This window comes from Lactuca sativa, chromosome 5 (assembly GCF_002870075.4).
Source record: "Lactuca sativa cultivar Salinas chromosome 5, Lsat_Salinas_v11, whole genome shotgun sequence".
In the NCBI taxonomy this organism is placed as follows: Eukaryota; Viridiplantae; Streptophyta; class Magnoliopsida; order Asterales; family Asteraceae; genus Lactuca; species Lactuca sativa.
The window spans coordinates 209563981-209636069 of NC_056627.2; the positions used below are offsets into that span (position 1 = coordinate 209563981).

The following is a 72089-nucleotide window of genomic DNA, read 5'->3' on the forward strand; positions in this document are numbered from 1 at the left end:
CATAATGCCCATAACGTGTCCTGAAAGCTGTCTTCTGGACGTCCTCATCTCGCACTCTCACCTGATGATATCCCGACCTCAAATCGATCTTGGAAAACCAAGATGCTCCCTGCAACTGATCAAATAAATCGTCGATCCTCGGCAACGGGTAACGGTTCTTGATCGTCAGCTTGTTCAACTCCCGGTAATCAATACACATCCGGTGTGAACCATCCTTCTTCTTGACAAACAGAATGGGTGCTCCCCACGGCGAGCTGCTCGGCCGAATAAATCCCTTCCCCAGCAACTCCTGAAGCTGCGAGGATAACTCTTGCATCTCTGAAGGTGCAAGACGATAAGGCACCTTAGCTATAGGCGCAGCCCCCGGAACCAAATCAATACCAAACTCTACTTGCCTCACAGGAGGCACTCCCGGCAGCTCCTCGGGAAAGACATCTGGAAACTCACATACCACCGGTACCTCCTCGACTGAACTCGGTCTCTCGGAAGTCGCTCGCGTATCCATCACATACGCCACAAAACCCTTACAGCCCTGCTGTAGACACTGTCTCGCCCTGGCGGCCGAACAAAAGGCTGATCCCGAACGTGTACCCTCACCGTACTCCGAAAGAACTCCCCCACTAGGGTCTCGTATAGTCACCAGCTGACGCTCACAGTCGATAATCGCGCCGAATCGGCTCAACCAGTCCATGCCCACAATGACACAAACATCACCCATCGCAATAGGAATCAGATCAATCGGAAACTCAATCCCGAAGATCTCTAACACACACCCCCGGAAAACCTCTGCGGCACAAATCACTTTATCATCGGCTATGGAGACTCTCAGAGGCCGACTCAGTGCCTCACGACTAGCACTGATATGCTGGCTAAAGGCCAAAGATACAAAAGACCGACTCTCACCCGAGTCAAATAACACTAAAGCAGGTACGGAATTCACAAGAAAGGTACCTACACATAACATAATATAAGCATAACACCATATATCAAAATAAATACACGAAAGGAAACATACCAGCCACAACATCGGGCGCGGCGCGGACCTCCTCCGCAGTCAGCTGGAAGGCTCTCCCTCGAGCTCTCGGCGTCTCGGCCTTCACAGGCCGACTCTCTGTAACTCTGGTGGCGGCAGGAGTAGACCCCTGAGATGCTCCGCGCAACTGCGGACACTCGGCCTTCCGGTGTCCGGTCTGGTTGCAGTGAAAGCACACTGCAAACCCCTTGGGGCAGTCCTTGGCCATGTGCCCCTCCTTGCCACATTTGTAGCAAGACCCTGCTCGGCAGACTCCGTCATGACCCTTGCCGCACTTTCCGCAAGTGCGGCCCTTCTGGCTCCCTGGTCTGGGATCAGCAGGCTTGGCCCGCTTGGCGGCCGGCTGCGACAACGCCGGTCGCCGATCCCTCCCCTGAGACTCTGCCTCCTCCCTGGCCTGGGTCTCAAGCTCAATCTCCCTCTTCCGGGCATTTGCCTGAAGCTCGGCAAATGTCCGGTACGAGGAGTTCGCAGCGAACTCCCGAATATCCCTCCTCAAGATGCTCAAGTAGCGGCTCATACGTGCCTGCTCAGTGGACATGTGCTCAGGGCAGAACATCGCCCTCTCGTGGAACATCCTCGTGATCGCTGTAACAGACTCAGTACCCTGCTTGAGGGTCAGAAACTCCTGTGCTAAACGCTCCCTCTCCACCTGGGGAACGTACTCATCCCGAAACATAGTGGTGAACCTCTCCCAGGTCACCGCAGAAAGCTCAGCAGGCGAATAATGCGCTGTCACAAACTTCCACCAGTCCTTCGCTCCCAAGCGAAGCTGGTTCAGCGCGAACCGTACCTTCAAATGCTCAGGAGACGAGCAAGTGAAGAAACACCCCTCTATATCAGATATCCACCTCATAGCTGCCACCGGATCCTGAGTACCATCAAACTCTGGTGGTTTTGTGTTGCTGAACTCACGGAACAGCAACGCATCCCCACCCTGCGGCCTCACAGCAGCAATCGCTGCGGTAGCCGCTGCAGCAGCAGCCTCAGAAAGAGCGGCATAACGCTCATCAAACGTCTCAATCAAGGTGGTCTTTATAGACCCAAACATCTCTGGTATCTCTGCCCTGATGGCCGCAGCCACCTCCTCCTGAATGATCCGGCGGATCTCCTCCTCACTGGTACCACTGCTCTCGGGCATCAAACGTGTCCTCACCATGATCTACCTCTGAAATACAACATACGATAAATTAGAATCCACACGAGTATGCTCACACTCGACAACTCTTTTCTCCTTGATTCTTGGCATTCCAAAGATTCTGACTTGGGCTGCACACCGCTCCGGTGCTTCCAGTAGTACGGGCCCAATACTACTGTCCGCACCGCACCAGAATACACTCCAAGTCCTTCTCTTTGGATCCCAGGTCTCAAGTACTTTATCATGCATAGACTACTCTCTAATAGATTTCTCATAAGTCCCTTGCTGCTACCTACTCACTCTCAAGCATCTCATAGCAGCTCACCTCTCCCTAGGCTAAGGCATCACACATCAGGCCACTCTAGTCCTAATAGCAATACCTAGCCTACTCTAGCATGCGGATACATCATATCAATATGAATATCACATAATATAAAAAGGTATTTTGGGAAATCACCGTTCGGGCGCTGACTGATCGTGCACACATCTCTTGCTCTGCGTTTTTCGAAAATCTTTTACTCTTTTTGAAAATACATCTCAAATCCTCAGTTTGAGTTCAAATACGCCCGAAGGTGTACTCGAATCCCTCAAACCAAGGCTCTGATACCAACTTGTAACACCGAAAATTTTAAAATTTATTTTAAAACAATTTATAAAAGCATTTCTCTTTTAATTTCATAAAACATCAAATTTCAAATTCCAATATGTATCATACAAATCCCAAGATCACATAATTATATCGAATTCCTCCACGTGTGTACAGATCAAGCCGGCGCCTTCCCACGGTCATCGCTAGTACCTGAAACAACAACACTAACACTGTAAGCACAAAGCTTAGTGAGTTCCCCAAAATACCACACATAAAACACATATTAGCCACTCGAGGCCATAACTCTATGGGTCCGTGCACCCAACTCTGTGAACCCTCAGGTTCTAACTCTGTGAACCTTCCGGTTCCAGCTCTATAAACATGCACAGCATAGATCACATAGAAATAATGCAGTACAACACATAACATGCACATAACATACATACACTAGCACATAACTCTGATTACCGACTCAAGGTAAAGTATAGTGAGAAGACTCACCTCGTGTGTCTCGGTATCTCACGATCCCTGGAAATCCCTCGTGCTCGATCCTCCGAGCTCTAATCCTCCTATAACATCACAAGACTCTAATTAACACTTTTATCTCTAGGGTTGACTATCCCTAAGAAGTCAACACAGGTCAACGGTCAACGGTCAACTTTGACCGGACTCGGCGAGTGCACGCGGCAACTCGGCGAGTCTAGACGTTCTCACCAACTCTCTAGGATTCCCTTTCTACACGTCGAGTACTCCCCCCTGACTCGACGAGTTCCACCTGGAAGAATCGCGGGACCACCCCGACTCAACTCGCCGAGTCTCAAGAACGACTCGGCGAGTCCCAGCTCGACTCAGACCACATGACAATCCTCTCTAACTCGCCCTGACTCACTGGGTCAACTCCTGACTCGTCTGGACCACTCACTGGCCGGTCCAAGGCAATCTTCAAGCTACTCGCCGAGTCTGCTCATCGGACTCGGCGAGTCCATTCCATGCAATCATCCAAACTTGCTTCTAAGGTCAGATCTACTCCAACAATTCATAGATCTGGCCCTCCTGGACTGATTCATCACGTAAAGTCCTAGTCTTGATGCATTAACAACCTCTATATGACCAATTATGAAGAATCTTCAACAAATCTCACTACACAAGGTCATGGCCTCCATTGTTCTCTATAAAGCTTGAAGAATGAGGCTCTCTGGACCTCTATGGATCCAGATCCGAAGTCTCATCACTAGCATGGGACTATTTGGCCATCAAATCAACTCAACAAGGCCACAAGAAACCCTAAAATTGGTTATACTTCACAAAACAGAAGATGAGTCGAAATTATACCTTTAGATTGAAGGGTCAAGCTTCCAATCCACCAAATAGCAGTCCCCTTTGCCTCCTCTTGGCTAGAGCCTCCTTCTTCTTTGCTAAATAACACACAAATGTCAAGAAATGCCTCCTTTCACTCTCAAATCGCTAAAGCACTTTCAGGGTTTCTCTCTATGGACTGATGGATGCAAATGACGGCCATAAGGCCATTTAAATAGGTCCCAAACCCGAGAAATTAGGGTTTCATTAAACAGCGTGGACTCGCCGAGTCCATATCCTGGACTCGCCGAGTCCGAACGAATCCCGTGTCCAGAATCGCGACCCTACTTGGCGAGTCTGAGCTCCAACTCGCCGAGTCCCTTCTCAAAACTCAAAATATTAAAGCAATAAAATACCTGGAGATCCGGGCTGTTACAGTAACCGTAAACAACACCAAAACATACATAAAAAGACCAAGACCTTATTAATACATATACAAATATTTGTCTAGCCAAAACCACATATAAGTATGTCCTAACAACCCTACTGGGTTTACCTCCAAACTCTGAAACCGAAAGCTTGTTATCTCTTTCGCTCCACACGGGAAGCGTAATGTCACACCCCCGAACCAGACGGCGGAAACGTCCGAGGGCTATTGTGACTCAATTGAATACCATCACAATGAATATACATGAAACATAACATCATACATTACCAAGCATTGAAATGTTACAACTGGTAGCGTTTACATTCAGTACATTGATCCATAATATTACATGCCCAAAAGTAAATTGTTCGATACTATTTAAAACAACAGCAAGACGTTACTGAATACATTTTTCCTTTTCGATTTACCTGTTACCTGAGAATACAAGTATTTTGAAAAACGTCAACATATGAAATGTTGGTGAGTTCATAAGTAATGTTGAAATATAGTGGTTTGTATTGTTTTGAAAATCACCAGAAAATCCGATATTTTCTGAAAAGAGCATAGTATAAAAAGTGTGAAGATCCGTAAGTATGCTTGTTTGTTTCTATAAATGTAAAAGTACAATTTGTAAAACTCGGTATGTAACTCGTAGGTGTATTAATTGAAAACCCTAGGAAAACCCGATGTTTTCCTAATACTTTGCATCAAATGATTTATATCTTGTTATTTCGTTACGACGGGTGTATTCGTTGAGTCCCGGTGACGTTGGATTAATTATGGATTGTGAATTGTTATAAACACACATTAATGAAAATGACTAGTTTACAACTATACAAACGATCCCTTAGGCGTCGCTCGCACTATTCACTTAATCCAATCACCCGGACTTCTCATAGCCCCACAACCGAGGAGGAAAAGAGGGTGCGAAGCCCCGATATTTTCCGTAAGTCGTTCAAGGCTATCGTGAATGCGAAGGGCCCTTAGCCCGACTCGCATTTGGTGAATTCTCGACTTTACTAGAAGCACCAGAGGGCCCTTGGGGTCCAACAGCACAAAGCCTGTAAAAGTCCTTTTACACGAAATTAGGTCATATAAGACCCAACTACATGTAAGCGAGTTTCCTTCGGGCCTAAAGATCATGTCATTGGGCTAGCTAGGCCCAACAAACACGATTTGAAACTTTCGGGCCCAAAGACGGTGTATCGACGTCTGGTGTATTCCCACGTGTGTATTGACTTCCCGAAATTTCCGCGTGTGTATTGAAGTATCGTCGTGTTAGTAATTTCGGATTCATTATTGATTCGAGACCGAATCAATTCATTTGATAACGATTTTTGGTGTTGAAGGTGTATTATAATTCACCGATAGTCGAGGTGCTAGTATTTCATCATGTCGGATTTATTGTTTAAAACATTAGAATATTTCATTTTTGTAGCCCCTTTCTTTTGGATAATTTACACTTTTGGCCCTTTGTATAAAAGAATTTCTATTTTAGTCCTTAAACCATTTTTTCTTGACACTTTAGTATCAAAACTTGTAGAAAAGGTATTTTTCAGCTCAAAGTTATTTGAAAAACAGTTTTAGTCCCTCAAATGAAATTTTTCTCGGCTAAAACCCTTTTTTTCGCAATTTTTACACTTTTGGCCCAAAGTAGAAAATTTTTGCATCTTTGGTCCCTTTTAAATATGAAAAGCATTTTTAACCCTTGAAATGGACTTGAAGCACTAGTAGTCCCCTGTTTTATAGAAAAATACAGTTTCAGCCCCTCTAATTTGAAATTCTCGCAAATTGGGCTTTATTGGGCAGAAAAATTCATTTTTGGCCCATTATGCTTAAAAATTTCACATTTAATCCTTCAAAGAGAATATTTCCAGAAAAATAAATTGTTGAAACTGTTTTGACTCATTTCATCCATCAGAATGTGTATTTTTTCATTTTGGGCCCTTTAACCTTATATTTTTAACATTTTAAGTCCAAAAATGGGATTTTTAGCCCAAGGAGTTCATATCAACCAACTTGGTTATTTTTCTAGAAATGATTTGTGTGTACTAATATGTTTAATACTTGATTCATACATCCTAATGGAAATCTCGATTTTGAGGACTTTTTGACTAGTTTCAACACCATAATCACATAAGAACATGTAAATAAACATAGAAATCATACAAAGCATACATATACTCATAGATCTACACATTTGCTTGTATTCCCCCCCCCCCCCCCCCACAAAACTTATAAAAACCGAAAAATAGGGGGTATGAAGCTCACCTTTGGGTGTGGTTTCGGTTTTTGGAGAAGAGATGGAAGAAAATGAGATGATTTTCGGCCTAAGCAACCTTTCCTTGGAAGATCTCGAATTTAGAGAGTTTCTAGGATAGTGATCAAGATTTTTACATGGATTAGAAGAAGATTTTGATAAAACAAAGTACCAAAATCATAGATCTTAACTTGATCTTAACTTTAGTGGAGAATTTGTGGAGATATTTTCTTGAAAGCTCCTTAGATCTCGAAAGTTTTGAAGAAAGAGTGAGGGGATGTTCTTCAAGACTTAGAGAGAATGGAGTGAATTTTTGTGAGTGTGTGTGTGTGTGTTGTGTTCGGCCGAGAGCAAGAGGGAGAGAAAGAAGTAGATCTTTGAGGTGACATGTGCATGGAAGTATGAGATAGGTTGCATGGAGAACCAACATGCAAAAATGAGGTGGCTATGAAAGTCAACTCTTCCTTTTTCATGGGCTTGGGCCGAAATTTGAAGAGAAGAAAAAGATTTTTGGGCTTTATTGGCCCTAAGCCCATACTAGAGTTAAGTTGAATGATTGTTGGCCCTATAAAATATAAGTGTGATTTTTATACTTTGTTGGGCTAGTTTAGGTTAATTATGGTTCATAATATTTAATTTATTTCATTCTAGGCCCAATATGGCCCAAAATGTTGAAATAAATGAAAGTGGGTCCAATTAGAGCCCATTTAAAGGTTCTAAGCCCATGATAGTCAAATTGGAAGCTTATTGGTCCATTGAGTCCAATAAGAAAGTCCTAGTCCAAAATGGACCTAAACAAGAACTTCTAGGGTTTCCAATTGCTTGTTGACTATTTGTAGTACTTGTATGGTGTATTGGATTGAAAATTTTGTTGTCATAGAGTAAGCATCATACATGCTCTTAAGTTTTTGATTCTACATTTTACTTGAGTGTAGTGATTACAAGACACAAAATTTCTAGTTGTGACATCATCCCCCCGTTAGAGGGAATTTCGTCCCGAAATTCTGTTTGAAAGCTAGATTTGAGAATGCTAGAATAGGTGAGGGTACTTTTGCTTTGTTTGGTCTTCGCGTTCCCACGTGAATTCTGGCCCACGCTTCGCGTTCCACCGTACTTTCACGATCGGGATGCGACTTTGCTTAGTACGCTTCACCTCCCTGTCCATGATTTCAACCGGTTCTTCAACGAACAGGAGATTCTCGTTGATTTCGATCTCGTCAAGGGGAATGACGAGTGTTTCATCCGATAGATACTTCTTTAGATTAGAGACATGGAACACGGGGTGTACACTGTTTAGCTCTGCGGGTAGCTGCAGTTTATACGCCACTGGACCTATTCGGGCGACGATCTCGAAAGGTCCAATGTATCGTGGGTTCAGTTTTCCCCGTTTTCCGAAACGAATAACTCCTTTCCAGGGTGAGACTTTCAACAGTACTCCATCCTCGACCTGAAATTCTAAGGGCTTTCGCCGTTTATCGGCGTAGCCCTTTTGTCAGTCGCGCGATGCTTGTAATCGAGCTCTGATTTGAACGATCTTTTCTGTGGTTTTACGAATGATCTCCGGTCCCGTTAGCGCCTTGTCCGACGTATGTTCTTTTGCTAGTTGGGTATCACCCACCTCAGCCCAACATAACGGTGATCTACACTTACGCCCGTATAGTGCTTCGAAAGGAGCGACCTTGATGCTCGAATGGTAACTGTTGTTATACGAGAATTCGACTAAGGGTAAGTGGGTATCCCAAGACTTCCCAAAGTCTATCACACATGCACGGAGCATATCTTCGAGCGTTTGAATGGTTCGTTCACTTTGACCATCCGTTTGTGGATGATAAGCGGTGCTCATGTCGAGATGAGTTCCCAGTGCTTTCTGGAGTGATTGCCAAAAACGTGAAGTGAACCTACTGTCCCTATCCGAGATAATAGACACTGGTACTCCGTGGAGTCTCATGATTTCTCGAATGTATAAACGTGTCAATCTCTCCATCTTGTAGGATTCCTTTATTGGCAGGAAATGGGCAGATTTCGTCAGTCGGTCGACTATTACCCATATGGTGTCTAGTCCATCCGACGTTTTAGGTAGTTTGGTCACGAAATCCATAGAAATTCCTTCCCATTTCCACTCAGGGATTACCGGTTGCTGCAATAATCCTGAGGGCTTCTGGTACTCCACCTTTACCTTGGCACACGTAAGGCACTTACTAACATAGGTGGCGATTTCCGCCTTCATGTTAGGCCACCAATAGTGTTGTTTAATATCCAAATACATCTTGTCTGAGCCAGGATGAATGGAGTATCGCGTCTTGTGGGCTTCCTTCATAACTGCCTCCCTAAATCCTCCGAGTTTAGGGACCCAAATACGGTTCATGAAATAGTATACTCCATTCTCCTTTGCCTCTAGGTTCTTCTCCATTCCGCGCAATGCTTCGCTTGCTCTATTTTCCGTCTTCACGGCCTCTGATTGGGCTACTGCAATTCGAGTGGCTAGGTCATGGGTCGTATAATTTACTTCGTGCGTCTTTAATTGGCGGGATGCGTAAGCTATCACCCTTCCACGCTGCATAAGAACGCAACCTAAGCCCTGATTTGACGCGTCACAGTAGACCACGAAATCTTCCGTTCCCTCCGGTAGTGATAGTACCGGGGCACTATAGAGAGCTTGTTTCAGGGTTCAGAATGCGACTTCTTGTATGTCCGTCCATTTGAATGGTACGCCCTTTTGTGTAAGCGAGGTAAGTGGCTTGGCGATCTTAGAGAAGTTTTGAATGAATCTCCTATAGTAGCCTGCTAGACCCAAGAATTGACGGATTTCCGTGGGTGTTGTCGGGATTGCCCATCCTTCAACAACTTTGACCTTAGAGGGATCCACATGAATTCCATCTTGGCTAACTACATGACCTAGGAAGTTCACACTCCGGAGCCAGAACTCACACTTGGAGAGTTTTGCGTATAGCTTTTCCGATCGCAGTGTTTCTAGGATTTGTCGGAGATGTTGGCCATGCTCTTCTTCGCTTCGGGAATAGACGAGAATGTCATCAATGAAGACGATGACAAAGTTGCCGAGGAATGGTCGACAGATTCGGTTCATCAGATCCATAAATACGGGAGGGGCATTTGTTAGACCGAAGGGCATTACGACAAATTCATAATGTCCGTAACGAGTTCGGAAAGCGGTTTTTGGAATACCCTCTTCCCGGACTTTGAGTTGGTGGTATCCGGACCGTAGATCTATCTTAGAAAAATAACTAGCTTCTTGGAGCTGGTCAAATAGATCATCGATTCGTGGGAGTGGGTAGCGATTTTTAACAGTGAGTTTATTTAACTCTCTGTAATCGATGCACATTCTAAAAGATCCGTCCTTCTTTTTGACAAAGAGGACTGGAGCTCCCCATGGCGAGTAACTAGGGCGGATGAATCCCTTGTCCAAGAGTTCACTGAGTTGGCTGGACAATTCCTGCATTTCAGCAGGAGCTAGCCGATAGGGTGATTTAGCGAGAGGAGTTGCTCCTGGAACGAGGTCAATTCGGAACTCCACTTGTCTCTCTGGGGGTACTCCAGGAAGATCTTCAGGAAACACGTCTGGGAACTCACATGCTATAGGGATGTCTCGAACGTTAACCTCTTCCTTGGTTTTATCCACTATGTGAGCCAGGAACGCCAAATTGTTCTTTCGTAGATGTTTCTGTGCCTGGATGCACGAGATGAGGCGAAGGTTCATGCTAGGTTTGTCTCCGTAAATGACTAGGGTTTCGTGATTGGGAAGGCGAAGGCGAACGGCCTTCTCGTGACACATAATTTCAGCATGGTGGGGGCTTAACCAGTCCATGCCGATAATCACATCGAAACTCCTAATTGATACAGGCATTAAGTCTATTCGAAAGTCGTGTTGATTTAGGGTTAGGGTGCATCCGATGTAGATTTCCCCTGTGGATTCGGTTTTCCCATTGGCCATTTCCACCGTAAAGGTTTCATTTAACTTCTGGGGCTGTTGTTTAATAAATGCTTAAACTTATTGCTTACGAAACTTCGCTCTGCTCCGGTGTCAAATAGGATGCATGCATAAGTGTGGTTTAGGGGAAACGTACCGGTAACAACAGTGGGGTCCTGAATCGCCTCTCCCTGACCCATGGTCAGCATCCTTCTTGTTCCTCCGTTTCCGGGATTGTTGTTGTTAGGGCAGTCTTGGCGGAAATGCACAGTCCTCCCACACCCACAGCAGGTGTGGCTAGGCCCTGCATTGTTGACGCCGGTGGTGATGTTGTTGTTGTTGTTGCGATTGTTGTTGTTGTTGTTTCCTTGTTGTTGGTTCTGGGGAGGGTAAGTCCTGCAGTACCGTGCCGTGTGTCCCCTTCGATTACAACTGGTGCACTGCAACTCCTTGCATTCTCCATTGTGATGGAAACCACACTTGTTGCATTTGGGAAGATTACCGGAATAAGGTCTGGGAGTATTTGAAGCAGCTGAGGCTGGAGCATGTGGTGTGGCTGGAACCGGTGCGGTGACAACATTAACTGCCAATGTCTGCTTCTTTTTAGAGGTCTCGGGGCCCTGACGCCCCTTCCTCTTGTTGTTCTTCCCTTTCTTGCCATCACCTTCCTTCTTGCCTTCAGTCTCCGTTGGCTTCTCACCCTTTTTGTTGTTATGGTCATACAGCTTCTTCGCCAATCTTTTCGCACTGTCAAATGTTTCGGGGTTTGCAGCTATCACGTTTCCTTGGATTGGTGATGTTAGTCCCCAGATGAATCGCTCAATCTTCTTTCCTTCCGAGGTGATCATACCGGGGCATAACAGAGATAGTTCACTAAATCTCGATATGTAGGCATCGATATTCGCATTCTGCACAGTGAGGTTCCACAGCTCTTGCTCCGTTTTCTGAATCTCACCCCGTGGGCAGTATTCAACCATCAACATTTCTTTCATTTCCGACCACGGCATGGAGTTGGCTACAGGGAGTGTCATGGCTTCCACATGTCCGTTCCACCAAGTGAGCGCTTGATCAACAAAAGTGCAGGCTGCGAACTTCACTTTCATCTCCTCAGGACAATCGCATATCTCGAATACCGATTCCACCTTCTCGATCCATCGCTTCAGAGTGATCACTCCTCCAGTGCCGTTAAAAGTTCGTGGTTTGGCGTTTGTGAAGTCCTTGTAGGTACATGTTTTGGTGGGTCCTTGATTCATCCCGTTGTTCGAACTCCCGGCCCCTTGCCCGTTGCCTCCTCCGTTGTTCCCTTGGTGAATCTGTGCCATAGCTGCAGTAACCGCAGCAGACACGGCCGCCTGGAATGCAGTGGAGTCAACTTCGGGTGGGGTTGGTCCAGGGTTTCCGCGAGTAGGTCGGCGAGGCGTCTTTCTGTCATGAAACGGAAAGATTTTGAGTGTTTGGGGTTTCTGGGAGGTAGTGACCCTACTGACTAGGTGCAAGGTACGAACTTAAACACTCCTACCATTTAACATACAATCATAGATTCTCAACATATAGCAATTTGTAATATCATAACAAAGCACGTAAATGTTTACTAATATTATCCGCATTTGATACATGAAAATTTTCTCGTAAGAGCATACATGAGTGACACTAGTTCGACAGCATAACGGCTCTATGAGTAGTGTAGTCACTTAATCATAGAGTCGGAGTACATAGCATAGTTCCTAATGACCTACTAAGATAAGTCTATCCCTAACCGCGATGAGCTGCGTCCGGAGGTGGTGCCGAGGATGTGGATGCTCCCTGAAGACGAGCCACCAGTCGTTCTGCATCCTGGAGTCGAGACTCCCACCTTACTTGCCTCATGTGAAACTCCCGAAGGATGTCACGTGTCTCCTGTTCCGCACGCTCGACCCTAGTCCACAGCTGGCGTACATGATCAGCAGTGCCCTGAGCAAGATTGCCAGTGTTCCGTAATCGTCTCACCATGACCGGTAGGGCTCCGTCGGCCGGTCCTCCGTCCCTCAGGTCAAAGAACTCGCGTGACATGCCGAACGGGGGTCGTTGTCCCTGCTGTCTGCTCCATCTCCAAAGATCAATACCCCAGGGAGGGGTAGGACCAGTGGGGCCCACACGGTAAGCAGGCACCCTGATCGGGTAAGGGGGGTTGATGACTTCGGACTCCGCGTCCGAATCACCCCCTTCACTGTCATCGGGTTCCTCCTCGAAGTTCCCTTCGTCTTCTTCTGGTTCGGCAGGCTCGCCCTCGTCTCCAGCCTCCGGTTCCCCGTCAGATTCCTCTTCGGGGTCTTCCTCAGGCTCTTCCTCTAACCATCCGTTATTCCCCTGATTAGGGAAATAAGGGTCTCTAGGGTGATGAAAACCAGCCATGCTGTCTGCGTGAGTATGTAAATATGCTAACATTATTCCTAGGATGCTACAACTATTGTACAGACTAAGCAGGCGTTCTCTTTTTGGTGATAAAGGGGGTATAGTTTTTAGGTTCCCTAGCTATCACGATCTCATCAGAACGTGTGTGAGTTATACTTTGGAGAGAATGTAGTTGATCAGGCTACATCCACTCCTTGGTACCGCTAAGAACAGTCCTGAATTAACCGAGATACTAGCATTATCTTGTTTGGTTCGGCGTTATGTTCCTTATTCCTAATGCAAACAAAGGTGTTTTATTGTTGTATTTTACTTGTTTTGTTCAGAGTTATGTTAGTCCCTCTTTTGGTTTATAGTTGCATATCAATGTACGGTTAGATATGATAGTTCACTATAAACAGAGCTCTGATACCAACCTGTCACACCCCCGAACCAGACGGCGGAAACGTCCGAGGGCTATTGTGACTCAATTGAATACCATCACAATGAATATACATGAAACATAACATCATACATTACCAAGCATTGAAATGTTACAACTGGTAGCGTTTACATTCAGTACATTGATCCATAATATTACATGCCCAAAAGTAAATTGTTCGATACTATTTAAAACAACAGCAAGACGTTACTGAATACATTTTTCCTTTTCGATTTACCTGTTACCTGAGAATACAAGTATTTTGAAAAACGTCAACATATGAAATGTTGGTGAGTTCATAAGTAATGTTGAAATATAGTGGTTTGTATTGTTTTGAAAATCACCAGAAAATCCGATATTTTCTGAAAAGAGCATAGTATAAAAAGTGTGAAGATCCGTAAGTATGCTTGTTTGTTTCTATAAATGTAAAAGTACAATTTGTAAAACTCGGTATGTAACTCGTAGGTGTATTAATTGAAAACCCTAGGAAAACCCGATGTTTTCCTAATACTTTGCATCAAATGATTTATATCTTGTTATTTCGTTACGACGGGTGTATTCGTTGAGTCCCGGTGACGTTGGATTAATTATGGATTGTGAATTGTTATAAACACACATTAATGAAAATGACTAGTTTACAACTATACAAACGATCCCTTAGGCGTCGCTCGCACTATTCACTTAATCCAATCACCCGGACTTCTCATAGCCCCACAACCGAGGAGGAAAAGAGGGTGCGAAGCCCCGATATTTTCCGTAAGTCGTTCAAGGCTATCGTGAATGCGAAGGGCCCTTAGCCCGACTCGCATTTGGTGAATTCTCGACTTTACTAGAAGCACCAGAGGGCCCTTGGGGTCCAACAGCACAAAGCCTGTAAAAGTCCTTTTACACGAAATTAGGTCATATAAGACCCAACTACATGTAAGCGAGTTTCCTTCGGGCCTAAAGATCATGTCATTGGGCTAGCTAGGCCCAACAAACACGATTTGAAACTTTCGGGCCCAAAGACGGTGTATCGACGTCTGGTGTATTCCCACGTGTGTATTGACTTCCCGAAATTTCCGCGTGTGTATTGAAGTATCGTCGTGTTAGTAATTTCGGATTCATTATTGATTCGAGACCGAATCAATTCATTTGATAACGATTTTTGGTGTTGAAGGTGTATTATAATTCACCGATAGTCGAGGTGCTAGTATTTCATCATGTCGGATTTATTGTTTAAAACATTAGAATATTTCATTTTTGTAGCCCCTTTCTTTTGGATAATTTACACTTTTGGCCCTTTGTATAAAAGAATTTCTATTTTAGTCCTTAAACCATTTTTTCTTGACACTTTAGTATCAAAACTTGTAGAAAAGGTATTTTTCAGCTCAAAGTTATTTGAAAAACAGTTTTAGTCCCTCAAATGAAATTTTTCTCGGCTAAAACCCTTTTTTTCGCAATTTTTACACTTTTGGCCCAAAGTAGAAATTTTTTGCATCTTTGGCCCCTTTTAAATATGAAAAGCATTTTTAACCCTTGAAATGGACTTGAAGCACTAGTAGTCCCCTGTTTTACAGAAAAATACAGTTTCAGCCCCTCTAATTTGAAATTCTCGCAAATTGGGCTTTATTGGGCAGAAAAATTCATTTTTGGCCCATTATGCTTAAAAATTTCACATTTAATCCTTCAAAGAGAATATTTCCAGAAAAATAAATTGTTGAAACTGTTTTGACTCATTTCATCCATCAGAATGTGTATTTTTTCATTTTGGGCCCTTTAACCTTATATTTTTAACATTTTAAGTCCAAAAATGGGATTTTTAGCCCAAGGAGTTCATATCAACCAACTTGGTTATTTTTCTAGAAATGATTTGTGTGTAATAATATGTTTAATACTTGATTCATACATCCTAATGCAAATCTCGATTCTGAGGACTTTTTGACTAGTTTCAACACCATAATCACATAAGAACATGTAAATAAACATAGAAATCATACAAAGCATACATATACTCATAGATCTACACATTTGCTTGTATTCCCCCCCCCCCACAAAACTTATAAAAACCGAAAAATAGGGGGTATGAAGCTCACCTTTGGGTGTGGTTTCGGTTTTTGGAGAAGAGATGGAAGAAAATGAGATGATTTTCGGCCTAAGCAACCTTTCCTTGGAAGATCTCGAATTTAGAGAGTTTCTAGGATAGTGATCAAGATTTTTACATGGATTAGAAGAAGATTTTGATAAAACAAAGTACCAAAATCATAGATCTTAACTTGATCTTAACTTTAGTGGAGAATTTGTGGAGATATTTTCTTGAAAGCTCCTTAGATCTCGAAATTTTTGAAGAAAGAGTGAGGGGATGTTCTTCAAGACTTAGAGAGAATGGAGTGAATTTTTGTGAGTGTGTGTGTGTGTGTTGTGTTCGGCCGAGAGCAAGAGGGAGAGAAAGAAGTAGATCTTTGAGGTGACATGTGCATGGAAGTATGAGATAGGTTGCATGGAGAACCAACATGCAAAAATGAGGTGGCTATGAAAGTCAACTCTTCCTTTTTCATGGGCTTGGGCCGAAATTTGAAGAGAAGAAAAAGATTTTTGGGCTTTATTGGCCCTAAGCCCATACTAGAGTTAAGTTGAATAATTGTTGGCCCTATAAAATATAAGTGTGATTTTTATACTTTGTTGGGCTAGTTTAGGTTAATTATGGTTCATAATATTTAATTTATTTCATTCTAGGCCCAATATGGCCCAAAATGTTGAAATAAATGAAAGTGGGTCCAATTAGAGCCCATTTAAAGGTTCTAAGCCCATGATAGTCAAATTGGAAGCTTATTGGTCCATTGAGTCCAATAAGAAAGTCCTAGTCCAAAATGGACCTAAACAAGAACTTCTAGGGTTTCCAATTGCTTTTTGACTATTTGTAGTACTTGTATGGTGTATTGGATTGAAATTTTTGTTGTCATAGAGTAAGCATCATACATGCTCTTAAGTTTTTGATTCTACATTTTACTTTAGTGTAGTGATTACAAGACACAAAATTTCTAGTTGTGACACGTAAATATTGTAATTCTCATCACATAAGGTGACATTTCAACCATTGGATGACCACTCAATCCAAACCTCAATCCTCCACAAAACTGATGGGTTTTGAGCATTCTAACACTCCTAAGTGTACATGCAACCCTAGAAAACCTTGGATCTATGTTTGTCTTGTAGTTGATTTGATTGCTTGAAAACCTTGAGAGCTTAGCACCCCAAGTGTGATGCCTCGAATGATTCACACAAGACCAAATGATTTGGAATGACTTTGAGAAAATGTATAACACTCTAAAAATCGGCTTGCCCTCACTTGTACTTAGTGTAACCAATTTTGGTGTGTAGCATGATCCTTATATAGTGTGTCACATCTAGGGTTACTCCATGTAAACCCTAATGTGGCATGACTCTTCATTTCCATGACCCATGGGTTTGTAACTCCCATGAAGTATCCATGGAGCATCCTATGGATTTAACCCAACTTGATAATCCATGGAGCCTTTTAGCCCACTATACAAGTTATGGATGATTTACATAATCAACCCATATATTTAATTAGTCATCCTTTTGATCACTTAATTAATTTCAAATTAATTCTTGATCAATACTATTAATATATTAGAACTTATAATATATATTAATAAACCACAAGTGTTATTTCTCTCATTAAGTCTATCCAAATGGATGATGCCATGCAACCCAAATGGACCATGCCGAGTCGGGTCAAGTACATACCAAATATAGTTATGGACTTAGACACCTTATCCAACAGTCTCCTACTTGGATAAGTCTAATAACTATATATGTAAGTATGACTTCTGGAACTGATTAGCAATCGTAGCTCTTTTCAAGGTATCTTGGAAGTAAGAAGATGATGATGCGCCATTTAAGATAAGTGATCATATAATCCTCTGTTCTAGATATCAGCCAGACAAATACATGGAACAATATCTTACTTATTGTCCAGTAGTTTGTTTCCCGATTTCCGATTTATTTGACAAAGAACTTAATTAAACACATCAACTTAGTTCTGACCGGGCCTGGTACATAGGTCAAAACAAAATCATCGAGCGGCCCAAATATCGCTTCTAATCCAAGAAGGAACAGATAAACTTCGACTCATATGCTTGTTCTACTACTTTTTAAATCACACACAAAAGTACATTTTATAACATCGAGTTACCAATGCGTTTTCGTACAATCAATGCATAACCAACTCATAGGCAACAAGTCATATCTCTAGGTTTGAAGATTTATATGATATTACCGTCTCACAATCACTCGAGATAAATTCCATGAAGTGATACCAGTGAGCGTGGGTTGAATCCAATGCTCAGAACTTATGAGCACTCATGAGTGTTGTAGCCATTTCCAACAGCTTAGACCTCTACAACCATCTCATGACAGTCTTGATTCATACCTACTTCCAACATATGACCGACTGTGGAGATTTGAATAATATGATATACCAACCATAATTATTCTGGAAGTTGAAACATGCAAAAGAAATATAGTAAATGATTGACAAGAGATAACAACACGTTACTCAAAAATAAACACAACTTTTATTCATCATCAAATGTCAACTACACTTTACAAATTTCAAAATTATCTAACTACTAAAACTAATATCATCCTTCAGCCCTATACTACGAGCATGCTGGAGATGCTTAACCTGACTCAGTCCCTTTGTGAGGGGATCTGTTGGGTTCTCATCCGATGATACCCTCTTTGCCACGAGGAGTCCTTCTTCTATTCGATGTTTGATGAAATGGTATTTTCTGTCGATGTGTCTGGATCTCCCATGATCCCTTGGCTCCTTAGCTAAGGCAACTGCACTTTCACTATCACAGAAAATTTCCATTGGCTCATTTATAGTTGGTATGACTCCAAGGTCTCCAATGAAGTTCTTCATCCATATAGCCTCCTTTGCTGCCTCGCTTGCTGCTATATACTCTGATTCGCAAGTTGAATCAGCTACTGTCTCCTGCTTGGAACTCTTCCAAGTAATTGCTCCTCCGTTTAAGGTAAAGACCCAACCTGGTTGAGAGCGGAAATTATCCCTATCAGTCTGAAAGCTAGCATCATTATACCCGAAAACTCTTAAGTCATCACTCCCACCGAGGGTAAGGACCCAGTCCTTAGTCCTTCGCAGGTACTTGAGGATATTCTTTACCGCAGTCTAGTGAGCCTTGCCAGGGTTCCCCTGATATTTGCTAACCATGCTCAAAGCAAAGGCTACATCAGGTCGAGTGCAGGTCATAGCATACATGATCGATCCTACTGCAGAAGCATAAGGTATTCGACTCATTTCTGCTATCTCAGCCTCAGTACTCGGGCTCTGAGTTTTACTCAGTCTGGCGTTACTCTGGATGGGTAACTTGCTTTTCTTGGGATCTTGCATGCTGAACCTCTTCAGCACCTTGTCCAAATAGGTACTATGACTAAGTCCAATTAGTCTTTTACTCCAGTCTCTCAGAATCCTTATCCCCAGAATATAGGCAGCTTGTCCTAGGTCTTTCATAAAGAAACACTTCCTAAGCCAGGACTTCACTTCCTACAGGGTTAGGATGTCATTTCCTATGAGTAGTATGTCATCCATATACTATACCAAAAAGCTGACTATACTCCCACTAGCCTTGACATAGACACAAGATTCATCTTCACTCCTCGAAAAGCCAAATTCCTTGAATTTCTCATCAAAGCAAAGATTCCATCTACGAGGTGCCTGTTTCAATCCATAAATGAATTTCTCGATCTTACAGACTCTATTAGGGTATTCTGTGCTAACAAAACCCTCTGGCTGACTCATGTAAAAATCTTCAACCAAACCTCCATTAAGGAAGGCAGTTTTGACATCCATTTGCCATATTTCATAATCATGAAATGCAACAATGGCTAACAGTACCCTAATGGACTTAATCTTTGCAAGTGGTGAAAAGGTCTCATCCTAATCAGCTCTCGGAGTTTGTGAAAAGCCCTTTGCAACCAGTTGTGCCTTATATGTGTGTACTCGAAGATCCATTTGCACCCAACTATCTTACGACCTGGTACATTGTCAACCAAGTTCCAAACTTGATTGCCGTACATGGACTGTATCTCATTGTCCATCGCCTCTTTCCATTTGGCTGATTCGGGGCCTGCCATGGCTTCCGCGTAACTGTTAGGTTCATCCAGACTTACCAATGTCTCATCACTGATAAGTGTCTCACCTTCCGCAGTAATATGGAAACCATAATAATGCTCAGGTGCATTCCTAACCCTTGTGGAATGCCTCAGAGGTTCAGACTTGTCAATTGGCTCAATAGGAGTTTCCTCCTCAGGTTGAGTGCTAGGGTTTAAAGTTCCTTCATCACTTGACTCTTGAATTTCTTCAAGGTCAATTTGCCTCCCACTGTTTCCTTGGATTATGAACTCTCTCTCTCTCTCTCTCTCTCTCTCAAGACACCCCTCCTTGCTACAAAGACCACATTGTCACTAGGTCTGTAGAAGAGGTAACCAAAGAATTTTTGTGGGTAGCCGATGAAAATACACCTCTCACTTCGAGGTTCGAGCTTATCATGAGTCTCGCGTCTCACGAAAGCCTCGGAACCCCAAATCTTGATATGGTCTAGTTTAGGAATTTTACCAGTCCACATCTCAAGAGGAGTTTTGGCAACTTTCTTTATAGGGACCATATTAAGGATATGGTCGCCAGTCTCTAAGGGATACCCCCAAAATGAGGTTGGTAGCGAAGCTCGACTCATCATGGAACAAACAATATCCAACAAGGTTCGATTGCGCCTCTCAGCTACACCATTCAACTGCGGTGTCCTGGGAGGTGTTAATTTTGAGATAATCCCACATTCCTTAAGATAGTCGAGGAGCTCTGTGCTAAGATACTCACCACCACGATCGGATCGAAGCATCTTAATGTTCCTGTCCAATTGGTTCTCGACTTCCTGTTTAAACTCTTTAAGCCTCTCGAAAGTCTCTGACGTATGTTTGATTAAGTAGACATATCCATATCTACTATAATCATCAGTAAAGGTCAAATAATAACGATTAGCATCCCTTGTGGCAGTTTTGAAGGGTCCACACACATCCGTGTGTACGAGATCCAACAAACCTTCACCCCTTTCACAAGAACCAGTGAAGGGTGACTTTGTTATTTTTCCAAGTAAGCATGATTCACAACTATCATTTGACTTTAGGTAAAATGACTCCAAGACTCCATCGTTTTGGAGTTGGCCTATGCGTTTCTTGCTCACATGTCCAAGACGACAATGCCATAATGATGTTTTATCCAAGTTATTATTACTCGAGGAATCAATACACAAAACATTATTTCCTAGATTATCTACAACAGATACGGCTTCATACACACCATCACATGGTATTGCTTTAAAATAAAGAACATTATTAAAGAAAGCATTTATTCCACCATTTTCATTATTAAAAGAAAAGGTAAACCCTTGTTTGTACAAAGCATGAAAGGAAATAATATTTCTTGCCATTTCTGGCGAATAACAACATTTATTCAAATCTAAAGTAAACCCAATACTTAGCAACAAAGAATAAACTCCAATCTTGGTGACAAGTGAAGCTTTCCTATTCCCCATGATCAAGTCTATCTTTCCATGCTCCACATTCTCACTTCTTCTTAATCCCTGCAAATCAGAACAGATATGAATACCACAACCGGTATCAAGGACCCAAGAGTTAGAATAGGGTGAATTACTAGAAAGAATAGTTTAAATACATGCATGGTTGGGTTTGACTTTCCCGTCCTTCACATCTTGTTGGTACTTTGGGCAGTTCCGCTTCCAATGAGACTTCTCATGGAAATAGAAGCATCCAGCCTCTCTTGGGTCAGAAGAAGGAGTGACGAAACCTTTCTTGGTTCCACTTGAAGAGGAGCCATCAAGGGTCTTACCCTTGATACCCTTCGAAGGGTTCTTCCTCTTCTTCCCTCTACCTTTCCTGATTGCCAAGATAGGGGCGGAGTTTGGAGTAGGAGTAGGAGTGTTAACTACCGACTTACCCTTTAGACCACTTTCGGCGGTCTTCAAGAGTCCTTGAAGTTTGCTGCGTGTGAATTCTTCCTTATTCATGTGGTATGTCATGCGGAATTGATCATAACACGAGGGTAAGGATTACAAAATGATATCTATTGCAAGCTCCTCTGGGAATTTCACATTAAGCTTCAGCAAACGGTCCACATACCTTTGCATTTTCTGCCTGTGGCCCGTGATGGGTTCACCATCTTTCATATGGGTTGTTATCATGGAGCAGATGATGTCATACCTCTCTTGACGAGCACTTTGATGGTATCTTTCCATAAAATCTTGGTGCATTTCAAAAGGGTAGTAGTCCTCATAGGACTTTTGGAGCTTGGCTGTCATCGTGGCCATCATGATACAAGCCACTTTCGTGGCATCTCTCTCATGAGTCTGGAATTTAGCGATGTACTCAGGAGTAGCAGTTGACTCATCAATATCCTTTAGCTCCTTATCGAGGACATATTCCTTGTCCTCGTAGCGTGTGACCATCCTGATGTTCACACTCCAATCCATAAAGTTGGAACCATCAAAGATCACCCTCCCACATAGGTTCAGGAGGGAAAAGGAGCCAATAGGATTTGACCCAGAAGCAGTGTTGTTGGAAGACATCTAAAAAGAAGAGAACAAGTTTAGTTTAGATATTAAGATAGTCCTTAATAAAACACCCAAATGTAATATTAAGGCTAGGATCCAATCACAATATATCATAACTTAGAAGAGGTATGACGTAATCTAAGCCATGACATATTTGAAAGGTAGGTGAATGACGATTCACCAATTTCCACTAAAAACGAAATATAAATTATTAGGTTTTAATTGGTTTTTAGAAATTTCTAGATTCTTTTGAGATTAAATGAACTTTTCAAAGGCATATCAAAGTTTCAAGAACATATGAACACATAAGATCATGAAAAATTGATATTAGCCATTGTAAATGGATTAGAACAACCATTACACCATCTAAAACAAGTTTTATAACACCAAAACAGTTTAGGGTAATGTTTCTAGTCCATTTCCAGCAGTAAAAATCGAAAAACTACAATCTGCATGACCAACTTGTCGAGTGCATGAACTGACTCGCTGAGTTGGTTGCATTTTTCACTTGGACTCGTCGAGTCCCCTGTGCAGACAACTCAAAAATCGATTTATTTCACTATTTTGCATCAAGTATTTAACAAATAAGCCTAGGCTCTGATACCACTGATGGGTTTTGAGCATTCTAACACTCCTAAGTGTACATGGAACCCTAGAAAACCTTGGATCTATGTTTGTCTTGTAGTTGATTTGATTCCTTGAAAAAATTAAGAGCCTAGTACGCCAAGTGTGATGCCTCAAATGCTTCACACAACACCAAATGCTTTGGAATGACTTTGAGAAAATGTATAACACTCTAAAAATCGGCTTGCCCTCACTTGTACTTAGTGTAACCAATTTTGGTGTGTATCATGATCCTTATATAGTGCGTCACATCTAGGGTTACTCCATGTAAACCCTAATGTGACATGACTCTTCATTTCCATGAACCATGGGTTTGTAATTCCCATGAAGTATCCATTGAACATCCTATGGGTTTAACCCAACTTGATAATCCATGGAGCCTTTTAGCCCACTATACAAGTTATGGATGATTTACATAATCAACCCATATATTTAATTAGTCATCCTTTTGGTCACTTAATCAATTCCAAATTAATTCTTGATCAATACTAACTAAATAATACTATTGATATATTAGAACTTATAATATATTAATAAACCACAAGTGATATTTCTCTCATTAAGTCTATCCAAATGCATGATACCATGCAACCCAAATAGACCATGCCGAGTCGGGTCAAGTACATACCAAATATAGTTATGGACTTAGACACCTTATCCAACAAAAACATCATTCTGCTGTTCCTTGAGCCCTGTGACTCCAACTGGCACCTCACCAGTCAAACCCCTCGGGATCTAAACTCAATTTTGCTAGCAAGGTATAATACATTGAAGCTCGACCGACATGGCCCTATGGCCCCACAATCTACCATATCAATTCTCAGTCTGAACAACCACAACGGGACAACTGATAAAGTCAGAAGCAATGTCTGCTATGAATCATGGTACTCGAACCATGTTATCTCCTCTCAATCTACTATTTAGAACCTCTAGAATTCTCCCTATTTCGAGTATGGGTCCTCTGCTTCCAGTAGTACAGGCCCATACAGCCTTTCACATCTACTCATACTTTCTGCACGGATCGTCCCAGATATCCTATGTAGTTGCTCAACCTTCTCTATTAACCAATCCCATTACACATGCTTTCTCTCGAGCGAATACTCACCTCTAAACAGTGCACTCATCGGGCTAAAATTACTCCCTAGGCTCTCCTAGGTTCTCACACTTCTCTGCCATCAACTACTGAAGAACTCCTCATAATGCCAACTATCTACCTCATGAATATTGTTATATTCACTTAGTAGCTGACTCCCATCATTCAAGAGTTCCACAAAGCATAAAACAAGCAGCATTCGGGCATCGAATAAATTCCACCAGCACATAACCCACTCTAACATACAACTACACTTGCTTTCACAACTCAAACAACATCACCGAACTCAGGCAATCCTACCCCTCATGGGTATCTAACTACTCTCAGTAGATTCCTCAAATGCACATCTAGGTATCTCTCTTAGATTTCCCCACTACTCAAAGCTCTCTTAAACAAATTCATGCTAGGTACTCCTACCCAGCACATACATAGAGTAGATAGCATATAATATCAATAAATAACATCTCCTAGGCTAAGGCATCACGAATTAGGCAGATCTAGCCGTAAATTATGAAATACCTGGCCTATCCTCTAGCTTGCATCCCTAATATCTCATAATAATAACAAAAAAGGGTATTTTGGGAAATCACCATTCGAGCTCTGGCTGATTGTACATACTGCTCTGTCTTGTTTACTTTTTAATACTCTTACTCGTTTTAAAAAAAATCATTTCTATTTATAAATTTTTCTCAATTCCTCAGTTTGAGTTAAGACATACCCGAGAGTACATCCGAAATTTTCAAATAAAATTTTAATTTGTAAATCACATAATCCCATTATCACATTTCTCCAAAAACTGCAAATGTTTAAATTATCAAACACAAGTCAACAATGTTTGGTAATATCCCAGAATCCACAAAAAAAATCTCCAACTGGTGTGTAGAATCAAGTTGGCGCCTTCCCGCGATCCTTAGAATTACCTGAAACACATATCAGACAACACGGTAAGAACGAAGCTTAGTGAGTCCCTCAAAATACCATACACATATCATTAGCTTCTCATGGCTATATCTCGATAAAAACCCTCCGGTCAATGTGTCTCGGTGAAGACCCTCCGATCTCACAACTCGGGTTGGACTCTCCGGTCCTAACTCAATAAAGCACAGAAATATATACAACATAAATCACAAAGACATAATGCATGATATCACATAACTCAATATAAGCATACAACACCCTCTGGTCGATAACTTAAATCGGACCCTCCGGTCGCACAGTATTACTACTCAGGTAAGTATAGTGAGAAGACTCACCTCGCAGAGTAAAGCAATATATCCCACACTCGAACTGCTGGTCTAGACTCCGCCTACACGTATCACAATCATCTCTACTTAACAATTATATAAAATTTTAAGCTAACTGTAACATCCAAAATTTTAAGCCAAATTTAAACTTTTCCAACCGTTAAAAACCAAATAGTGTTATACAAATTGTTTTCAAAATATAATTCATCAGAGTGTCCCAGAAACTAAAATCATAAGGATGAGGAGCGGTACGGTTATGTCTTTGCCTTGCCATGATCTCCTGATGTACCTGAAACAATAAACTGAAACTGTAATCTCGAGAGCTTAGTGAGTTACCCCCTCAAAATACCAATACCACACTGATAATACCATATCAATAACAAATAACAACGGCGTGCATAATGGGCCTCCTGATTGGACCTCCTTTCAAGGCCTACAATCTATTTGGATCTATCCCAAGTCTTCGGTGTGACTAGGCCGTCATACAGGCTCACAGCCTATCCGGACCGCTCATCGGGTATGTTGGCCTTCAACATAAATTAGGACGGCCTCAACCCCACCAAACCAATAACCATGTACACATAAATAACATATTCTAGCATATATATCAGGTATAACTATCTCATAGATTATCAATCATCGCAATCTCATATACTAGAATATCAACCTAAAGGGCCGACCTTGGTGCCTTAGACCCTATTGACATAGTGAGGATAACTCACCTCGTTAGTGGCTCGAGATAATACTGTCCACTCCTCCAGATATAGCTCCAACAACCTCGCCTGTACCCATGAGTGACCCACCAAATAAATACTCAAATTACCAAAATATCCTTGGAAGGCACAAGACAATCCCCAGTCAAAGTCAAAGTCACTGCTCAATGGTCAACAGTCCATGTTGTCCTATTCCTGAGTGCAACTTTCCCCTCATCGAGTCCATACTGATTCAATAATTAGCCAACTTGGCTCGTCGAGTCTTTAACAGACTCGTCGAGTCAATACACGACCCAGTGCTTGAAAACCCAAACTGAGTCACCGAGTCATCTCCTAGACCCGCTGAGTCGACACGAGACCAATTCGGACAAAAACCCTACTCGACTCGCCGAATCATATCCCAGACTCACCGAGTCCATACGGTTATTCTCATGATCAAGCGATACAAAACTATTCTTTCGTTCCAAACCGTAGATCTTGGTAGTGTATTAGCAGCGTAAATTTGTTACCTTTATGGATTTACATGCCTCAAAATCTGAATCCAAGCTTGAAATGAAGCTCTACTCATAAGGGAGGGTTCTTTCATAGCCATACAAGGAACTTTATGAACTTAGGACCAAAGGGAGGTTCAGATTTGAAGTTTCAACTTCAGATCTAGCTCATACACCACACTCCCTTCATGAATATGCTAAAGAAAGACCTAACTCCATCCATGAGAGGTTCTAAGAAGAAAGAGATCAAAGTAACAGCTGGTTACCTCCAAAACGTGCCCAAACTAAGATGGATTCAAGATCTACATGAATATCCTTGATGCAAGCCTCTTGATCTACAGGTTTCCTTCACTAAATCACTTCCCAAAGCTCCAAAACACTCACAAAGCTCACACACACGAAATTAGGGTTTCTGGCTCTCAAAGGTTGATAAGGGACAGTGGGAGGGGCTAATGGTCCAATATATTGGGTGAAAAAACCCTGAAATTTAGGGTTTCCTCTGCCAGCTCCTACTTGTCGAGTCAACTTATTAACTGACATGTCCCAACTCGCTTCTACTCGACGAGTCATAGCATCAACTCGTCGAGTAAGTCTTAAAACATGAAATTTAAATTGAAGAATAATGATACCTGGCAATAGGGGCGTTACACTAACTCCTCTACTAAATCTCCAAAAAGGATGAAAGACCATTATATTACTCCATTTTCTCCAAAGTCCACAACTTGACCCAACTCTAAAAGTCCACGGAAGTCAACACTCAAGTCAACAATCCATGTTGACTCAACTCGTTGAGTGCACCTATGTGACTCGTCGAGTTCCTTTTGTGTTCAGAAAATCGGGAAAACTCCAAATCAACTCGTTGAGTTGTCTCCTAAACTCGTCGAGTTACAACGTGTCCAGACTCATCGGGGATAACCCTAACCGACTCGTCGAGTTTGCTCACTGATTCGTTGAGTCCCTTCAGACCATTTCCTCATCTCATATGTTTTTAGGTATAAATGACATCTCATACTCTGGATATAACCTTCTAAGGCTCACTTATCATGTAAAGTTGCAAGCTTTACGTTCATGCATGGCATATAGGGCTCAAAATGCCAAAAGAAGCTCCACAAAGGGTTTCATGCATGGAGACTTGCCCAAAGCTTGATAAAGTTTGGATCTTTGGGTTCATGGGACCTTCTTTTGTCCAGATCTGGAGTCTCAACTCCATGACAAGATCCATCAACTCAAGAACCACAAGATAAGGGGGACAAAAACCCTAAAACTCCCTAGAAGGAGATCTATCAAAAGAATTGCTCAAGGTGGTAGCTTTTTACCTCCAAACTGAAACTAGCACATAAAAAATCTTGATCCAAAAGTCTCTTCTCGTTCCAAGGCTTGATGCTCACTAATCCTCTTCCAAATATACACTAGAACACCTAATGTTAACTTCTCTATCTCTCTCTCTCTCTCACACACACACACACACACACAAGCACATACACACGATTAGGGTTTCTCACAAAGTGCTAGGGTGACAAGGAAGGCGGATATGAGGGTTTAAGGTCCTTTTAAATAGGATACAAACCCTGAAAACTAGGGTTTTCTCACTTAGCACCTACTCGTCGAGTTGGGCTCCTCCAACTTGTCGAGTAGACTCTAGAAATCCCGTGACTATCTCTATCTCTATTCGGTGAGTTGAGACCTCCAACTCGTCGAGTCGCCCTGAAAAAATGAATATAACTTAATTAAATATTATACCTGTGAGTCGGGATGTTACATGAACATAACATTTAGTTATACGTTTATTTCTAGTTCTAATGATAAATGATTTTATATGTTTGTTTATAATCATCAGTAAATAGTAATGATAAATGTATGTGTTTATAATCATTAATGATTATGTGATTTAAAATCATAGTTTATTTTTTTATTCATAATTGATTATCATATTTTGTGATTATGTATTTATGTGCATCAAACATGAATATGAAGATCTTTCTGGAGAAGTTAAAGAGAAAATTTCGAAGAGAAGAAATTTTAAAGGTATTTTTTTGTAAGGATAACTGATTTTGTGATTTTTTCAGTTTATTGAACATGACATTTAGTTGTTTGTTTATTTTTAGTTCTAATCATAAATGATTTTATATGTTTGTTTATAATCGTTAGTAAATAGTGATGATAAATGTATGTTTTTATAATCATTTGTGATTGTGTGATTTGAAATCATAGTTTATTAGTCATATGCATTTTGTTCTGTAATAATTACTAATTATGTTAATTTTTTTTGTAGTAAATGCTTCTGTTGATGAGATGGAAAGTGAAGATATTTTAGAGAAAAATTCCAAGGTTAAAAATGATAAAGGTATGTTGTTGCAATCATAAGTGATTATGTTTCTTCATTTGCAACTGACTATATGTATTATGTTTTATTTTTTACTAACACTATGTTTCTAATGAAAATTATAGTTAAAAAAGGTAATTTAGAGAGATCAAGGAAGACACAATCATCTTCCAAAAAAGAGAAGGCCAAGGAGGTGTTGCAAACACTGTCAAAGAAATCTAAAAAATAGTTATTAAACAACCAAAAGTGAATCTGAGGGTTAAGGGAAAGAAATTAGTTTTTGAGAAGGTCAAAATTGTAAGTAAGGAACGTGAATTATATGATGAAGATGATTCTGATTTTCAGATCCGTCTGAAAAAATAGTTATTAAACAACCAAAAGTGAATCTGAGGGTTAAGGGAAAGAAATTAGTTTTTGAGAAGTTCAAAACTGTAAGTAAGAAACATGAACTATCTGATGAAGACGATTCTGATTTTCAGATTTGTCCTGGATCTTCAAAGACACCAAAAAGAGAAACTAAAGTTGTGAAGAAAGAGAAAAAAGTTGTTGTTATAAAAGAATTTCCTTCATTGAAAAACAGATGTTCACCCAGTTCATTGTTGGGTGTTATTCAAGTGTTAAGTAGAGAACAGAAGGATTGTGTTAGGGCTATGGGATTTGGGAGTTTGTTATGGATGAAGATGATCGATGTATTGTTGAAGATTGCTTATAATGTTGTTGATCATTTTAATTTTGAAACTTTGAAGGTGGAGTTTGGAAATTGTCAAGTTGGTGTTGATAGTAAGTCTGTTCATGAGATGCTAGGATTACCATCTGGTGGCTCATGGCTTTTAAACATGGATTACATTTCTGAGAATAATGAAGAGAGTTGTATGTTTGAGTGGAAGAAATATTATATCAAATATTGATAAATTGAGATTGAAACACCTAAAAAATGAACTTGTTCAAACTAGTGCAACGAGTGATAACTTTAGAATCAATTTTTTTGGGTCTGTTTATTAATTCATTATGTTAGTCTACAAGCATGGGTAAATGAAATCGAAATCCATTGTATTTAATCAGAAGAGATACTGATTTAAGTAACATTGACTGTTGCGCTTTCATCGTCGATTGTTTGGTAAGGACAAAGAAGGTTTACAACCTAGAGAAAGAATATTCTTTCTTTTATGGACCAACAACATAGCTTATGGTATGTGAGATAATTTTTGATATCAAATATTCTTTTTAGTTGTAAAAATATGTTTGTTTTTATTTTTAAGCGTATATGGTTTTATAATCATATATGATTTATTATATATTTGACAACATAATCATATATGATTATTCATATATATTAGAATTAATGATATATTTTATTTGTATAAATCATATGTGATTGTATAATCATATGTGATTATATAGTCTAATTTTTGTTTAATTATATATTACAGATCATAATCATATATGATTATTCATATATATTATGATTAATGATATATTAAACTATATAAGTAAATCTTTTTAGAAAGTTAACTTATTTGTTATATGTTTTTTGTAGTTGTTATATGTGGATAGTTTCATGTTTGATTGTTTGCAAGTCACACGTAAACATCCAACTATTTTTTATTGGACGTCAGAGAAGATAATGTTTCTTGAGGATATTTTATAAGAGAATGGAGGATTTGGATGTGGAGATGTTAATAATCCATATGTTGAAGAAGAATGTCAAGAATCTGAGTATAATGAGGAGGAATCTAGTGGTGATGAGGATGAAATTGATGGTGATGAGGATTTATGTGATGAGGATGAAGAATATTTTGATGTTAATCAAGTTAGTGCTGTGGAGGTAATTTTATAGTTTTATTCATTTATTATTTTATTAGTGTATTCATTTATGACTTTTTATGTTTAAGTATTTTATTTGTAAGTATCTTTTTTCTTATGTAGGTGTATGAAAATAAAATTTCATATATGTATAAGAAGATGGAAGATTTGAAAAAGGATCTCATTGTAAAGATAGATGAGGGAGTGTTGAAGTATCCTCAAAGTCAAAATTTGAAAATTTGGAAATTATCCTGTTGAAGATTTAAGCACATAAAGTTTTGATTTCCATTATGTTTCATAACAAAGTAAAGAACCGATATTGACACATGCTTTTGTTCAAGTTAATGATGAAGATTATGGGAATGATTTCCTTAATGGTGATGAAAATGTTGAAGATGATGATCAAGGGAAATGTTATGGTGCTCAGGGGGATGGAAGTGGTCCACATAGGGAAATATTGGTAAAAATCATGTTGAAGGTAAAGGTTATGTTAATGATAATTCATATAAGGATGATATTGGTAAAAATAATGATTTTGTTGAATGAGAAAGATGATGAAAAAGGAAATGGAAGTGGATGCAATGAAGAAGAGGCCATGAATTTAAATTATGTTGCTGAAAATGTTACTAAGAGTGTAGGTCTAATTGATAGTCAGGAAGGTGTATCTTTTCATTAATTCATTTGCGATCCAATTGTTGAAAGTTTTCTTAAAACATTGGATCAAGGTAAGCATAGTTTATTATTATATATAGTTTAATCATATATGATTTTAATTTTTTATATTTGAATTTTATAGGTAATGAAAACTTGGTTGATGGTTGTATAAATCAGAAACGAGTTGAAGATGATGTGAATGACAATTTGACTGGTTTTAAGAAAAACGAATTTGATGATGGTAATATTCACTTATGATTTTAATAATTTAGGGACTGTAAATTTGGGTGAGGATGATCATAAGAAAGAAGTAATTTCAGATCATATTGTTGATATAGTTATTGTGGCAAAGAAGGATGGAGAAGGTGAAGATGTTGAAGTTGATTTGGATTTAGGGAAAGCAATAGAAGATTTTTCAAATAAAAATAAAATGGAGGTAATTAGTTTATAATTATTGTTTATTCATATATGATTGTGTTTATAATTATTGTTTATTCATATATGAGTTTTTTTTAATTTTATTGGGTAGAAACTGCTGAAGATGGTTTAGAAATTATACAATCGAAAGATTCAAATGAGACTCAATCATTGAAAAAGGACAAAGTGGAAGGGAAAGTTGAGAAGTTTTATGTTCCAAGTTTTAGTCTTGGATTCAGTTAAGATTCTGAAGGTTCAAAGAAGTCATCTCAAAGTCAAAGTTCTTCTGAACGGATGACAAAGAAAAAGATTAAGGATAGAGATTATTTGGGAAAACCAAGTGCTGGTCCAGAGTGTGTTATTCCAAATGTTGTTGTTATTGATGCTATTACAGTTTCTTTTGCACCCCCTTTGTGTACATTAGAAGGACCATCAAAACCAATTTCTAGCAAATATAAAGATATAAACGAAGAGGAAAGATCAGTCGTAGATGTCAAAGGAAAGAGAGAAATGAAGTTTTCTTATGTTTATAAGTCACCTTTTAAGGAAAGGTTAATTGATTTTAAACCAAGTTTGACACAAGTAGAAAATGTTGTTTGTCAATGGCTTTTCAGTCTTCAAGGAAATCCAGGGTAATTTTTTTAAATATAATTTTTTATTTTTATAATTATAATTTTTTATTTTTAGTAACATTTAAATAAATATCTATAGGGATATTGTCTTGCTTATGGAGCCAAATGTTATGGTTTTTAGAGCTAATAATGAAAGTCCGTTTTAGGGATATTCCTAATTAATATATTATTTTAGAAATACATTGGGGTTCTTGACCTTGCATTAATTCTTGGTCATTTTTAGCTCATTTTTACCTAAAACGGATTTTAGAAATGCATTGGACATGCATGTCCATAAAACACCCACCTTTATGTTAGATCTAGTATTGAAAACTCTTTTAAAAGTGGTTGTATAATGTACACGTTTCTTGCTAGGAATTAATACGATGACGTAATAGTTAGGGTCAAATTTTTTAACCTTTATATGAAATAAAAAAGAAAAATATTAGAGTATTATGTGTCCTATGTGAAATTATTTATAGTATATGTGCTTATAACGATATAGTAAAAATAAGAATAAAATATTAGTCTAAAATAGAATAATAATTAGGCCAAATATCCTTAATGAAAGATGAGGTAGTCGAGGTAAGGATTCCAAAGATATAAGGAACGTTGAAATCCGATTGCTTATGAAGAAGTTATGCTTCTTCGAAGTTTCGCGATTAAACCGGTACGGTTCCATGTACCGTAAAAAGTAAATTTTCAATAGATAACTTTTTAGCCTAAGAGATCTAAACGAAAGTTGTAACAGTCTTTAAACTGAGAGAATGCTTATAGAGAACGTCGAAATCTGATTTCGTGAAAGGAAGTTATGTTTTTCGAAGTTTTAGTGTAGTTGTGTTAGCACAAAAATCGAATTTCAGATCGGTCGATTTTTAGCCGATACAAACTAAACAAGAATTGAAGATCTCATTAATAGGAGTCCAACGATATAACGACGGTTGAAAATGGACACTGGATGGGAGAGCTATGCATTTTATATGAGCTTTAACAATCTAGTCCTATGTAAAATAAATAATGTCAAAATTACCTGACGGGGTCTAAATGAAATTTGTAGATCCCGTTAATAGCTACGCGTGGATATAAAGAATGTCAAAAACCAGGATCGTATGAAGAAGTTATGTAATTTTGAAAACATGAAATTTGGCATGCGTGTGTGCGCAACGCGCATGCGACTACGTCTGACTAGCCATTGCCTGACACTTGACACGCTGAGAGGGCACCCTTACCGATCAAAATAGGTCATGACACACACCCTGTATGTGTGTGGCGTGTATCTGGCTTTTGGCCCTATAAATAGCTGATCACCCCCATTTGTTCCTCACGCCCTCTATACGATTCTCTCTCGATAATCTTCGGTTTTAGCCGATCTTCCTTTAGTTTTTAGTGTTCTAGCAAAGCCATGTGACCCTTGAGTGCTTGGCAAGTAGTAGCTATTAAGTAAAAGCTCTGCTAGTGCGATCTCCGAACTTAAACCTCTGTAAGTTAATCTCCACTCTAGTTCTTTCAGAGTAACTTGTATTTAGTCATAAGTCATTATTATCAACTTATAGATAAGAACTATCAGTAATTCCAAGTTATAATACTGATTAATCTACTTATAGGAGAGGTGACCAGAATGGTCATGTTGGCTTGGTTATTGGATTTCAGAAAGGCTATATGCCAAAATGGTCCTGCCTCCTAACTGTCCTGCTTGGTTAATCTTTGTTTTATAGAACTATCGATATTTATTGGAATGATTGATAGGTCTAGGCTACCATTAGAAACTTTGACTAAGACTTATTAATGATGATACTAAGTTACATCAAAAGGAATGGTCAAGTGCTAGAAGCGAAGTACTCCCCGAATTTCGAATCATCACTTTAATAAGTGAGCATAGTAACATCGATTTGCACATAGATATAAAGTATGTAGATGATTATATGCTAAATGTGCCTATTATTTGTACTTTTCGATATCTGTGGTAACTGAAATATTACAACAAGATTTATTTGAATATATATATATATATATATATATATATATATATATATATATATATATATATATATATATATATATATATATATATGAGCTTATAATATATTGGGTAGAAAAGGGATGATAATGATGAAACATATGAGATGAAATGATGATAATATGAGAGGCCATGACTTTATAGATGATCTAGTCATCTAGCAGAGTATAGATGACGACCATGAACTATTCTAGACAATCTACTGGAATGCTAGTATTCACCAAATTTGTACTCCTCCCCCTGGTTTCCATATTCACATATATCACTAAGGAATCCCCGAAGCGGTATTTTCTACACTGATACTTACTTAGGATATGTGCCTTAAGACTAATATTTAGGTTAAGAGCGTGGGGATAACAGGAATGGATAATCAGGTTGAATTGTTTTATGAAATAAATATAAGTATAGAATTCAATTACTGTGGGTTGAAACCCTATGTGCTCACTAGACTTCCCTAAGTCTAACCCACTCAGTTTCCTTATATCACACGTAGCGATACGAAAACACTTGTATATTGAGATGATTCTGATGAGAGGATAATGGAATGTAGGCAATAGGTTAATTTTTGATTGTAAGGCTTGTAATCTTTCATTTTTGATTATGTACTATATTAACGATGACATCCCAAGGTTTTTAATACAAATGAAGTACATTTCTTCAGAAATGTTTTGATTATATTATTATCATGTTTTTTGGAACAAATTCAGCATTATAATTCTTTAAAAAGAATACTATAATTTTAATAAGCATCAATAAACCGGTCTTTTATGTCCAAAAAATTAGGGATACCATAGGTTGGGTTAAGGATTTTTTAAATGAAGGGATTAGTGGTTAAGTCCTTGTTGTATTTTTACTTATTTAGACCTAGGGTTTCAGATCTTGATCTCTTTGGTGTCTTAATGGATAAAGTTGGAAATTTTATCCATTTAGACCATATAATGGATAAGATTTGAGCTTCAAAGCTCTTAGATTCTTAGAAATGGCTTAAACCATTAAGCTCTTAGAAACCATAGGTTGCCATGACATGGCAACAAGGAATTGCGCAACTTTATTGTTGTATGAGGGCTACGAAGTGGTCATGGATGAACATGATGTGACGGTTGATGGAAGTCAATGTTGACTGAAATCAACATTGACCGTTGACTTTGACCCTTGACTTTTTTTTATCTTGAGTTGACTTTTGGTCAAACATCTAGTTTTGGAAGAAGAGCTAAGGGCTTACCTATTATATAAGTATTGCATAACATTGATATTTCTGGCAGTAACAGTGGTAGCAACTGAGTATCGACTGAGAAATGATTTTCTTCACTATAATTATAGGTCAAAGGAACCAATGTCGGCCTATTGGATTATGTTTGTATGATGATAGTTGTCTTTATGACACTTGCTGATATGCCTATATGTGTTTGCTGTCTTTGTCACTCATGCTGATATGATTGTATGATCAGTTGTAGTGGGGTGAAATAGACCCGTTCAATTGAAAAATACTGATTGAGTTGAAATAGATTCGGGGTTGAAATAGACCCATGGAATGAAATAGCCCCGTTCGGTTGAAAAACACTTATTGAGTTGCAATAGAATCAAGGGTGAAATAGACCCGATGGTGAAATAGTCTCGTTACAGCTTCGAGTTGATATATATGTATGGTATGTGGTATTTTGGCAAAACTCTCTATGATTTGTGCTTACGGTTTTATTTCAGGTACTTTCGGTTCCAAGGGGAATAACTCGACATGATTGTACTGCATCCACTTGTATTACACTTAATTTGATCGATTTGTACTCTGATGTTTATATGACATAATTTATACTATTATGGGTTTTCAAACTGAATGAATGTCTATTTTCATTGATCTAAAAATAAAATTTTTACTTAGAATTTTGGGACGTTACATATGTATTCATTTATGAATATGTTTTGGTTTCATGTTTTGTGACAACCGTCAATTTCTGGTCAAGTCAAAGTCAAACAAAAGTCAACGGGTCAAACCGATAAACTCAACTAGTGCTTGTATGTTAGGGTTTATTCTATGTTTATTAATTTACAACTCTCTATCTTAATATAAAGTAGCACCCGCGAGTTTCAAATGTTCATAAAACCTAAACCCTAAACCGGGTGAGTGATGTAACGACTTGATAAAACACTATTACGTACCCTTCGGGGTGTATAACACTCATAACAAGGCGTAGTGGAGTTTACAATCCTAGCACTACGGGGAAAAACACTAACAAAGGCTACAAGAAAAGTCACTCTCAATCTCTCTCACTCTATCTCTCTCTCCCCCAAATCTCTCCCAAAATCTCTTTCAAATCTATCATAAGCATTCAGGCTATCCTGACCCTTCAATTAGTTGGAAACCACTCGAAACACGAAGATAATACGAAAAACAACACTTTGGATGGGAAACCCTCTCAGGCCACGAAACCCTCTCAGGATACAAAACCCTCTCAGACTAAACCCTTCCCTATCGATGCGAAACCTCACTTTCGCTTCTAATTGGACTTTCGCTTCTAACCGGGAAGATTCGCACTTTAGCCTCTCGGACCGGGGACTTTCGAATTTCATTCCGACTTTTGCAACAAAGCCTCCCCTCGCGCCAAACACTTTCGCATGTTGGACCCCTTCATATCCTCGGCTAGGTTCGCAGCTTCCACCCTCTCGCACCTAAACTCACTCTCGCACCGAGAGCCTTCGCTTCGAAGTAGTAGCCCTCTCTGCGAACCCACTTTCACATCAGCAGCCTCTCACTTGCTTCTCAACTCCGGTTTTTGACCACTTTCGCATTTTGAGTATGTTTTTGACGTGAGATTTTGTGACATCCACATTTTCACGGCCAGAAAAAACCGATTTGGTTTATGCTTTGTTTAAAAATCAGAGTAACAATTTAAATAAAAGTATGCAGAATTTGTCCCAAAACAAAATATGATAAAGATTTATCAAAAGCATTTACGTAGAAATGTATTTCATTAAAAAGACTCGGGATGTCATGTTCGATACATATCATAAGCATAAACAATACAACATAGGCCTTACTACATTATTCTGTATTTACAGGCCTAAAATCCATTAATCTCTCATCCCTAGACATCACATCTATGCTCGTGCGCCACTACCTGTGAGCACATAGGGTTTTCAACCCACAATAAATAAGTTTATTCACTTTATCAAACCAAACAAACCCGATTACCCGTTCCTGTTATCCTCACTTTACGTCCCTAAGACATCTAACACAAGGGACCTAGTCTAAGGACTATCATCGGGATAGACACTACTGCTAAGGGGATTCCTCAGCAATAAATGTCCTTAAGGCAACCATGTGGGGGATGGAGTACACCTGGTGAGCACACAGTTCAAATAAACACCTATAGGTTGCGAGCCTGCTAGTGTTCCACTGGATTGTCTAGAATAGTCAGTGGTCGTCATCTATACTCCGCTAGATGACTGGATCATCAATAACATCTATAACGAGGCCTTTCATTATTTTATTTTATCACACAACAACTATTACATCTACCCATGTTCTACCCAACACATTTTGTAGATATAAAATACATGTATAGTTTAAATCATTTAAAACGTGTATAAAATCGGTCATTCAACATAGATAGCAAGTATACAGATAATATGCACACACAACACGTAATTTATATAAATATTTCATATCTATGTGTAAGCTGAAAGTAACTATGCGATCACCTGAAAAGGTGGTGATTCTGCACTCGGACAGCGCTTCGATACTCTCACAACAATTTTCCTTCGATAAAACTTAGTATCAATACCACTATGGTTTAGTCTAACGTCAACCGTGACTAATTAATAGTCTAGCTATTATTATTATTATTATTATTATTATTATTATTATTATTATTATTATTATTATTATTATTATTATTATTATTATTATTATTATTATTATTATTATATAAGTGTTAAACAACACTCTATATAACTCATAATAATAGCCCAAATAATTATTTTAAGGTCCTAATAATGTTACTATATTAAAACATAAGCTATACTAAAGATAGGTTAGGCGTAGCTCACTTACAACGGGTTTTTCTCAAAACCGGGCTTCGCTGGAGCAGCGTTTCTGAGCCGAAAGGCTCTTTTCTTGGGGCTTTGGGAGCCTCTGGGCTTCCTTCAGGTGCTAGGGGGTTTACCTAGACATTAGGGGGCTCAAGGGAGGCTAGAGAGAGAAACTAGAGAGAGAAAGAAGGGTTTGAAGGTGTGAGGAAGTGAGGGAACCTGACACCTCTATTTATAGGGGTTCTAACTGATGGAATCACCGAGTAGGGGGAGCTACTCGCCGAGTTGGGGCATGTGGCAGCCTTCTGGTGGTGCCACGTGTCCAATTCTGGTGGTGCCACGTCACCCCTATCGCGTATCAGCCTTCAAACTTAGAAAAATAATAACTTTTGCATACAAGCTCCGTTTTCGACGTTCTTTATATCCACGTGTAGGTAAAAACAAGATCTACAACTTTCATTTAGACTCTGTTGGCTATTTCTCGACCTATCTTAAATTTAACAGTAGGAGGAAATTATACTACTAAATGACCACGAAGAATTCGTAACTGCTTCATACGGACTCCGTTTTCGTCTGTATTTTTACCGTTGAGTTTCTATTAATGATATCTTCAACTCTCATTTAGGTCGCGTAAGCCAAAAACCGCTCGAACTAAAATTCGAGTTTCGGGTCGTGCACTGCTAAGCCGAATCTTAGAAAAATCATAACTTCCTCATACGAAGTCAGATTTGGGCGTTCTTTTTAAGGATGTTCTAGGTTTAACATATACTACAACTTTGGTTTAGATCACTAAGGCTAAAAATTCCTCCATCGTAAATTCATTATTTACGTCTCCCGGTGGCGTGCCGGTTTTGCCGTAAATCTTCGGTGAGCCATAACTTCTTCGTTATAACTCGGATTTCGGCGTTCTTTATATGTAGGGAACCCTTGTTTCGACCACTACAACTTTGAGTAAAGATATAGGACTTATTTCACACTTTAATTTTGACGCTTATTCTTATCATTTATTAATTATATCTTTATAATTAAGTAATAAGCACACAAATACACATAATTCACATAGAATTCAAATATTTCATTTTTATTACTTCAAAAAGATTTACAATAGTTGATCTAGACTATTACATAGTCTAAAATGCATAGCCTCGAAACCCGGGCGTTACAAATTTTCACCTAACTAATAATTTTCACATCTTAGACCCTCTAAACTCAATTTTATCCACATCTTGGAGATTTATTAAATATAAATTATTCTTTTGTTCAAGATAATATATAAAGGAAATAAAGGTACTTGTTGATTTTTCCATAAAATTATGACACAAGCCACTTTTATGTCTAATTTATGCCACTATTCACACTCTACCTAGTCAAATCATTGTCCTTTTAATACTTCTCCCAACACTCCATCATATTATTTTAAACAAATCCATCCAAGAAATCTTCATTCTTCTTCTCCAAGATTTCACTTTCCTTTCACCAAAAGCAAATTTCTCTCTCTCTCTCTCTCTCTCTCTCTCTCTCTCATTCTCATTAACGATTTTTACAAGGGCTGTTCTTGAGTTTTTCCTCCATTTTTGGTAAGTATTGTCTTTCAAAACCTACACAATCTTCACATCTTCCTGAAAAGCATAAATTATTTACATAAAAATATCTACATATTTGTTCGTAGGATCCTCAAATCTTCAAACATCTTTCAAGTGTTCTTGACTTGAAGCTCCTCATCTCCACCCTTCCTCCACAAGAAATCACAAAAGGTGAGTTCATACCCCCTACATTTTCATGTTTTCTTGTTTTAAGGGGGGGGGGGGGTGGGAGGGGAATACAAGTTACAATAGCAAAACATAATCTAAACTCAAACATCATCTTTGAACATAAAAGTTATGGTCTGTTCACGGACTGTTTTGACCATCTTAAACTTAATACTTTACAAAACTATTCAATATTAAAATATTTCAGGTTTAGGAATTTCAAAGGACTACTCACAAGCATTCATACGATTTTTATAAAATTTATGGCGATTTTTACAAAACTGCCTATCATTTCAGAAATGATTTCGGACCAGTCTGTGAAGATGAACATATTCACACTGGTTCTAGACCTCTAAAAATCATAATAAAAATTATGAACAAGTAGACTCATTTTCTAAATACTCAGAGTTTACGAATTCAGTTTTTGACTCATAATGATTTTTCTACAATTTTTCTATTAACGCTGATAGAAAAGTTAAAACTAGAAAAATTGTTTACAAGCTCATTAACACTTTCTAACATGTTGAGCAAAGTGTGTAGCAATATAAAAATACATGTTGATTATATTTCATGCTATTTTACTTCCATGAAAAAGAAATAATCATTCACATAAGGGTTTTACATCACTACAAACATATATGATAAACTATAATAGGTATAGTTTATGGTTCAGTAACACTACGAACATACTAAGGAAGGTTTCATTTCCACTACAAAAAGGGTTTTCATTCACACTACATGTAAACTCATTAAATCAAGTTGTAAGGCACTACTTCATTGTACCCACTAGGGTAAGGGTTAAAGTCTTGTAATTATAACCAGAGTCTCTTGTAGGGAGAGCATGATACTTGTGTATAGATCTATATTGGGACTGACAATCCCACACCTAAGCTGCATGCAACAGCTAGACCGGCAGGTTTGGGGTGACAAATTTCATAACATTTCCGATGCATGAAGAACTTCGTAACAGGCCATCTATGTCATTAGCACGGTTATAATAACTTACATAAGGAAATAACGACACATATAGTTTATGAGGAATTTCTACATTCAAAAAGTTTTATTTACTTTAAAACTGCATATATTATGATAAGTATGGAATAATACTTGTACATTTGGTCTTGGGTTTTAATACTACAATTCATTTAATAAGGAAAATATTGGATTTTTTTGGTACAAACACTACATTTACAAAAAAAAGATTTCAACTCTACATACAAAAGCTTATGAACTCACCAACTTAATTGTTGACACCCTTTTAAAATTACTTCTATTCTCAGGTAATCATTAAAACAGGTAACTATCAAGCTTTTGAGGATGGGACGCTAAGGCGTCAGGCAATTCATTTTCTCATTAAACTGTAATTGATTTGGAAACATGTAATTCATGAAACCATGTAACTTTTTCGATTATATTTATGATGGTTGTGTTTACTTTGGTCACTATAATAGTAGTTGTTATGATACTATACATGAAGTCACCCCCCACAGGACATTTCTGCCATCCTACGTTTGGGGGTGTGACATGTTTGTCCATTTGTTTATATTGAAAGTAATATGACATCATTGTAATAGATTGATTTTATTTTGAATAAATCTTAAAACAAAAACAATTTTTAGGTTTTTAAATAAATGTTCATGACTGAACATATATGTATGTTGACATATGAACATTTATATTAATACCTGATGGTTAGATTCATACATGTTCATTACAGAACATGTATACATTTAATTAGTTTGTGTATGATCACAACTCTCGTACATGTTCATTACTAAAGATATATAAACATAAGCAATCTATGAACATGACCAATTTTTGTGATTTTGTATAAATGTTTATTTATGAACATGAATATTAATTTACTATAAATTTTCATATATTTTCCAATGTTTATCTTTAAATATTAATCATCAATCTTCGTTTATGAATATTAATCGTCAATGTTCAAATAAATGTAGTAAAATTTTGGAATATAATTAATAAACTATTGTTTCCTTTTTGAAATAAAATTGTTATTTCACCGTCATAACCTTTTGGTCTTAACTTGATCTACTGCTTAAGAAGGTTGTTATATGGTTCTATGAATAATTTTTAATTTTGGTTCTATGTTGAACCTATATATATATATATATATATACTAGTTTACATCCCGTAGGAACTATGATTACAAAATAAATTAAATTTTCATAGTAAAAATTCAAAAATTATTTGTCAATTATTTTAAATAAATCACTAATTAAGAGATTTACCAAGTTTTTAAAGTTATAACTTCAAACATAACATGTAATTAGAAAAAGTAAATTTGAATTTTGAAGTGTTGCCTAATATATCTCTTTGACATGTGACATAATATTAACGCGGTTCTCATTGAGAAGATATTATACAAGAGAGTACAAAAGGTATACTTAAGCTTTGTAAGTATTATGATCTTTAAGGAAAGCTACCGACAAATGACTATAAGTATATAATAAAAAAAGTAATAGAAGGATTGAATATATATATATATATATATATATATATATATATATATATATATATATATATATATATATATATATATATATAGCTTAATTATTCTTGAGAGAATCATAATGAGATTTTTCTGGGGTGGTGATTTGGAAAGAATGAAAATTTCGTGGATAGCGTGGGATAAAGCTCTTGCATCTATAGAGAGTGGCGGTCTGGGTATTGGCAGCCTGAAAGCCCAAAATATTGCCATGTTGGGGAAGTGGTGGTGGCGATATAGGGTAAATCCTAACAGTGCATGGACTGAGGTAATAAAGTCCCTCTACAGGGCAGATGGCGGATTTACTAGACCCACAGTGGCTAGGCGGAAAAGCGGATGTTGGGGCGTGATCGCTAGTATTCCTAAAATCCTAGAAAAGGACAATGTCCCCTTTGTAGACCATTTTCATTCAGTAAACATCGCTGATGTTCCTGGAGCAGTTAAGTGGAGCTGGGATTTGGAGCCTTCAGGGGTGTACTATGTAGCATCCTTGAGAAAATGTATTGATATGGAAATCCTACCCCTTTCTGATTCGAAGTGGATGTGGAACTCGCTTGGAGAATCATTCATGGTAGGCTTCCAATATTGGCTAATCTAGCAAAATTCGGCATCTCAACATCCACCGCATGCAATATTTGTGATGAAGGTCTAGAAACCGAGATCCATCTTTTTGTTGAATGTGGGATAGTAAAAGAAGTATGGCAGAGGGTATCTAGTTGGTGGCGGTTGCTGGACTCCAATTTTCAATCGATTGGAGACCTCCTTAACTGTAAGAAATTGCTGATGGGCCACCAAAGGCTGTCAGACATCAATGAAGCAGTTATGCTAGTGTTCTTATGGGTAATCTGGAACTATCGGAACTTGAAGGCACACTCCTCAGGTGTAAAATCGCATTCGGTGCTGGCTTATGAGGTACAATCCTTGTCTCTATTCTGGACTAACGCGAGGAAGCGAAAGGGGATCCTCTCGGATGGGTTGAATGGTGTTGTGACCCTATTCTAGAATGCTACTCTAGACTGTAGTCAAAATCTATTTTCTCTGTTTTGTTTTGTTTCTTTTATTTATTTTCTTTTCTATCCATTTTTGTACCCTCTAGCCTCTGGCTAGTTTCCATTTTAATGCCAGCTTGCCGTTTCAAAAAAAAAAAAAAATACTTTTAGCACTCACCTATGGAGTACCTAATAGAATTTCATTACATGACAGGCAATTTAAGTCATTTCCTCACATTCAATCCTTCTATTACTTTTTTATTATATACTTATAGTCATTTTCCGATAGCTTTCCTTAAATATCACAATACTTATAAAGCTTAAGTATACCTCTTGTACTTATTCTTGCAGTACAATATCTTCTCAATGAGAACCGAAATTTTTTTATTTATTTTCACTTAATTAACTTATATATATATATATATATATATACACACACACACATACATACATATAGACACGTGCGCGCGTTTATTCAGTAGCATAACTTCAATATTATTAGTATGCATGTTGCTTAACCCTTAACTGATCCTGGTAACCATATGAAGTCTAATAATACAACTGCTAAATGAATTAACTCTGTAAACCGTTAGCTTAGTCACTAACTTTTGACCATTCTATAACTTAGGTTTTATAACCCTTGTTAACCGAATTAAAAATTTCACCGGAGAATTCATTCATCCAACTTATCCTTCGAGAACATAATAACACCATGTTATAGACCCTACTAGTTGACTCTGGTTCTAACGACTTTAGTGTAGTCGTGTTTTATAGTAATAGGTTAAGGGAATACCTTATCTCATTTTGTGATTGCTTTCTTGCATGTCGTTGTCAATATGTATACTTGTAGATTACTATTTGATATGTAGGTGCTTAAGGTTCTCATTGGGAAAATGTATAACGAAAGAACACCTTAAACTATTTATAGGTTCTATGACACGCACCTACATGTCACGTCATAGTGTGGACACATTACGTCTACATGTCACACCAAGAATCAGCTTTGTGTCCTACCTTCTTGAAACATATCTTACTACTAGAAAGATTGACGTGCCTTCTCGTTAAGTGCATGCATCGTGAATTTGAGTTGAATTTCATAAAATAACATTGTACTTTTTGGTTCCTTGTTTCCTACATTACATATTCAAAATTCTTTTTATTTCTTTCTGAAGAAGTTACGATTTTCCGGTCATTACAATATATCAAAGTAATATGCAGATACCCATTGGTTGTTTCAAATGTATTGAAATATATTCCACTCTCAATGAAGGATAATAATGGTGTTGATATCATATTTGATGTGCTTAATCTCCATCAAGAACTAAGCAACACTGATCTATATTTAGAGGTTGAAGTCAATTACAATAAAAATCACTAAAATATAACACTGATGTATTAAAAGTCATATTATACATTAATTTTCAACTTTTACTTATATAGTTGTTTCATTGTTTTTGTTTGGCTGTAGAATTTAAGAATCGGTTTGGATAGAGCAAGAAAGGAACTCCAATTTGTTACCTCCTACGAATCATACTTTTTTCATGCCAAAAATAATTCAAAATGAGGACTTTAATAAAATTTCCCAAATTACGGTTGTGAACATTGGAATCAGCAACGGATTTGACAAGAATAATGAAGGAGATGAAATTAGTGATGAAGACAAGATCGAAATGGAGGAGATGCACCCGTAGATGGAGGTGACATTGAGGTACCTTCCAGTTTTCCTAGTCTATACGGAGTGGATTTGGCTAGTGCTTATAATTGGGTCGTGTCACGCTCTGAAAGTAAAAATGTTTTAACTCAAGAGTTGGGACAAAACTCTTTAATTAATAAGGATGAAATTATTAAAGCTATCAAGCTTTATATGATCAAGAAGCATCGAAAATATGAAGTGGTTGAAACATGTCCAACAATTTGGAAGGTAAGATATAAGTAAAGTGGCAATTACATGCATGTAAACATCAACGTAACGAGTATTTTGAGAAAACAAGGTACATTGGTCCATATACTTGTTTCTAGTATAGGATTACCCAAAACCATCCACATCTAGATGAAACTTTGATTTCTCAAGAAACCGAACACCTTGTATGGGAATAAACCTCTATTAGTATTCCTACATTGAGATATAAAATAATTGACAATTTAGGATATACTCTTTCATATAGGAAGGTTTGGGTTGGAAAGTAGAAGGCGATTGAACATATATTTGAAAATCGGGAAGAATCTTATATTGCTTTATCGAAATTTCTTACTGCACTTTAATTTTTCAATCGGGGGACTATAGTTGAATGGTACACTGCTATAATGAGTAATGTGGAACAAGAGGAGAGTAATGTGGATAAAGTGGAGTTCAGACGTGTATTTTTGTCTTTTTTCTTCTATACATGGATATGAGCATGGTCGGCCTGTTATTAGCTTTGATGAAACAAATATACATGGACAATACAACTACAAGATGATGATTGCAATGGGAGTTGATTGTAACAATCAAATTTTTTCTCTTGCGTTTTCTATTGTTGAGAATGAATCATATAATAGTTGGTATAGGTTTCTGAATCATGTCAAAAACATGTGGTGAAAGAATATAACGATATTTGTTTAATATCTTATCGTCATAGTGAAATCCTAATGGTAGTTAATGAGCAACGATCTCCATGGTTGGAGTAACATGGATTTCACATGTATTTTTATTTTATTTTTTAAAACACTTTTATGGTATTTTTAATTTAACTCACATTTCAACGGATTTTGTAGGTATTGTTTGCGACATTTTGTTAACAACTTTCACCACAAGTTTCGCAACTGACATCTGAAAGTTTAGCTTACAATGCTTGAAGTCAGAATCGTGTTTGTAATTTTAACTCCATCATTGAAGAAAATGGAAAACTAAGTGAACAAGCACAATAATGGCTCTAGTGGTATTAGCTCTATAAATGGACACTTGCATATGGCAGTGGAAAGCGTTATAGGTTGCCCACCACAAATATGTTAGATATTTTTAATAGTGTACTTAAAGTTGCTCGTTTTTTACCAAGCACTCCATGTGTCCAACTTATATTTTATAGATTGGTTTACTATTTTGACATGAGGCGTTCTTTGGGAGCTGTTGCTCAAGCTAATGGAGATGTGTTTAATCCCCATATTGTTGTAAAACAAGCAACATCAATGTCAAAAGCTAGTACACTCTTAAATCTTTGAACCGAATAAAAGGAATATTTGAGGTGGTTACACGAAAAGAAAAAAAATGTGCAAGTAGTTGATTTGGAGAAAAAACTTGCACGTAGGTAAGTGGGATATATATAAATATTCATGTTCTCATGTATTGAATGTTTGTGCCTCTCTTTAAATACCACAAGTTAATATATTTAACAATCCTACTCAATTTTTGAGTATTCTACTATTTGGGCATTGAGTTTCCCCCGGTCCCTCATGAAGCATATTGTCTTGAGACATCTATTTGAGGAATGCTTCCAAATTTAGAGTTAGAACAGAAGGGAAAATGTCGTCCTTGCTTGACATGGCTACAAAATGGAATGCACATTACAAAAGAAAAAAATTAGTTTTTGTAGATTGTGTAAACAAAACGATCATAATATAAAAAAATTCTTTCTAAATCTAAAAAACGATATGTTGATTGATCGAGTAGAATGAAAAAACATCATAAATGGTCCCTGTGGTTTCCCAAAATCTGAAGTTTAGTCCCTGTGGTTTTAAAAACCTCATAGATGGTCCCTTTGTTTTCAAAACTTTTGATGTTTGGTCCTTTTTGTTAACTCTGTTAAGTTTGTCCGTTAACTGAAGGGTATTTTCGTCATTTCACCACCATAGGGACCCTTTATGATATTTTCAGTTATTTTTTTTAAAAGAAAAAACTAAATATAAGTATTAAATATATAAACTCTCTCTCTCTCTCTCTCTCTCTCTCTCAGGTGCCCTGTTCCAGAAAAGCGACATAGGTACTTCCGATGAGTACCATTCCATTACTGACCATTGATTTCTCCATCCCAAAAACACCACACATGTCTCCTCCCTCTATTCCAGAAACATCACACACGATCCCCCTTTTCCCTCCTGTCATCTCCAACCAAAGCAACCTTTTAGCACCGACGATCTTGAACCCAATTCGTCTCCAACTGTTTGATTTGACAAAGTTCCGGCTGTTTGAGACAAGATAAGAGGAGATAAGAGTTCTTTACAATCCTTAACCATATGCATGATTAATCAAACAAACTAAGAATCAATTGATTTCAATCACAGTCAAACAAAGCCAATAGTCAAACAACCCAAGAATCCAACAGAGCCGAGAATTAAAGAAGCAAACCGATAATGAAAAACAGTTAAACAAAGACTAGAATCAAATTTATAGGAGGAGCTATCGATTTTAATGCCTGTAAACAGACAAACCAAGAATCAAACACAGTCAAACAAAACCAAAACTTTAAGACAAAACTTCATTTTGGATGGAAGAGGAATCAAAAAATTAACCAAGAACATCAGGTACCGATCGAGATGGGTTTTTAAATTATTCCTTAGATGATCAGACAACCATCGAGATGATAAGAAGGGGTAAGGAGCCTGGTTGTAGATAGGGGAGGAGGTCATACCCATTAAATTTGCAGAAAACACGAAAAGGAAAAGAGGAGGAGTGGCTTTGATGGAATAAAAAATAGTGAAGAGGGAGGGAGGGCATACCTGTAATGTAACTGAATCGGAGGATTGGAGCTCAATTTCTTCAGAAGATCGCTATTTTCCAAACCGGTAACCCTAGGTTTAGCCAATTTTTCATCTAGATTGAATTTATTAACACATATAGACACTTTATTAGCTTGATAAGAACCAGAAGGAAGATTCGAGGTGAAAACAGTAACCGATTTTGAGCCTAATTTTGCTTTATCCAATTGTCCTTCCAATGACGTAGAAACATCGGGATCAAGATTTGGAGGGAAACCCTCCATAAAACCGAACGACAACTAGGTACAAGAATAGAGAAGAAAATATGGGTTGTGATGGGAGCTGGTCCGATGGAGCGACGCAAGCAGTAACAACAGCACATGTGAGGATGTTTGGCTAGCTCCGATCAGCAGCAAAGAGTGAGAAACACGATGGCGGTGGTGGCTGGTGATATAAGAACGAAAGGAAGAGAGAGAGGGTATAACCCCTTTGCATATTATTATTATTATTATTATTATTATTATTATTATTATTATTATTATTATTATTATAAAATAAAAGAAAACATCATAAATAGTTCCTGTGGTAGTGAAATGACGAAAATGCCCTTCAGTTAACGGATAAAACTTAACGGAGTTAGCAAAAAGGACTAAACATCAAAAGTTTTGAAAACACAGGGACCATCTATGAGGTTTTTAAACCACGGGGACTAAACTTCAGATTTTAGGAAACCACAGGGGCCATTTATGATGTTTTTTTTTCGAGTAGAAGTTATTCATGTTTTTGATCATTTACATTAAATTTAATCAATTTATATTAATTAATGATGTTTGAATATATAATATTTATCCAAGTTACAATTATATTTATAGCATTTGATGTCAATTTTTAGTTTTGTTATTATTTTACTCATAAAAGTTATAAAGCTCAAACGTAAAAAATAAAATAAACTGTGGATGATGACTTTACTTTGACAACTCAACCAAACCACTATCAATTGACGAGAATGATTTATATTATAAGGAAAAAAAATATATAATAACATAAGGTTATTTGTTATTTTAATTTCATATTATAAAAATAATTTATATTGTAAAAATAATAACAAACAGATTGTCACATGATATTAACAAACATTTAATTTAGTTAAAGTAATTGAAAGTTACTAAAAGCATATTTACTATGTTTTAATAAATAATTTTGAAAACATGTTTGTAAATATTTCTTGAAGAGAAATTAATATCTTCATATATTTTTTCTTATATATCCTTCTATCCATCTTAAATGATGGTATACATCATACATTAAATATATGAAATATGACACTTATCACCATATTATTTAAGAGTAATATAAAGATATGTTGTTGGAACAAAATAGAAATATCATCACTTGGTACAAAACTCCTAAACAAAGGGGTGAAGTACGGAATAAGTTCATGTCAAAGTTAGGTTTGTGACATTTTCAGAAAAAAGGAAATCTTTGGTGTTTAAAGTAAAATTGGCATATTTTGGTTCTCTTTTTAGAGCACACATGTGGAGGGGCACCCACAACTTGTCGTTAGCTCAAACAACACCATGTGCACATATCATACACAATTATAGGGCATCCCCGTGATGGCAACACCAATTATTTTTCACACCATTTTCGTGTTTATTAAATGTATCTTTCGAAAGCTCCAAAAATATCAGAATATTATCATTTCATTATCATGGGCCAAATCCGAGTTAGTAGGCAGCCTACAAAAAAGGGTAATTAACCTCCAACTTAATGCAATCAAGAATTCCTTTTTTGGTTCTTCGTTGGTCTTCAAATAATGCGTGTAATATCACAGGCGAGCAATGATGCAATGGGTCTCGTAATTGAATATAAGTATCCACACTACCACACACAGGGGGATTTAGTGCAAGTAGGGACAAAGCGAAATAAATTATTGTCAAAAATGATTTCTGAAGATTATAAAGTAATATTGTGTTTCATTAAAGATTCCTTTTAGTGATGTAGTGAAGACCAAAGGTCAAGGATGGTTTTGGGTTTGGGATGAGTATTATGTTTGGCTAAATCCAAAACTAACCATATCTGATTTATGTCAAATATCATGAATATATATTGTAAGTACTTTGTAACAAGTAGTTCGCATACCTAATCCTTCTAAAATATCGTTGAAATTAATTACTTTTTTTTTTCTAAATTATTGTTGAAATTACTTACTAATTAAAAAGACATAGATGTGTATACATAACGTTTGACTTAATTAACATCAGCTAGCTTCCAAACCATGGTGTACAGAACTATCTAAAAAGATCAGTTAAATTAGGTTTCGTTGCTAACACAATAACAATGAAGAATAACTGAGAATGTTAGTTGATTGAGATCATGTAAATTGACTCAAGACCTAGATTCATCCACATATATGATGTGCTTGTTGCCAAGAGTGGACTAAAGATGATTAAACAAGGTTATTATTTAGATGACGATAACGACATAGAATCTTTCTCTCACATTGTTCTATTTTTTGGATGAGACGCAATTTAGAATCGGTGTCATTAAAACCTATATTGGTCTTAGTTCAGTGCATACAAACACTAGAAAACCACATTGTTATGTCATGTCTGCTTGTTATCCATAACTATTAGAGCCATAAAGATCATGGTATCTACAAAAATAGAAATAGACAAAACTTGACAACTAGCATGAACCGTTGTAGAAGCATGAGTGAGACGTTAGTGGATATGTGAATATATGATGAGCTTGATGAAAAGGACTCGGACCTTGTGAGCAGCTATACACTTATTATATTGACAACTTTAATTAAAAGATAATCTATAATAAATTTAAGAAACCAAGACATATATTTGCCAATGAGACTTGAAACCTAAGTGAAAATCAATGTAATAGTGTTGAATGATCATCAATTTAATAATCTTTTTGGAACGTCAGAAATTATATGAACCTTTTTTTGGAACGGTCAGAAATTAACTAAAACTAACAAGAAGCTAGCAAAAAAGAAATCACAAAGTCAAAGAAGCCATAGATGGAATTTTTAGCCACACTATCCAGCTAAAATTACAAACTTTATATCTATTTCTAATCCAAAAATACGAAAAAAAAATTATGTCGTCGAAAATCGTTGACTTTTTATGCTTGACCGTTCCAAAAACCAAATTATTTCGATAATTCCAAATCACCCAAAAAGCAGTAATAACAACCAAATCAAAACCTTTCTTTTGACCTGCCAAAAAAGATAAGTAGTTTGCCCAAGTGATTTGAAAGCCAATCGTAGAAGAATTAGGACAAACGATATTCCACCACCTACTAATAAGGGACCACACAACATGCAACTTTGGGAAAGAAATAAAAAGATGGCTAGACGACTCCACCACTGACTCGCAGACAGGACACAAAATGGAATCCATCTCCAAACCACGCTGCGAAAGGCAAAGACGAGTGGGGATACGATTCAACTTAATCCGCCAATGCAACACATTTAACTTATTCGGAATCAAAGAATTCCATTGAGTCGCATACATATAATTCGGGAGAGACGTATTATCAAGAAAAGATCTCGTAGAAGAAACCGTGAAAGTGCCATTCGAATCCAGCTCCCCAGAAAGACGGCCATCTGTGTTCGACCAAGAGCAAGAAGCTAACAATCTCTCAAGATCAAACATTTGTTCCTCTTCTACACCTCCTCTAGGTAATCTACACAAAGCACACAAATGAAAATCCAGGCTAGACCTATCGACAATGAGGCAATCCCTATCCTGCTGCAAGGCGTCGATTCTGTGGAAATAAAGCTTAATAGGAGCCGACCCCAACTAGGAGTCATGCCAAAAACGGGTTCGATCACCTATACCCACTTTAACCGAAACATACTCTTTGTAATCCATACTCCTCAAACGTAAGTTAGAGATGGACCTGATAATACTATACCAAGGACCGGAACATCTAGAAGGAACTGGATATGAATCAAGATAAGCATTGTCACCATGAATTGATTTAATGACTTGCACCCAATGAGCATCTCCGTCAGCAAAAAATCATCACGTCTATTTGAAAATAAGATCATTGTTGAAGGAGAAGAGACTACCAACCCTAAGACCTCAGTCATCTTAACTACCCAAAACTTGATTCCAACTAACCCAAAACAACCAACGTTCACCAACATCAGCACCCCAAAAAATTTAGCTCGAATCCTCTCTAAAATCTTGAGTACCGTTTTCGGAACCCTAAAAATATACATATAGTAAATTGCCAAACTACCAAGCACAGATTTCAAAGTGTTCGACGGCCCCAATAGATAAGGATTTAGCTTTCCACTTAGAAAGTCTATGCAAAAAGTTATCGATTACATGTTTCCATGAACAAATACGATTGATATTTTCACCAACGGGGAACCCCAAATACACAAAAAGAGTCCGAGATGCAGCATAATCATTCAACCTAGCAACCTCTTTGACTATAACATACCCCACACCAACACCAATTAGCTTACTTTTATGCAGGTTAAGTTTTAAGCTGGAGGCAAGGAAAAATGATATGTACACACACACACACACACACACACACACACACACATATATATATATATATATATATATATATATATATATATATATATATATATATATTGTCACACCCCAAAACCAAGAACGGCGGAAACGTTTCGGGGTGGAGGACGTCATGTGAAGTATCATAACAGTGTAAAGTAGTAAACAAACAACAACATCATCCATTGCATTAAAAGTAAAGTTTTAATACATGTGTGTTCTTTCATAATGTACGACAATAAAATGAATAATCAAAATAAGGCGAATCTTGTCTGTGCTCCATCTTCTCAAAAACATGGCCATCGCACCTGTCTAACTGATGACCTGAGAATACAAGTTATTTTGAAGGTGATTATTAGCTTTAAAGCTGGTGAATTCATAAGTATTTATGTGTTATTGTCCTGTTTTGGAATGCTGTTAAGAATGTCGTATAAATCCTTAAATAGAACAGTTGATATGAGTATGAAATGTGGTCTTCTACCAAGACCCGAATGTTTTGTTATGACAAAGTAAAATGATAGGTTTTCCTTTCTATTGACTAGTACTAAGAGTACTTAGTCTAACTCATCGTTTATCTGAATATATCACAAAATAAAGTAAAATAGGAAAATGATATGATAGTCTTCTACCAAGACCTAAACGTTTTGTAAGTAAAATGATAGGTTTTCCTTTCCGTTAACTAGTACTAAGAGTACTTAGTCTAACTCATCGTTTATGTGAATATATCACAAAATAAAGTAAAATAGGAAAATGATATGATAGTCTTCTACCAAGACCTAAACGTTTTGTAAGTAAAATGATAGGTTTTCCTTTCGATTGACTAGTACTAAGAGTACTTAGTCTAACTCATCGTTTATGTGAATATATCACAAAATAAAGTAAAATAGGAAAAATGATATGATAGTCTTCTACCAAGACCTAAACGTTTTGTAAGTAAAATGATAGTTTTTCCTTTCTATTTACTAGTACTAAAAGTACTTAGTCTAACTCATCGTTTATGTGAATATATCACAAAATAAAGTAAATAGGAAAAATATAACCATGTAAGTGTTATCCCTGGTTACCAGGACTAACACGCCATCGCAATAAGCGACATGTATAACCTAATGAACATCCGAAGTTTGTCCAATTGTCCTCTGTAGCAGCAGCAGGTTGGAGGAAGGGTTAGTCCCGTGGCCGACTCTTAATACAAGCGTTAACCTAATAATCATCCGAAGATTCTCATCTCATCCACTGTTCCAACAGCTGGATGGAGGGATGGTTAGTCCCGTTACTGACTACTAATATAAGTAACAACCTTAGACATCCGTAGATGTTCATCACCCAGTGTTGCTAACAGTCGGGTTCCGGAATGGTTAGTCCCGTCTAGACATCTCGTCGAACAGGGATAGGCAGGAAAATTTACACAGAAGGTACGAATAAATCTTCCTAATATAAGTGATAACCTTAGACATCCGTAGATGTTCATCACCTAGTGTTACTATCAGCTGGGTTCCTGAATGGTTAGTCCCGTCTAGACATCCTATCGAACAGGGATAGGTAGGAAAATTTACACAGAAGGTACGAATAAATCTTCCTAATAACTCTAGGTACAAGTATCCAGGTAAGTGAATACAGGATAATGTATCTAAGTAACAGTACTCATGTATGGTATTCATGTAAGCGTATTCAGATAAATGTATCTATGTAAACGTACTCATGTATCATGTAATCCTAGGTAAATGTACTCATGTATCATGTAAGCATATGTAAGTGTACTAGTATAGACTCATGAATGAACTGACTCCTGTGTGATTCCTTGTAATAGGAATAATGTTTGATATCTTCTAACTATCCCTATGATAGTTAACTGAAAGGTAATTGGTTGTTCAAGTAGGTTTATACACTCTTACTACCCAAGAGTGTTGGAAACTAAATGAAGGGTGAAGACTATAATCTCTAACATATATATGAACATATGCGTATAAGTATAGTTTGGTTCAAGAAGGTAAAAATAATGGTTTTGCAAGATATCTAGGAGTTTTGAACAATAATTAAGAGTGACTTGATCTCATTTTAATAAACATTTCAAAACTAATACTATTATTATCAAGGTATTTTAAGATAGAAAACCATTTCATGTGTCATTTTTTGAAATATGTGAAATCTACTGAGTGAAAACACAGTTATAAAATACATAAGATTGATTTAATAACATACTGTTTTCTACTTGTATTCCCCCCATTAAAGAATTTAAAATCATTTAAAACATTGATTAAGGGGTATGAACTCACCTGTAGATGGTGATTTGGATGAACCGGACGGTGTAGGATTGTTAGGTGTCAAGTGAGGACTTGTACACACACTACGATCCTAATGAACATATAATCACACATATATGCACTCAATTAGTCTTAAATTACTAATTGATAATGTTAAGACATCCTAGAACATAATAAACACTTTATATAAGTGTTTTAAGCCCTAAGGATTTCATCTAAGCTATTGTGGGACAAGGTACTTGGGTTTAGGGTTCCAAAGGACCCTATACTTGAGTTTACTCTCCATATAGCATCACCCATGGAGTTTACGGTTGTAAACTCTTGAGTTTACGGCCGTAAACTCCCAAGCTTGGTGGTATTTTGTGTTTTGAAGTTCTAAATGATCCCTAGAATTATTCCAACGTGGTGGTTCAATTCTTGGAAGGGTTTAAGGCATAGAAACACCCCTTTGAGGAGTTTACGGCCTTAAGGCCATTTCCTTTAGAGTTTGCGTCCGTAAACTCTTAAGGATGGGTGTTTTTGATGTTTTCAAGCCTCTTGCACATGTGGTATAGGTCTTAGACTTTTATCCTAAGTATATGAAGGTCTTTGACACACTTTGGTGCCCTTTAATCATGTTTACGGCCCAAGAACCATGTCATGGCCGTAAACTCACTTTGGAAGGTGTTTTTGATGGTTTAATGTCCTTGATTCATGTAGGAGTAACCCTTGGTAATTGTCCAATACTTTAGGAGTGCCTAAAGCACTCTTTGGTCCATGATTTTGGAGTTCACGATCCAAGATCTTCTTGGGCCGTGAACACCCAAAACTTGGTGATTCTTTGTTGTTTTCATGTCCAAAACACACTTCTATACAAGCCCAAGGTAGTGTCATATCACGGGGGAAAGGCTAGGCTTTGTTTCGGGAGTTTACCACCCAAGAACACCTTGGGGAGTAAACTCCTAAATCTAGTTATTTAGCTATCTAAATCATGTTATAAACACATAATAAGCTATCTAACACTACTAGCAAGAGGTACTCACGTTTTGGGATAAAAAACCGAAGATCCGTGAGAGATAAAATGGCTTTTCTCTAGTTGAAAATGCGAATAATGAATGAAATTGGTTCAGAATTCTATTTATAGTCCTGAGATATTTTTGGCAGAAAATATTTTTATCCCCAAAATGATTTCTAATATAACAGAGTGTTGGAATAACAGTGTTGCACAAAACCCTAGTGCATCCACTCTCCTGATATTTCCTGAAATGTAAACCCTGAAGTACTCAAACTTATACCCGAAGTCTGGAATTTCACTGAAACTGTCCTAACCTCTATTGGCTTGATATGGTTTGTTCGGAATGGAAATTTCGGGTTGTCACATCATCCCCCTGTTAAATGGAATTTCGTCCCGAAATTAGAATTTAGATAAGGAAGTAGGTATAAATGATCGAGTCGTTAGGTGAAAACTTCCTAATCGATTTGCTCTCGCGCTCCTAAGTGAAATCGGGTTCTCAGTTGGTATTCCAACGAACCTTCACTAATGGGCGACGACGTTTCTTCGTCCGCTTGGCCACTCGGTCGAGGGTCACTACGGTTCTAATACGAAGGTAAGGATCTCGTAAATCTCAATCTCGTCGAGAGGGATTACGAAAGTCCTAACGGAAAGATACTGTTTCAAGTTCGAGACGTGAAGGGGAAAATGTACGTTATTGCGTTTGTGGAGTAGGTCTAATTTGTGAGATGCAGGACCGATTCTGGTAAGAATCTTGGAGGTCCTAACTATATTGGATTTAGCTTTCCACGATTTACGAAGCGTATTAAACCGTTCCCAGAGTGAGGTTTCCTAAAGAATTTGGTCTCTCACATGGAATTCCAAAGGTTCTTCCTCTCGCTTACTTCCCAGTCAAGGGCCATCCCTTGCTAGGTCAAAGTCGAAAGGGTTCCTGAAGTTTGTGGGGGATTCCGAATGGACTATGATAGTAGGTCTTTAAGACCTAGAATTTGGCGAATTTTTCCGTCGGTGACTACGGTGCCGACAAATTCCCAATGGTTTTGGATAACTTGCCAGAGTACTCAAGAATTTCCACATCACTAATAGTGTGTTTCAGGAAATGTGACTCTTAATTCCAAAAATCATGTTCAAAGAACTTTGTGAAAAGTATCTCTGAGGGTAATGTTCCCATGGGTTCTTTCTTACTACGAGGCTAGATAAGTAGGTCATTTCATGGAGAAATGACGAACTGATCCCAGTAAGAAAGACGTACTCCACTCATTTAGCTCATGAATACTGTGGGCGTATTGGTCCTATCCGAGGGGTATCACTACTGACTTGAAATGTCCGCATTGAGTTCGGAGGATAGTCTTCCGGACATCCTTCCCTATCACATCGAACTGGTGATATTCGGATCTCAGGTCCATTTCTAAAAGTAACTCTTTCCCTATGTTTGCTCAATCAATTCGTCTAAGCGAGGCAGAGACAACGATTTCTAAAGGAAATCTAAATGAAGTCTCCGGTAGTCGAGGTACATATGATGCACTCCGTCGACTTCTGGTAAGAATAAGACCGGAGCTCTCAAGGGTGAGAAACCTGGTCTTCTAATTCTATTGTTGAGTAGTTCGCTATGTTGTCCGGGCTGTTCTTGTATCTTCCGTAGATGTTTAGACTGTAAGGCGTTCTGGTTATAAAAGTCATACTGGGTCCTAAGTTTGTTCACATGCTAAATGCAATTACTCGTAGTCTTGGGCAATCTCCGTCCTGAAGTTCAATATTATAATTCATACATGGTTCAATGATTACAATTTCGTGTATACGAGTCGTATATAACTAAGGTTGAAAAGGTAGTCGAATAACTGATTCCTCCTTAACCTCACATCCCATCGAGGGAAAAGAAGTTATAGTGAAATCATCAATTCTAAACCTGTAGAACATTGATTATATATCACTCTCATGTATACGTTCTTCAGTGATAGGTCAACCGTATGAATCCTGGAGTTGAACTTGACGTATAGCATGAGTAATACTCTGGGGATTCCTTTGGAAAGGAAAGGAACTATAAGGTACTTCATGCACTAGTACCTCGGTGTTTTGATATGACGGCTTCGCTAAAAGATGTTTACTGAGAAAGAGATGTACGTATGGAGCTGGTATTTTGAGGATCAAATTTACTCGAGTCGTATGATAATGTCGGAATCATACATAAACTTAAAGACATTAGATTTGAACATAAAACGTTTACAGAAAAAAACCACCGTGCAACCATGAACAGAGTTACAACACTTTAGATTTGTTACAAGACTATTGCTGTAAAGCTTCCTCTACCACATAACGCATATCAATTAGCTATACAAGCTACCTCTACCACATAATACATACCAATTAGCTATAAAGTTATCTCTACCATTAGCCACAAGGCTATCTCTACCCTTAGCCATAAAGGCTATCTCTACCATTAGCCCTAAAGGCTATCTCTACCACTAGCCCGGAAGGCTATCTGTACCATTGGCCCTGAAGGCTATCCCTACCACTAGCTATAAAAGCTATCTCTACCACATATCAATGCATAACATTGCCACACACCCCTACACAGTAAGCAATCCAACTATCATAAAATGGGCCGGCCTTGGTGCCTTAGACCCATTGGTATGGTGAAAAGACTGACCTCTCGACTGCTGAACTATTAAGCTAAAATAAGACATATCCCACACGCTGCTCCTTCTAAACTGCCCATAATCATCAGGTGATTAACTTGACACAAACCCATAAATACCCTCAGGTCAACCTAGTCAAAGTCTATGTCGGTAGTCAAGGTTAGCAGTCCATATTGACCTTGACTCATTGAGTACAATTAGCCACTTGTCGGGTTCCTTGCTTAACTCGTCAACTCCCCGAGTCACCTAAGAGACTTGTCGAGTTCCTTGATGTTCACGGCTGTAAACTCCCAACCGAACACTCTTGACCGTGAATGAGAAAACCCTCCTGACTCGCCGAGTCACAAGAGCGACTCGACGAGTTCCCACGTATTCGGTCCTTTCCAGTGGGATTTAAGGTCCCAAACTTCAGATCCATATTCTCCTAGTGATAATACCACGTAAAGTTGCCAACTTTACGTTCATACTAAGTCTCATAATGCTACAACCACATCAACAAGCTTCTTACAAGTCCCTAATGCATGAATAAGAATTGGGGTGCACCAAGGAGACAATTTTATGACATTTGGGAGCTAAGAAGTTCCAGATCTGGAACCATAACCTTGTGATAGGTCCAGATCCAAACTTGGTTCCATTCCTCAAGGATGGCCATAATCTTCCAAAAAAAATCTAAGAGCTTTAAGCTTTAAGGTAACAAATTAATACCTCAATAAGGTGCCCAACACAAAATAAATACTCGATCTAGAGCTCAACCCTTGATACTTCCTCTTCAAGCTTGAAATCCTCCCCAAAATCCCAAATATAAGCTCCCAAATGCTCTCTCTCTTCACACACAAAAGGTTTGCGGCTGAGAATAGCTTCTAGGGTGTAAAAATGGAAGGCTATGATGCAACTAAAGATGTTTATATAGGGGCAAACCCCAAAATTAGGGTTTTCTCCCTACATCAATGACTCGCCGAGTCGGTCCTGATCCGTGACCACGCTTAAATGCCTCCACTCTACAAGTTGGACTCCCAACTCGCCGAGTCCATGCACCACAACCTTAAAAATTCAACCAAACCCAGTAATATATGGATCAGATGTTACAAGTCTCCCCCAATTGAACTAGACTTTGTTCTCGAAGTCTGCTAACCCAAACAAATTCGGGTAATGCCCTCACATCACCTCTTCCAGCTCCCAAGCGATACGTGTAACACCGTAAAAATTCAACCAATTTTTCACTATTCAAAAACATAATAATTCATTCATAATGAATTTCATAAACAATGTATCAATATTATCTTAATACAAAATCCCAAGATCATATCATAATAAACTATGATGGGTGTGTACGAATCATGTCGGCTCCTTCCCGCGCTCCTCACTAGTACCTGTAACACAAAACACAAAACACTGTAAGCACGAAGCTTAGTGAGTTCCCAAAAATACCACGCATAACACATACTAGCCACTCGAGGCTATAACTCTGTCGGCCCTTGGGCCCCAAACTCTGTGGACCCTCTGGTCCTAGCTTTGTGAACCTTCCGGTTCTAACTCTAATATACTCTGATATACACATGGCATAAACCACATAGAAATAATGCAGTGCAACACATCACATAAATAGCATACAATAACTCTGTCACATAACTCTAATTACCACTCAAGGTAAAGTATAGTGAGAAGACTCACCTTAGATGTCTCGGTAAATCCCTGACTCGGTAGCAGCATAGTCTAGCCTCCGCCTAATCACATAAAGTAAGATACGCTCATAAATATAACTCTCGAGACTAGACCCCACAATCTCTTAGCATCCTCAGATGGGTAAAAGACTATTTTACCCCTCTCTTGACTCAAAGACCCCATTTTGACCAATCCCTAAAAGTCAACAATCAAACTTTGACCTGACTCGTCGAGTGCACCTGGGTGACTCGGCGAGTCTACACGTGAACTCTACTCCTCTGATTCTCTTTTGACTCACCGAGTCACTTATTTAACTCGGCGGGTCACTCTCCAGATTCGCAGTCTCGGGACAACTCGACTCGACTCATCGAGTCTATTCATGGACTCGGCGAGTCCAAACCATGCTCACTTCCAATGGCTTCCTGAGGTTAGATCTGATGCTCTACTCAATAGATCTATCCTTTCTAGTCCCAATAATCACGTAATGTTCGAAGCTTGAAGCCCATGCAAAGGCTTCAAGGTTCTATTTGAAGAAATGACCTCTAATATGGCATCCTAAGTTCATATTCACCATCAATCCACATAAAGCTCAAAGGAGTAAGGTCTATGGACCTCTATGGATCCAGATTCATACCATAATACGAAAAGGAACCATATACTCAATCAAAACCATCTACCAAAGGGTCTAGAAAACCCTAACTCTATAAACAATCACCAAAACAGGAGATGGATCGAGATTATACCTCAAATAAGCACTCTTGAGCTCAGAATTCTTCCAAATAGCACCTCCTTCTGCCTCCTCTTGATCTTGATCACCTTCTTCTTGCTAAACCAATGATAGAAAGATCAAATAAGGCCTCTCCTACTCACAAACGATTTAGCTCACTTAGGGTTTCTCTCAAGGGACTGGTAGCCGCAATGGGAGGCTATGAGTGCCCTTAAATAGGCTCAAAAACCCAGGAATTAGGGTTTCATTAAACAGCGCGGACTCGACGAGTCCACTCATGGACTCGCCGAGTCCGGTCATTAATCCGGATGAGAATTCGCGACCCAACTCGACGAGTCTAAGCACCAACTCGCCGAGTCCCTTCACAAATTCCAAAATAAATGAATACAAATAATATACCTGGGGAATCCGGATGTTACAATTCTCCCCCATTAGAATCAGACTTCGTCCTCGAAGTCTCACTCTGCAAACAAATCTGGATGCTGCTCTCGCATCTCTCACTCCGGCTCCCAAGTCAAATCTGACCGTTTCCGATGCTGCCACTGGACCTGCACCAAAGGCACTTCCTTGTTCCTCAGAACCTTGATCTTCCAATCCCTAATCTCCACCGGTCTCTCAACATAGTTCAGGCTCGCATCCACCTTAATATCCTCTAATGGTACCACTGCCGACTCGTCGGTTATACACTTTCTCAGCTGCGACACGTGGAAGGTGTCATGTATCTGACCCAACTCTGCAGGTAGCTCCAAACGGTAGGCTACCCTACATACTCTTGCGATCACCCTAAAAGGTCCAATATATCGGGGCCCCAGCTTGCCCCTCTTCCTGAATCGGATCACTCCTTTCCAAGGAGAGACCTTCAGGAGCACGAAGTCGCCGAACTGAAATTCGAGCTTGGACCGACGCCTGTCCGCATAACTCTTCTGGCGACTCTGAGCGGTCAAAAACCTCTATTTGACCTACTGTATCTTCTCCGTCGTCTGAAGCACAATCTCCGTACTACCCATCAGACGTTGCCCTACCTCTCCCCAGCAAATGGGGGTCCGACACCTTCTCCCATACAACAGCTCAAAGGGTGGCATACCAATGCTCGAATGATGGCTGTTGTTGTAGGAAAACTCTGCCAAGGGAAAATACGCATCCCAACTCCCGCCGAAATCCAACACACCTGCTCGGAGCATGTACTCGAGCGTCTGAATCGTCCGCCCACTCTGCCCGTTAGTCTGTGGGTGGTATGCGGTACTAAGATGCAGCCTCGTACCCAATTCCTCATGAAATTTCTTTCAGAATCTGGAAATGAAACGCACATCTCGATCTGAGACAATCAAGATCGGCACTCCATGTCGTGATACCACCTCCCTCACGTACATCTCTGCCAACCTCTCTGCGGAAGAGCTCTTACTGATGGCAAGGAAATGAGTGCTCTTCGTTAACCTGTCTACAATCACCCAAATTGCATCGACGCCCCTCGCAGTCCTCGGCAATTTGGTGATAAAATCCATGGTAATATGTTCCCACTGCCACTCGAGAATCTCTAATGGCTGGAGCTTACCATGTGGACGCCGGTGCTCGGCCTTAACCCTGCAACAGGTCAATCATCTCTCTACAAACCATGCGAGATCCCTCTTCATACAGGACCACCAATATTCTCTCTTCAGGTCCAAAATACATCTTAGTGGACCCGGGATGGTGTTGGGTTTTGAGCATTCTAACACTCCTAAGTGTACATGCAACCCTAAATACCTTGGATCTATGTTTTCTCTATTATACATGCAAATAAGAATATCCAAGGTATCATCCTAATCTATCATACAAAACATGAATATAACAAGATAGAATACATACCTCTTTGATGTAGAAAGTCTTCATGAAGCTTGAGTGCCTAGCCCCAATAGTGTGGAAGCCTCAAATGGAATCACAGTTATCAAAACACTTAGAATAACTTGAGAGAGTTCTACACTTCATGAAATCGGCTAGCCCTCTCTAGGATAATCCTAGCGGGCGATTTTTGTCAAGAATAAGATCATTATATAGTGTTACAATTAGGGTAAATCCTTAATTGTCATGACTTTCCATTTCCTTGGATCCATGGGTTCAAATACACCATGGAGCACCCATGGACCATCCTATGGGTTTTAGCCCAACTTGATTATCCATGGAGCATTAGCCCACTATATAAGTATGGATGATTTACACAATCAACCCATATATTTAATTAGTCTTCTTTTGATCACTTAATTAATCCTAGATTAATTCTTGATCAATACTAATTAAACAATCTTATTATTCTTATTATTAATATACTAGAACTTATAATACATTAATAACCATAAGTGTCTTATTTCTCTAATTATAGTCTATCTAAGTGCATGAAGGTTTGCAACCCAAATGGACCATGCCGGGTCGGGTCAAGTCTTACCAATTATAGTTATGGACTTAGACATTAATCCAACAGTCTCCCACTTGGATAAGTCTAAAACTATTATTGCGTATGACTTCAGGAACCAACCGACAATCGTAGCTCTCAAAAGCTTCTGTCGAACTCTGACCTTGTAGATGAACTCTGATCTTGTCAATGACTTGTCCATTAGATAAGGGATCATATAATCCTCTGTTCTCATGATATCAGCCGGACAAATACATGGAACAACGTCGTACTTATTGTCCAGCAGTTTGTTTCCCGATTTTCGATTTGTTTGACAAAGAACTTAATCAAACACATCAATTCAGTTCTGACCGGCCGGTACATAGGTCACAACAAAATCATCGAGGGGCCCAGATATCGCTTCTATTTCTAGAAGGAACAGATAAACTTCGACTCATATGCTTGTTCTACTACTTGTTGAATTGTACACAAAGGCACGTTTTATAACATCAAGTTACTGATGCGTTTACGTGCAATCAATGCACAACCAACTCATAGGTAACAACTCATATCTCTAGGTTTGAAGATTTATATGATATTATCGTCTCACGATCACTCGAGATAAATTCCATGAAGTGATACAAGTGAGCGTGGGTTTATTCCAATACTCATAACTTATGAGTACTCATGAATGTTGTAGCAACCATTGCCATGACTAAACTCATTTAGCCATCTACAAACCCGATTCATGACAGTCTTGATTCATACCTACTTCCAACATATGAACGACTGTGGAGTGTTTAAATAACTTAGTCATCCGGAAAGAATAACCTAGCTATTTTGGAAGTCAAAACATGCAAAGTGAAATACAATAATAATCGAATCTAATATGGTCTCAGAACCCTTTTGAATATAAATAAAACCACTTTTTATTTATCACCATATTGATTACACATTATTCAATGTTTCAAATAATCAACTTAAGACTTGAATAAAAAACAACAGTCGTCCCATGCTCCTAGCATGTACACTTTGTTTTTCTAAACAATAGTTATGCCATACCCCAAGTATGCACACTATGTTTGTCTATGATCCTTACATTGTGATGTAGATCAATTGAACATGATTCCAATGATACTCATTTCACAATCCCAAATCCTTATTGTAAATGCAAGAATTCCAAATTTATGTCATTTACTGAAAACTGTTAGATTCTAAACTTATATGCATTGATCCTCTTGTAATGATTATGCACAAAGTCAGAAAGACTTGACAACAACCATTACAGAGCATTCCAAAGGAGATCAGCTCCTTGGGAACATCCTTTTTGCATTAAGTTTCCCAATCTTACATAGATTGAATCACTTCCACCTATGGAGACATTTCCATAGTCCTATTTGACTATCACTTCCGAACAAGAGTTACCTCTTTTCAGAAAATGTCGATATGGTCCTACCAAAATTAACACTAGACTTCCAAATGTCCCTGAGCAACCAATCTTTGGCGAACCTCAGATTGTCCTCGACAATTGCTTAATCACTTTAGTCATATCCAGTTCTAGACTTTTCCCTTCTAAATGCCTTAAGCATTTGGAAAATTTAGAAAGGATGAATATTATAGCACATGAAATCGATCCTATATCCGAAGCATATGGGATACTATTCATGATGTTTGACATAAAGACATGACACTAGACCAGTCTTTTGCTACAATATTTTTTATTTGCCATGTTTTCAAAATTTAACTATGAAGAGGGATGCCGTAATCATAATCGAATTTTGAAAATGCAATATATATAGAATTTCTTCAAGTTGAACCATTCCAACACAAAATTCACATATATTCTTGACTAAAGATGATTAAAATCTCAATCTAAGCTTTAGAATTGACATGAAGTATAATTTCCTCTCCCTTAATTATAGCAAAACAACTTTTCAACCCCTGCAACTTCACGGATTGAAACTTTGTTTTCTATACTTAACATTGCTAGCTTGCAATACTAATCATAATAGTCATGCTCCCACTAACATGATGATTATCAGCATAACACTTATGCTCCCACTAGCTCTGACACATTTCCAGAAATCTGTTGGACTTCTGAAATTTAGATTCATACACCCTTTCTTAGATAGCTCACATGTGTGTCTAAACAATTTTCAGAACTATGAAAAGGGATGCCGTAATCATAGTCTCAATTGCTTAGGCATTTGCCATTTCTCACAAGTCCATGTTAGTGTGCCGGTTAACCACACGCGCTCCACTAATGACTTTTGAAAATGCAAATGACACAATCGATATCTACTTAAAATCTATTTAGTGAAAGCATTTCCTCACCATCATTTTCATGAATCGGAGAGAAACCTTATGACACTTAGATTTAATAGTGTATGAGTTCCTATCCATGCGAATTTGTCAAAACCATAATCACAAGATAAGGTTAGTGACAAATTCAGCCCTACATGGATTAAACTTATTCAATCTTAGTTTCTTGTCACCTTGGTAACACAAGGCCCACCAATGCTTCCAAGTTGAACTCTGATAACTCACATGTAAATTCAACTTATTTGAAGTAGGTACAGAAATAAGAATTATGTCAACACGATAGGTTGAAAACCTTAAGTCGTGTGCTAGTGATAAATTACAGGTTTTACTCTTGATTAAATCTTGAAACTCTTTCAGGATCTTTAAGGCTCCCACTGTCCCCTTGACATATAAGTTTTCCTAGTCAAGAACCATTCCTTGATAAAACAAATATTCAAGGGATAGTGCGGATTCTTATCAAGACTAACACTTCACACAATTGGTCTTAGTTGGTCTTTGTCTCATCCAAGACATCACAACTTACCAATCTCAAATGTACAAGAGTAGAAAACATTTTACTCTTACATTTGATAAGTGTTTTAAACCTTCTTTAAGACATGTCACTCAAATTACAATCTTGGAGTATGACTCCAAGACTTGTATTGGAACGAAGTATGATTCATCTTCTTGATTTAACCATTTCAACAATTTCAAGATCCCTTCTTCTTAGTCATAAGAATGCACTAAGACTTTCTTAGAGAACAAATTTTGATATGGTTTCTTAATCATTAAGATGATCACAAAGCTGATACTAAAGTACTCTCCCGTCCTTTCAGATTTGAGAAACTTTTATCTTTCTGCCTAATTTGATTCTTCTTATTCGTTTCCCAATGTTACAAAATTATACTTAACCTTATAAGTATAATCATATTTACTAATCTTTAGTAAATCATGACAAATCAATCTTTGTGGTGGACCTTGACCAGCGCACACCCAGTGTACCTAATTCCTTAGTCCTTCAATTGACTCACATATACATGTGATCAAAGAATTAGTCTTAATTTTTCAAAGATGAAAATTCTCATTCATCATACAATACAACTTGTATGATTCCAAGTTTCTGTCCAATTGAAACTTGGGTGATGAAAAACTTTCTTCATTTGGTAAATTCAGACACTACCACAAATGAAAGAATCAAATCCACTTTCCAATATTGCTATTACTGGAAACATATAAGCAACAATTTTCCACCGATGCCATTGTAAGGATATTTTTAAAATAAATAAAATTAAAACCTTTTTTTCTTTTATTTTAAAACTTTGCGGAAAAACTTATCCTTACAATCCACATGAAAACCTTGTTGTTATCTATTCACAAGCAATATATTATAACTCTTAAGCAACAGCTCAAAATTCTGATTACCGAACCATGCGATCGAAACCCATCTTCGCAATCAGAATCAGCATATACTTACTTTAAGCTTCCTATCTTTTCTTTGATTCTTAAAAGACATCAGCATGTGACCCATTCACATTATGTAATAAGAATCTCCAAATAGGAACTTAACAGAGTTATACAGTGTATTTTACCCGAAGTAGAGTCAAACCTCTTGACTTGATCAACCTTATGACCTTTCAGGTAAATAGGGCAGCTTCGCAACCAATGCCCCTTTCTTTGGCAATATAAACATATGGAGACCCTTTGATAATGGCACATGAGACTATTTCAGACTTAGCCTTTCTCTTTACCATTTGGTCAACCGAGTTGACTATGGCCGATCCCTTTCCATTGGGAAGAGAAATGCTTTTCTAGATATCCAATGCTACCATTGCCAATGTCCATTTAAGGTTTGGGAAGTTGATCTTCTAACAAAATTTGCTTTACTAGTGTTCCAAATCATTGCTGATTCCACAGCACAAAACAAATAGATAAGATCATTAAGGCTCGTGTCATAGTCTGTCTCATAGTAGTCCCAAAGTGACCCGCTATGTTACTAAGAAAGTGATTGAACATCCAACTTTCACGAGACTTTGACACCCAACTCTCCCGTCTTGTCAATATGTGACTACATCTCCAAGATGTGACCACACTAAGACCTTAACTTGCCAATAGGGCTTGAGTGACTTTCAACTTTTCAAGAACTTGTGGGTGAGGGAGAATAATTGGAGGAGATAAAGGAAGTGAAGCATGATGTTGAGGAACATCATCTTCAAGAGATTTGGGAAGATCATAAATGTCTAAACCAGACATGTTTTGGGAGATATTCAAGATAGTTGATTTAAAGTCCTTAATATGACACCCAATATGAAATATTAAGGCTAGGACCCAACAAACTATTTTATAACTTAGAAGAGGGATGCCGTAATCCAAGCTATAAAATATTTGAAGGTAGGCGAATGACGATTCACCAATTTCCACCATGAAAAACGAAATAATTTATTAGGTTTTAATTGGATTTGAAATTCCTAGATCTTTTGAGATTCATTGAACTTTTCAATGGCATGTTTCAATCTCGAGTGTGCCCTCTCAAATTTTGTGACTGGGATGCCGAGGATCACAAAACAAGGTGTGAATAACCATACCAATTCACTTGGTATCCTTAATATTATCACCTAATCAATGTGCCGGTTAACCACACACGCTCCATTGATCTATGACAAACATTAAGTCACCCTTCGTGGTCCTTACTAGTCCAAGTTAGTGTGCCGGTTAACCACACACGCTCCACCAACGACTTGGTAAGGTACAAAGTGTGAATTCCATGGGTTAGCACCAAATTCACATTTTTCCTAAAGTAACTAAGATTGGGAATTATTAAGATTTTAGTTACTTTAGTATTTATCATTAATACTTTTAACGAAGGGAGAATTTAAAGTCATTGTCCTACCCGTTCGGCTAACGACCGTCCACCAGTCAAGCAAGCGGTGGGTGAGAGTAGACACCCATTAAGTCGCCATTTTATAGGCAACAACCTTATACCCACCTTATAGACCGGCTTCGTGAATGAGGCCTACTAACGGTAAAACGACTTGTTCTTATACATATATATAATAATTAACCATTAATGTTATAAATAATATAAGTGTTGAATTTTAACTTTTTTTAAAATTCTAAGGGCTAACTTGGAATTAAAGTATTCATAAGTGAAAACTTTTCAAATTCCAAAACTTGAGGGCAAGTTTTGAAACTATTCAAAACTAATTAATTCCATAACTTATGTGTTTAAAGTAGTTTTAATCCAAAAAACTCTTCAAGTTCCATAACTTATGGAAGACTTTAAACTAATAAAAGAATTAATCTTTTCTTTATTTTTATAACTTATGGAATTAATTAAGGTTACACTTTATTTATTTATTTATTTATTAATGAAGTGACTCTTGAATTTCCATAACTTGAGGACAAGTTATGGAGTCATAAAAAAAAAAAAATTCAATGACACAAGACTCTTCATTTTGTAACCATTACCAACTTTTATGAGTTTTATGAGTCTTTAATGTGACTCTTCATGTAACTTGAGGACAAGTTACACAAACACATTTTGTACTCAACTCTTAGATTAAAATGGATTGAAAACAACTATTTCAATTAACTTTTCTATTAATCTAAGCAACTCATAAGAACAAGATAATTCATATCAAACTTCTTCATGTAATTAGTCTAAACCTTAAACTAATACAAAACATGAATCTATTGACAATTATCTTTGAAAATGGATTAGCATGAACATTACCACATTAAAAAACAAGTTTATAAGTTCAAAAACAACGTAGGGTAATGTTCCTAGTCCATTTCTAGCCAAAAACCTCGAAAATATGCTGTCTGGGGTCCAACTCGTCGAGTGCATGAACATAACTCGGCGAGTTGGATGAATTTTGCCTTGGACTCGTCGAGTCCCTTCATGGACTCGGCGAGTCTGCTGGGCTGACAGCATCACAACTCGATTTTTCAGCTCCATTTGCAAGTATAACAAGAAAACATGCCTAGGCTCTGATACCACTGTTGGGTTTTGAGCATTCTAACACTCCTAAGTGTACATGCAACCCTAAATACCTTGGATCTATGTTTTCTCTATTATACATGCAAATAAGAATATCCAAGGTATCATCCTAATCTATCATACAAAACATGAATATAACAAGATAGAATACATACCTCTTTGATGTAGAAAGTCTTCATGAAGCTTGAGTGCCTAGCCCCAATAGTGTGGAAGCCTCAAATGGAATCACAGTTATCAAAACACTTAGAATAACTTGAGAGAGTTCTACACTTCATGAAATCGGCTAGCCCTCTCTAGGATAATCCTAGCGGGCGATTTTTGTCAAGAATAAGATCATTATATAGTGTTACAATTAGGGTAAATCCTTAATTGTCATGACTTTCCATTTCCTTGGATCCATGGGTTCAAATACACCATGGAGCACCCATGGACCATCCTATGGGTTTTAGCCCAACTTGATTATCCATGGAGCATTAGCCCACTATATAAGTATGGATGATTTACACAATCAACCCATATATTTAATTAGTCTTCTTTTGATCACTTAATTAATCCTAGATTAATTCTTGATCAATACTAATTAAACAATCTTATTATTCTTATTATTAATATACTAGAACTTATAATATATTAATAACCATAAGTGTCTTATTTCTCTCATTATAGTCTATCTAAGTGCATGAAGGTTTGCAACCCAAATGGACCATGCCGGGTCGGGTCAAGTCTTACCAATTATAGTTATGGACTTAGACATTAATCCAACAGATGGATCGAGAACCTCGATCGATGTGCCTCCTCCATCAAAATGGTACGGGTTCCGCCCACAAACGGTACCCAAATCCGACCCTGAAATGTCATAAGCCCCCGACTATTGGTAACGAACTCTGATACTTGCTCGATAACCCTTTCTGTCTTACGGTTCTCTGGTCTCACGGCCTCAACCTGGGCCCCTCGAATGATGTCAAATACTGGGGTCATCACTGTCAGCCTCATACAAACATTCTGTATCGGGGCGCCCTCCGCCCTACGACTCAGGGCATCGGCTACAACGTTAGCCTTGCCCGGGTGGTACAGGATCTCACAATCGTAATCCTTCACCACATCCAACCATCTCCTCTGTCGCATGTTCAGATTGGGCTTATCCATTAAATACTTCAGGCTCTTGTGGTCCGTGTATATGGTACACCGAACCCCATACAGATAGTGACGACAGATATTGAGGGCGAACACCACTGCCCCCAACTCCAGATCGTGGGTGGGATACCTCATCTCATGAGGCTTCATCTGCCTCGATGCGTATGCTATCACATGCCCCCTCTGCATCAGCACCGCTCCCCGCCCAGATAGTGACGCGTCACAATTCACTACGAAGTCCTCCATCCCCTCCGGAAGGGCTAACACCAGGGCTTCGCATAGTCTCTGGCGAAGTCTCTCGAAGGAGGCCTGCTGCTCTGGGCCCCATGAAAAAGAAACACCCTTCCGGGTCAACTTGGTGAGTGGCACGACGATCTTGGAGAAATCCCAGATAAATCTCCGATAATAACCAGCCAACCCTAGGAAACTCCTGATCTCGGTAGGTGACCTTGGCACCTCCCAATTCATCACTGCCTCAATCTTGCCCGAATCGACCAATATCCCTTTCTAGTTAATGAGATGCCCTAGGAACTGGACCTCTCGTAACCAGAAATCACACTTGGAGAATTTGGCATAAAGCCTCTCCGATCTTAAAACTCCGAGGATCTCTCTCAAATGTTCCTCATGCTACTCTCTGGATCTCGAATACACCAATATGTCGTCGATGAACACGATCACCGAGCGATCCAACATCGGCCTGCACACTCTGTTCATGAGACCCATAAACACCGCCGATGCATTGGTGAGCCCAAAAGGCATCACCACGAACTCGTAATGCCCATAACGAGTCCTGAACGTTGTCTTCTGGAGGTCCTCATCTTGCACCCTCACCTGATGATATCCAGACCTCAAATCGATCTTGGAGAACCAAGATGCTCCCTGTAATCGATCGAACAAATCGTCGATCCTCGGCAATGGGTAACGGTTCTTGACCGTCAGCTTGTTCAACTCCCGGTAATCAATGCACATCTGGTGTGAACCATCCTTTTTCTTGACAAAAAGAATAGGTGCTCCCCACGGCGAGCTGCTCGGCCGAATAAACCCCTTCCCCAGCAGCTCCTGAAGCTGCAAGGATAACTCCTGCATCTCTGGAGGCGCAAGGTGATTTACATTATACGCAACAGAAGCACCTGAAGTACTAAACGGAATAGGTATTAGTTTGGTAATGGTTGGAGCAGCAAACTCGGATTCGGCAAGAATCTCATTTTTTGGTAGTACGAAGGGGGAATTGGCCCAAAAATTGGATAGGGGTCAAGACGCTGTCGGGCGCCGGCGGCTGACTCAAGTGCCCCCCGAACTGCGCGAAATGGTCACCTATTACATGGCTCACTAACTCTACCTGGAGTGGTGGTACCTATTATTCGTCGGCGGGGGCGGTCCGGCGATACGTAGATGACTTTTGGC

General features: G+C 38.3%; 1 protein-coding gene and 1 long non-coding RNA gene across 3 annotated transcripts; one reads left to right on the plus strand and one right to left on the minus strand.

Moving 5' to 3' along the window:
- Positions 1-39544: 39544 nt before the first annotated feature.
- On the plus strand, positions 39545-41325 carry LOC128126264 (uncharacterized). Its single transcript, XR_008224048.1, has 3 exons — positions 39545-39721; positions 39814-39898; positions 41173-41325. It is a non-coding gene; the product is annotated as an uncharacterized LOC128126264 (long non-coding RNA).
- A 5301-nt stretch (positions 41326-46626) lies between these two features.
- LOC111906159 (uncharacterized) lies at positions 46627-48493 on the minus strand. 2 transcript variants are annotated; one of them, XM_042902272.1, is made up of 3 exons: positions 48083-48493; positions 47379-47547; positions 46627-46911 (listed from the first exon to the last, which is right to left on the minus strand). In XM_042902272.1, the coding sequence occupies exons 1-3, from the start codon at positions 48343-48345 to the stop codon at positions 46873-46875; spliced, it is 471 nt and encodes a 156-aa protein (XP_042758206.1). In that variant the 5' UTR covers positions 48346-48493; the 3' UTR covers positions 46627-46872. The 2 variants fall into 2 exon arrangements, with proteins under 2 accessions (XP_042758206.1, XP_042758205.1); XM_042902271.2 differs by having other exon boundaries at positions 46627-47547.
- Between the last annotated feature and the right edge of the window lie 23596 nt (positions 48494-72089).

Coding starts and splice junctions, on each gene's coding strand:
- LOC111906159 (XM_042902271.2), bottom strand. CDS start 48,345: ATGGAGGGTTTCCCTCCAAATCTTGATCCCGATGTTTCTACGTCATTG. Junction 47,548..48,082: donor CCGATTCAGTTACATTACAG/GTATGCCCTCCC, acceptor TGTCTCAAACAG/CCGGAACTTTGTCAAATCAA.